The 72089-nt window shown below is 43.6% G+C and overlaps 1 protein-coding gene across 1 annotated transcript; it reads left to right on the top strand.

The window, feature by feature from the left end:
- The first annotated feature begins 31240 nt into the window (after positions 1-31240).
- Positions 31241-32885, top strand: LOC135098178 (zinc finger BED domain-containing protein 5-like). The gene is made up of 2 exons (XM_064000428.1): positions 31241-31593; positions 32017-32885. The coding sequence occupies exons 1-2, from the start codon at positions 31401-31403 to the stop codon at positions 32868-32870; spliced, it is 1047 nt and encodes a 348-aa protein (XP_063856498.1). The 5' UTR covers positions 31241-31400; the 3' UTR covers positions 32871-32885.
- Positions 32886-72089: the final 39204 nt, after the last annotated feature.

A 72089-nucleotide genomic window follows, 5' to 3' on the forward strand; every position in this document is an offset into this window, starting at 1 on the left:
AAAGTGAAAAAGAGCATTCAACAGTAGTATTGTATTACTGAGTTAGTAGATTCTCTTAACTGGTCTAAAGCCAACATCTTAGTGTGTGTGTGTGTGTGTGTGTGTGATTATAAACTGTTTGCCGTAAGGGATCCGGAAGCGTGCGGTCAGAATCTTGGCGGCCTAGGGGGCGACGAAGGCCTGGTCTCGGGTGACGGCGCCGCTCAGTAGGCTACCTGTGTCATTAGCTGGAATGGGAAGGAACCTTTAACCCGGAACACACCTGCTTGACTAATGAGGCGAAGTTAGTGCGCTGGTGGTAAGCTGGAAATAATAGGAAAAAGAAACTGCTGCCTCCCATGAAAAATAAGTCCCAAAAAAAACAAGACAAGCCAACAGTCATCCAGGCTTCATCAGCCAAGGGAAGCCAACATGCACCAGAGCCCTGATCAGCCGAAGAAAGCGAAAACAATGTCGACACCTTTATCCTCTCCCTCACGTGGAATCCCAGAGGTCGCTGAGAGGCAAATCAGTGCTTGTTCTGCCAACATTCGTCAGTCTCTCCCTTTCCTTGTCATCTTAAACCTCTCGGCGTGTCTCTCTCCTCCTCGCCCCTCCAGATGTACTTGAAACAGTCGGACGCCCTTCTCATCACCGCAACATTAGACGGTTCCTAGTCCCATTAACCTGCTGATGAGACTCTGCAGATCTCTACTTAGAACTTGTCGACTGAGGAGTTGCTCTTTGGTCTCCCCTTCGCCTGAATTAACCAGCCCTTGTCTCAGTTAAGTACCATTACTTCAGCGCCAAGCTCGATGCGTGATTCCGTTATTTTTCGTTCCTCAGGCACGACTTGCATGCGTGGCCAGCTCGGCAAGGTGATGCCACTCTCTGTGTCTTGCTGTATTGACCACTTTGGCTTCTGCAACAGCTTACTGCAATACTTCATGTGTCTCACTATCATTACTTCACCAGTACTTTCGATCACACACACACACACACACACACACACACACACACACACACACACACACACACACACACACACACACACACACACAGAGAGAGAGAGAGAGAGAGAGAGAGAGAGAGAGAGAGAGAGAGAGAGAGAGAGAGAGAGAATACAATTTTTCTCTGCCTGGATCGGAATCGTGATTGGTTGCCCCGTATCCTGGCCTCGGTGGTGTCAGTGGCTGTGCTTGGCAGGAAACCCTAACATTTACCCCGTGATGGCCTCCTATATGTAATGACGGCTTGGGAGGAAGTCGCTGAATTGGCTGTGTGGCGTGTGGTGTGGCGTGGCGTGGGAGGCGGGAGGTGGAGGAGCGCGACCTGACAGGATGTGGGCCGGTCGAGAGTTGGTCTTTGTTGATATTGTGTGAGTATCATATTCCCAGTGAACCATTGTGACGTGAGATTGGAATATGATAGTCTCAATGTGTCAAGAGGATCGTATTGATAAAAGAAAAACATTTATAGTAAGGATAATGGTGAAATGTATTGCTCCTTCCATGATGCACAAAGTGCTTGAGAGGAATGCTTGTACTCGTATTCTTCCTTTCATGAGTCATCAAGAGGAATGGCGCCCAGGCAGGATTGGAAGACGAGTGCAGCCATTGCGCCAATAGGACATGGCTGACAGGATGTGAGAGAACACAAATTCATACTAACGAATGAAAGGCTGTTCATGAGAGCCAAATGCTTCATCGTGCGCGCGCATGTTTGTACCAGCAGTTGCTCCTACTTGTGTCTGTCTATGAAAATCCATCCGTTGGAGCTGATGGCGCCCCGCAGAGCTCAATGTTTTATAGACACAAAAACACTGTGGCTGCACGCACGGTAGGCGCTGCTGAACACGAGACAGGAAGCCTCGTCCTGCCGTTGCCTGCGTGCGCTCGTCGGCCACACAATGTGCCTGGAAACGCGAGCAGAGCGTGGCCCTTGACCGGCAGCGGCTCGGCCTTTATATATGCCGTATGCATATTCCTCGGCCGCTCCCGTCATTAGTTCCCTCTTGTGCTCCGTCTCGTCTGAGCTTCGCTATTTTGGCTCCCTCCAGACAGTCGGTTCTTCCCTTCCCCGTCCTGCCTGATCGCCGCCGCGACTCGCGATGCCAGCGCCTGACTGACGGGAGAAATGCGCGTGAGTTATGCTGCAATTCAGGAGACTTGAAGGAGAGGAGCAGACTCGCAATAAAACTTACGAAAGATTGTCCCGGCCTCCCCAGCCTCGCAGACCAACAAGTGTCTGCCGCCGCCTTCTGATTTTCGCCCAATTGAAGCTTGAGACCGAGCAAGCGGCTCGTCAGGATCACGCCAATCCCTTGTCTCCAGGGACAGCAGGTCAGGGCCACGTCAGTCCCGCGTTCCCTGGGACAAGAGGTTAGTGCCACGCAGCCTGGCGTCCCCAGGGACAGGTGGTCAGGGCCACCGCTGGGACAGGGACAGGAAGTAAAGGCCAGGGCGTCTTCAGGGACAGGAGGCCGCCCACGCCGGGAAGCGCGGCTCTTTTTCTCACGCCAGCACGAGGAGGTCACTGTTGCATGGTGAACCAGTCAGGACAAGTTGTGTGCGGAGGGGAAGGCGCGACCCCTGTGTGTTTGTGTGTTTGTTTGGGGAACTTTGCATATTTATTAAGGGATCACCGGGGATGCTTTGCGGTGAATAGAGCACCACGACTCACTGCAGTCCTTCAGCAATTAGATGGATGTTCTGTGGCGCCGCTGCTGCCTTGAGAGGGAAAATGTTATTAGTAATGGCTGCTTAATGTGAACCATTAGATTTCTCTCTCTCTCTCTCTCTATTTTTCTCTCGTAACGTGAACACTCCTTGTGAACGGCTCCACAAAAGACGCTGATATTTGAAGGGAAGACTAGTCCTACAGCCCTGTATTGGAACTGAATTGCCTATAAAGGTGAGGGGAAGTGAATAGTGAAGTATGTGAATGCCGAACTTGCTGAATGATAGACTTTTTATAAGAGAAATTACATACACCTCTATATCACCCCCTCCTGGCCTGTGCAAGTAGAAACCACGCATGCGCAGATCGTTTACTAGCAGACGACACTACACTGCCCACAATCCCTGCTCTCTGGTTGTTGTCTCCCCCAGCACTTAAGCCCCAGCACCTAGGTCATAAAGTGCGTAACAAAGTGAACATGACAACCTATGAAGATCCAGCTACTGTTAGAGCGTTGGCTCCAACAGATATAAATAAAATGACAAACCCACAACTAAAGAGAGCGCTTGCAACTCTACTAACAGCTGATGCCTCTACACAACCATCTAATAATGATCTATTGGAGGAAATAAGAAGCTCAAAAGAGGAAGTGAAAGGCATGGCCAGCATTAAACAAGAAGTGGAGCAGTTGTCTGATAAGTTGGACCAAGCATTCCAGATTATTTCACAAAAACAGTTATTTTTAGAATCTTTGGACAACAAGGAGAGGAAGAGAAATTTAGTTATTACTGGGTTGACAGAAGAGAGCGATGTAACAGGGTGCAACGATGCTGAGAAAGTACGCAATGTGATAGCAGCGACTGGATATCAGCAAAACGTTGATCCTGCAGCGTGGGAAATCAAACGACTCGGAAAAGAGGACCAGCGTAGGAAACGACCGCTTCTTGTCGTGGTGGGAGACGGAAATCAACGTAATGAGATCGTGAGGATGGCAAAGAACTTGAAATCAGTTGAAGGACCTCTCTCTTCTGTGTATGTCAAGAAGGATGTACACCCGGCAGTGAGGAAGGAGATGGCGCGGTTGAGGCAACGTGAAAGAGAAGAAAAAGAAAAGCCAGGAAATGTGGGTGTGTCTATTAGTTATGATTGGAAAAGACGTGTGTTGTTAAGGGATGGCAATGTAATCGATAAGTTTTCACCATATTTTTTTCTGAATACAAAGAAAAATACCAGTGTGTTGAAATAATGTTCATGGAATGTATGTGGAGTAAGGGAAAAATTGAATGATCCGGAAATTCTTAAGTTCTTAATGTAATATGATCTGGTTTGGCTGTTAGAGGTTAAAAGTGCGTATGAAAAAAGCGTACCTGGTTTCTATATGTATAACAATAAGTCAAGAGTAGGCTGTAACAGAGGTGGTGTTATGTTGCTCATCAAATGTGCGTCGATGCAATATGTGACCAATGTAAACATGGAGGAAGATGACATGATATGGGTGAATTTATCGGTGTGTAAAGATGTGAAATTCGGTGGTGTTTATATACCTCCAGAAGACTCACTATATTGCGAAGCTTCACCGTTTCGAGCGTTAAGTGAGATGTGTTTGAACACTCGTGACGTAGTTGTTTTAGGTGATTTTAATGCACGAGTTGGATCACATGTGTTGTCGTGTGGTGATGGAAGTGTCTATAGATATGATGGTGTGAAGGATCCGGTAGTGAATAGTCACGGGCGTATGTTGCGTAACATGTGTAGAAGTAACAATATGGTTGTGATGAATCACCTGAACAGAAAAGGAACTACCTTAGGAGGTGACTTATCTTTTAGAAGAGGATCAAGATGGACATCGGAGATTGACTTGTGCGTGGTTACTTCCGATTGCGTAAGATTTGTCAGTTCGGTCGAGGTAAACAAGTCAGTTAAAGGTTCCGACCACGCCCCAATTTGCGTAGATCTCGCTACTAAAGAAATGACTCAAGTTTCCCCGACAGAGCTGTTAGAGCGAGCTAACGGTCTGGGTGAGTCATACCGAAGAATACGTGCAAACGAGTCGATGTGGAAAAGTAAACTTACATGATTTCAGTACCGAATTGCTAAGTCTCGATCCACCGAATCCGGACGCTGTTAGTATTGAAAATATTTCTGAAGCCTTCAGATCGAGCAGTGAAATTATTCATGAAGCTGCTCGTAGGAACAGATGTGAACGTCTCGACCAGCAGGAAGAAACGTGGGACAGAACGTTGCCGCGCTGGAGAAGGATATTAGAAACAAATGATGCTAAGTTCATATGGAAGGCCATTCATTAACTGGTCAGGGAATATTGATACGCACGAACACAGACAACCTGAAGACGATCAACTAAAGACCCATTTCGAGAGCTTGTTAAATAATGAGTGTCACACTAATAGTATTCGCACTGTATGTATAGATGACTCGACTCCAACGATACCCGTATTAGACGAACCTTTCACTGTACAAGAATTAGATAAAGTACTCAAGGATGTGAATGTTAGAAAAAGTTATGTTGGTATTTGTCCAGGAATTATGAGAGCTTTACCTGTTAACTGGATCATGTTCTTTTTACATATGTTCAACGTTGTTTTTCTTAATGTGTGTTATCCAGTTTCATGGGGTTGTAGCAAACTTTTTGTACTCTTCAAAGGAGGTAAAGACAGACTTGAATGTGGAAACTACAGAGGCATATCCATTATGAATACATTGGCAAAATTGTATGATTACTTAATTTTGAACAGATTAAAACTATGGACAAGTATTGATAAATGTCAAGCAGGTGCTCAAAGCGGTCGAGGATGTGTCGAACAAATAATGACGTTAAGATTATTATGTGACCTGGCTAATTATAAGAAAAAGAAGCTGTATATGTTATTCATAGATTACAGCAAAGCATATGATAGAGTGCCTCGAGGTAAATTGCTTGAATTGCTTAAATCACGTGGTTGTGGTAAGGTTATGTTGCGTGCTATACAAGCTATGTATTCCTGTACTCAAAGTGTGTTACGTTCTGCAACTATTGATGCCACTGTTGGAGTCCGCCAAGGATCTCCATCGAGTTGTCTCTTATTCACCATATACATGGATGAGGTGGTTAGGATGATAAACAGGTGTGTAGATACAGATGGAATCTTGGGGAAACTACATACGCTCCTTCTTATGGATGACATGGTAATACTAGCTACTTCTAAAGAAATGTGTGTGAGAAAGTTAACCGCAGTGTTGGATTATTGCCAAGAATATGGAATGGTACTTAATGAAAAGAAAACAAAACTTATGGTAGTGCGAGGTACAGATGAAGACAGATTGCCGTTAACTGTTCGTAACATCAAGATAGACTGTGTTCATAAGTATCTTTACCTTGGGGCATGGATTTGTGATGATGCAAAGATGAACACAGTATTGGACCTTCACGAAACCGTGAATGAGATGCAACTCAATAAATTTGCAATTTTTTGTGCAGCAAATAACATTATGCCATATACATACAAGCGCAAAGTATTTGATGCTGCTGTCACTTCTGCCCTTCTTTATAGCTCAGAAACATGGTTAACAAATAATCCTAGAAAGATAATTGTTCAATACAATAGAGCAGTAAAGAACTTGCTAGGGGTAAGGAAATTTACAAGCCCCGACATGTGTCTTATTGAATCAGGTATTCCACCTGTACTTGATGTCATAGCAAAAAGGAGAAGGAAATTTCTAGAATCAAAGTTAAGGGAACCGAACGTTGAAGAACCATTCTATGTTGCATTTGAGTTGTGCAGAGTAGCTAATACTCCAGGGTATCAATTTGTGATGAAGGCACTACAGTATAGAGATAACGTAAATCCACTGGATATAGTCAAAATAAAAATTAGAGAAAAACCCGAGACGGCATCTAAGTATGTGGCGTACAGATCAGTAATTAACCCTGAACTATCAGTACATCCAGTTTATGTCAGCAATGAGTTTGTCCCGGACTACAAAAGGCAGGCCCTTACGAGGCTTCGATTAATGTCACATGATTTAAAAATTGAGACAGGTAGAAGGAATGGAATACCAGCAGAGTTGCGACTGTGTATGTGTGATAGTAATGCAGTACAAGATGAGTCTCATGTTTTGTTAAATTGTTCTTTGTCAAGGGACTGTAGGGCTAGATATAATATGTTGGATTTTAGTAGTTTTACCAGTTTAATGAAGTATAAGGGTAAATTAGGTACTTTATGTGATTATGTTTGCGATGTGTTAAAGCTTTACGGCTAAAATGTTCTTGTTTTTTTAAAAGAAAGGGAGTTTGAATTTTTTATTAGGCACTTTATGTGATTATGTTTGCGATGTGTTAAAGCTTTACGGCTAAAATGTTCTTGTTTTTTAAAAGAAAGGGAGTTTGAATTTTTTTTAGGAGTTAAGTTTGGAGAAAGTTTGTTTTTTGCAATGTGAATTGGTTAATTTTATCTGGACAGGATTTTTATTTGTAGCTCTTTTTTATATGATATAATGATTTTAGTGAAATGATTTTTACTTTAAGCTCCTTGTAATCGCAAAATTCTGTCAATAAACTATAATAATAATAATCTCTCTCTCTCAGTCGCGAGGGACTACCGCCCGTCACCACTTTTGAACTTTAATACCTAAACTTTTTAATTCTGAGACGCTCCTCCGGCGGTGCGTCGTGACGAAAAGTTGCGAACATTATTTTTGCAGAGTTTAGCCGCCGCCTTTACATTTCGTTACGTCTTCCTCTCGGTCATTGAGTGGCATCCCTTTAGACACCTGTGGCGGAGATGACGCGGGCAACACGACATGGTTATAGAAGTTTTCCTTCACGCATTGCTTCCAACTCCCGAATTTAGTTATAGTGAGGCTGAGGTGGCGCTGGTAGCGGCTGAGTACTTGCCTTTCTAACCTAAGTGATACCAGAGTTCGTCCTCTTTAAGTTTGAAATAGTCAAACATATCAATATTTAATATCGAGTTTCTTACAAATATATACATTTTTCAAGGTTCGTCCATCTACATTCACTTGAGTATTACATGTATTTCAAAAAGACTTCCCTCAAATACGTATCTACTAAACTATTCAGGATGCAATGCGCGTAGTTTCACGGATTCTCTGACTTTAGAAAATATTTTACTGTGAATAAAAAATCTTGCTCACAGATATACCGTTGTCAGATTCGTTATGGTGTGCGGAGATGGCCGGATATGTGGTGGTGGAAAGGTGGACGAAAGGGAGACACCGTGGAAGACACGAAAGGAGAGTGGGTTGGACAGAAAGAGGGAGGGAGCGCTAGTTCTACATAAAAATACATAAAAAGACAATGATTTTTAAAGTGTACTGAGATCTATTATGATTAAAACCTTGAGTAATGTTATCAAAACCTTCTATACTTCATCACGAAGGCCACGAAAACTACACAAGGACGGACGCAGAGCCGAGAGGAGGGAGGGAGTGAGGGAGGGGCGGAGGGCGGTAGTATAGTTAAGATGGGGCGTTGGTGCTGTTGCTAAACTATACGTACATCCATTGTACTTTTAAAACCATAAATCATACTATTACAACACTAACTTTCATCACAAACCATCAAGACTTAAAAAAAATTACATACAAGGTTAAAATAATGCAGGAAATTAATGATGAGGTGGCACCTTCTCACCGTCAGGGAGGTGTATCACTCCGCCAGCAGCAAACTTGACGTAAGTAAGTAAGTAAGTAAGTAAGTAAGTAAAGGTTTATTGCCCATTTGCATAAATACATTTGAGAAAGACATGTTTACAAAAGAAGTAAGATGGCAGAGACTGTCAAGCCGAAGCTTCCCGACAGTCACATATATGTACATAATTATGAATATTGTTTACACCAACACCAATTGGCAATATTTTAGGTAAACTATCTAAAGAATTATTTGAGTAACTAGACTAGTAATAATAGCAATAATAATTACAAGATTAAAGCTAAGGAAATTACAATAAATATACTGCAAATGCAAATATTGATAATAATAATAATAATAATAATAATAATAATAATAATAATAATAATAATAATAATAATAATAATATAATAATAAAATAATAGTAATAATAGTAATAATAATAATAATAATAATAATAATAATAATAATAGTAATAATAATAATAATAATAATGATAATAATAATAATAATAATAATAATAGTAATAGTAATAATAATAATAACAATAACAATAACAATAATAATAATCATAATAATAATAATAATAATAATTATTATTATTATTATAATAATAATAATAATAATAATAATAATAATAATAATAATAATAATAGTAATAATAAAATTAAAAGGAAATTAGACGAAACATATCATGAAGGGAAATAAACACTACATATTGCAATACCACATTAGAAAATACATCTATAAAAATTTGCTATACATGGGACAGGCAAAGAATAAGGGAAATTTCATGGGCCAGGGCATGCAGCGGCGTGCAGTGCGTGGGTATGGTGACTGTGTGGCCTCTGATGTAGAGGTGTGTGAGCTGCTGGACGAGAGAAGAGCAAACTAAAAGTAAACATGGGATTGCTGCGGCGTTTTACGAAACCCGAATGATTCTCAATGACACAGCGAGTGAACGGATTAACCTTGCCGCGCATTTGATAGTACTTTAAGGGTGAGTTTCGAACGCGGTCGCTTTCTCGAATCCGCGCTTTTGATATACGCTCATATCAAAAGCGCGGATTCGAGAAAGCGACCGCGTTCGAAACTCACCCTTAAAGTACTATCAAATGCGCGGCAAGGTTAATCCGTTCACTCGCTGTGTCATTGAGAATCATTCGGTGTGTCATAATGCTTCACACTGTTCACCGAGACCACCGCGAGTGTCTGTCTCGATGGTTTCCTGTTCAGTCTGCTGCTGTTTCCTGACAGTCAATCCTGTGTTGTCATAACTTGCAGCTATGGAGTTTACGATTTCCCAAACAAACAAAGGCAAGAAGTGTTTGATGCACGATGGATATAAATACAGAGTGGACAGTACATTGGTGGACGGATGCATTTCTTGGAGATGTACCAACAAGAAATGTAAAGGTAGACTTAGAACAGACAACACAGTGACTGCCATTGTTCCAGTTGATTTGGAGCATAACCATGAAAAAGAAGAAAGAAAACTTGAAAGACAACAACTACGTGCACAGGTGAAACGGAAGGCGACTGACGACATGACGGCAAGGCCATCTAAGCTCATTAGAACGGAGTTGCATACATTTCCTGAAAATGAGCTAGAATCAGGTGATCTAAGATCTATAGCACAATCATTATACCGAGAAAGACGGAAAGCGTATCCTGTATTGCCTAAAACTCGTGAGGAAGTACATCGTGCTCTAAATTCTATGAATACAACTACGACGAAAGGTGAAGATTTCATCCTTGAAAATAATCCATATTCTGGTATGGTTATCATTTCATGTATTACTAATCTTGCATTTCTGGCGAACAATGCTGAAGAGATCTTCGTTGATGGGACCTTCAAGAGCTGTCCGAAGTTCTTCTACCAACTATACACCATACATGGATTGTGTAAAGGGCATTATATTCCATTAGTGTATGCCCTCTTGCCAGGTCAGTCTGAAGATATTTATAGAAAGCTGTGGAAATGTTTAAATGACATTTGCAACTCAAAGAATATGCAACTGGAACCCTCAGTGATACATGTTGATTTTGAATTTGCCATGCTCACTGTTCTGAGAGAGAGATTTCCAACCGCTGTGATCAAATGTTGTAGATTTCATTTAGGCCAGGCACGGTGGAGAAAAATTCAGAACCTGGGCCTAAGTAAGGATTACAAGGACACCAACAGTGATATAGGCCAGTGGCTGAAATTATCATTTGGTCTACATTTCATTGACCCAACAGATGTAGAAGATTGCTTTGTCGAGGAAGTAATGACAGAGGCACCTCAAGATGAAAGATGTATTCGCTTTGCAGACTATCTGGTTGATAATTATGTAACAGCAGAGTCAAGATATCCCCCAGTGCTGTGGGCTGAAATCCCCTCAAATACAAAGCGTACGAACAATGTTGCCGAATCTTTTCATGCTCATTTCAATGAGCAATTTTATGCATCCCACCCATCTATATTTGTATTCATGGATGTACTAGGAAAGCTCCAGACTGCTACTTATGTTAAGATCAAGAGTGTCGGTAAACCAGCAAGTATGCGGAAAGTTGATCGAGACAGGACAGAGTATGCCGTGACACAGTACAACAAATTTATCTCTGGGCAAATAAATCGACGCAATTATATGAAGGCCTTGGGAAACAGATTCACAGCAAGAACAAACGTGTAACTGAGTTTTTATGGAAGAGGAGAAGTGTTTTTATAAAGGATTGCAAGGTGTATGACGAATGTTTTATGACATAAACTGGTTTTATGGACACATATTTTTTATACAGTTTCTATAAAATTTTTTAAAGTTTTATAAAGGACTGCAAGGACAAGCCTGTACTAAGGTGCAAGAAGAATATACTTAAAAGGTCAATCCTATACTTAATTAACAAATATACAATTTTTCCTACAACAGGTGAACGATCGTTATTGAACGTATAAACAATCTGACTTAGAGGTGAGTGATAAAACGCGCTTTTGACTTGATATTCTAACGCGCTTTTGATAGCAATATATCAGCAACGTTTTCCGCGCTTTTGATATGCCAATCCGCGCTTTCGTAAAACGCCGATATATATATATATATATATATATATATATATATATATATATATATATATATATATATATATATATATATATATATATATATATACACACATTGTGATCAGCGATGCCCTCGTTTGATCGGTGTGACGGGAACACTCCAGGAAAAGGAAGGCGGTGCGGCGCGGCAAATGTTGGGGCAAGACTTACACGAGCGTCACGAGAGATTGAAGGAAAAATAGGAGGGAAAATGGAACGGCCTATGGAGTGTACAAACAAGTATGTATTAAGTTTTCACATTACCGCAGCGTAGCCACGTGGATTCGTCAGCAAGAATTCTTTGAAAAATATGAAGTTGAGTTGCTCACATTAACAGTTCTGGATCATTTTCTTCCATTACTATTAAGTAAACACCACAACACACTGCCACAGAGCCACGGACACATCACATGACCGTAACTCACTGAAACATGGCCACACAAAACACACAAGAATACATGCAAGCAATTCATGAATGTGCTGACATGCCCACACTAAGTCAAAACCATAAACTTTGTGTGGCCGCTGCAATTATAATTATAGATGAAAGACACGATGAGGGAATAGCGGGAGGCAGAGGTCGAAGTGCTAGAGAGGGACAGGGCGGGGCTGGAAGGAGCTAGGCGGGGAGTGACGAAGCGATACAGGTCAGGGCAGGAAAGGGCAGGCTGGGTGAAAGGAATAAAATCATGTTTCGATTACAGTTTTTTTCCGTCCTTATATTGTCCGTGTGAATTTGAGACGAAGTAATTATTTTACTTCCATCACGAGCTATGCGTCCTCATCACCCCAGGCTCGTCATTCACTACGCTGTACCCATAAAACATAACTCTACATTTTTTTATGTTGAAATACACACAAAAAAGTGTGTAAAATTTCACACACACACACACACACACACACACACACACACACACACACACACACACACACACACACACACACACACACACGAGCCACAAATGCAGGCCATCATGCCGCATGCAAGGATGTGATGCGCCAGACTCATGACCAACACAGGATCACCAGCAGCGCACTTGTGATCCTCGCCGCGCCCACCAGCGAGGCTCACACAAGGGTGAGGGCAGCGGCACACGCCTGTCACTCCATCTGACGTTGTTGTTACCCCCGCTGCTCGGGTTGGGGGGTTCGCAGCGTGGCGTGAGCTACATTACAGTAATCAGACCCATTTAATTCCCTGCAGTTGCACCTAAACACATTACGTGGTGGCTCGTGTTCTTGTCACTGCACTGTGAATAATGGTAATTACCCAGTCTGAGGTGTCAGGTGGGAAGCCTTATGGCTGCGTGCACTGCAGGGAGTTATGATTGACCTCCGACAGGACCATCCAGGTGACTCTCTCATACCAAGAAGAAACATCCAGCAGAGCAGGCGGTGTGGAGACGACGAGAAGCACTGCGAGGGAGAGGTGATGGTGTGGGCGGGTGTTGGCGGGGAAGCGGATATTTGGTGGCAGAGCGGGGGCGATACGAGGGCGACAGAAAATGCCACAAGTAAACATGTGTACTTTAACTACATATTCTTTCTTTTCTCTGATTTGATACAATCTGTGTTCTGGAGGCTGCAGTTGTGCTCCTGTCGTGTTGTGAGTTGTGGGATTCTGTTGAGCGAATGACCTGTGCTAAGCATGACAGTTCCTTTGACACAATATTATCACACTCTAGGTGGCTGGCCTTGATGCTGCAGTATTGGCTTGCTCTTCTGGCTTCCGTCCTCTTCTACCCTCTCCTATTTTTTTTTTTTTTCTTGAGCTTTCTAGTTACAGTATCTGATTTCCTGCCATGTCCTGCTCTGGATTATGAGGGAAGTATTGAGTATACACACACACACACACACACACACACACACACACACACACACACACACACACAGCTAATTCACAAAGTAAGCAACAATCTCGAGGAATGTTTCAACTATGGCACGGTCGAGGAACAATAAGCAAACTGATTACTGTTTTACACGGGCGAGAAGCTGTAAGATTTGCTAGTCACGCCAACTCGTGTGTGTGTGTGTGTGTGTGTGTGTGCCATCGCGAGTGACACGTGGTTTTCTCCGTACTCCTATCACCACCACCACAACACCCTTCCGTTGCCACCGCAGTCCACGTCTTCCTGAATCCATGACGGGGGTGGTGGTGGCAGTGCTTTCATCCAAGGCAGTCTATGGCAACACCCTGTCCTCACCAGCGTCTCGTTCAAACACCACTAGCAGTCTTCCCAACATGTGTCCGCGAGCTTAAGTTACTGAAGAAATAACTACTTCAGCTATCATTGAAAGTTTCCAGGCCCTCACATACCTCCCCTCCTCCCTCCATCCCCGGCGTGTCTCTCTGGCCGCAATACAGGAGGCGAGTTTAATAATAGTCCAGCTGCATTCTTTAGCCACAAAGGAGAAAAGTTGTTGAGCCTTACATATTTACATTACCATTTTATTACAGAAACACCTCGGCCATAAGGATAAATTTTGCTGTCAAGTTCCAAGATGAATATTGGATTTACTGCGAGAACTTTAGCAAGGAGATTAGGAAGGAGTGCGTCGGAGTGGAGGGAGTGGAGAGGTGTGGCAGGGAGAGGAGAAAGAAAACGTGGTGGTGGAGAAAAGATGAGGAAGGGAAGGAGGGAGGAATGCAGCGCCGTGAGAAGGCTGCAGATGTGAGGCGGTGAAGGGAAGGACTCCACCGGGGATGAACAAGTGGGCAGATATTATGACATGTTTCAGCGCCTCTTTTTCGACCGTGAATATACATACGAAAGACTGTGAATTACGTGACGCTGGTGAATCTCGAGACATTTACAAGCTTTACACACTACAGGGAGGGCGATATGTGTGTACAGGTGTGCTTCAGTGTGGCTGCGTGAGTCTCTTCCCTCACCAATGTGTTGCCTGCGTCGTGAATGTGAAAACAAGAGGCTCGATGGAGTTTGATGGGGAAAAAACACGGGATGAAACAGCAGCAGCACCACACACACACACACACATACACTCTCTCTCTCTCTCTCTCTCTCTCTCTCTCTCTCTCTCTCTCTCTCTCTCTCTCTCTCTCTCTCTCTCTCTCTCTCTCTCTCTCTCTCTCTCTCTCTCTTCGATATTTTGATTGTCGTTTCTTCAGAGAATGACAAGTAACAAAGGCGGTCGTCTAAATATAAGAGAAGAACTCTCCTGGTTCATCGAGTGTTTCCTCGCCACCAGAATCCACTCCCTTGTCTCTCTAACACAAAGGATTGAGTCTTGCTGGGGCTGCCGTCACTTACAATACACAAGATATGATGCAGTTGTTCGTTGTTCTCCTAACTTGTTATTACAGAAGCTTCCTCGCTCATTGCCACGAGGTTAGTGATACTCGACACAACGACAATGGCCTGTAGTCCTACACACATTCATATGGGTTGATTAACAAGTATAACAGTTAACTAGGCAGGCAGGGGGGAGGGGGGAGTCAGAGGAGCTAATGGTAGTGTGTGTGTGTGTGTGTGTTGCTTCCATCATGTGACGCCTTTGCTCAGCCTGCAGTATAAGCTCACTCAGTCTCAGCACAAGCGGTTTTCCTGCCAAGTCTTATACATCCTTTGGTGCGGCTTTCCCGTGCAGTGTTGTTTTAGTGTTAATATTAGTATCACTAACACTCACGCCGTAACATTCAATATATTAACACTGAACCAAAACAGCACAAGGCAGCAAGGCACACCGCATAACAAATCATCGTTTTACTTCGTGAAACCTTGTATACTAAAACAATTATGCAAAAGCAGAGCGTAAGCACCTTCACAACCTTTTGCCGCGCCGCTCCTCCTTAACGACGCTCGGCTGCCTGTGTTTTTCCTACTTGCCGCCTCTTCTTTCCCTTCTCACACGGGATTACCCTTCACACCAGCATCACTTCCTCTTCACACACACACAAAAAGGACAAATCCTTCCTCCTCCCCTCCTCACCGCATCCCTCCTTCCCTCCCTCCCCTCCTGCCTGCACGCCCCCCCCCCCCACCTCCTCCCTCCGGCAAGTGTCTCCCTGCGTGCAGTCCTCGCCGCGCCTTATTTCTGCCTTACCGCAAGACGTCTCCCTCAGCGGGACGGGGATCGCCGCCCCGAACAAACACCCACGCAGTTCTCATTACTGGCAAGGTGCGAGGGAGCTTTTTGTGGCGGCGCGCAAGACCCCGCTGGTGGGTCAGTCTGTGCCTCCCTGCTGCTGCTGCTGCTGCTGCTGACTGCAAGAGGGTGATAACTTAGCGTGACATGAGCGCACAGCCATTGGCGCGTGTCTAATGGCTGGAATGTATCACCGCCTCGATACCAGAGCGGCCTGACATGTAGCTCTCGCGGGGCACGCTGACCCCTGCATGAGCCAGGCCCCAGCGCTCTCTTTCTCTCTCTCTCTCTCTCTCTGACAGACACGAATTAATGAATATGCAATAATGTGTTTTTAATGGAGGTGCAGCAAGGGAGGGGCGGTGAGTGGCGCCATTACCCGATGTGAGGACGCGGCGGCAGCAACACACGCCGCGCCCCGAGACACAGCAAACTCAAGTCCCTCACTGCGCGTCCAGCTTCTGCTGCTCCTGCCACTAGCACTACCACCACCACCACTACCACTACCGCCGCCGCCGCCGCCACCTCCACTACCACCACCGCCGCTACCACCACCACCACCGCCATCATTACATCTTAAGGGGAGGGAGAGCGAGGGTGAAAGGAAGAGAGAGGGAGGGGAAATAATACGTTCTTGACGGGGAATTTATACTCGGTGCCGCGGTAACAAAGTCTTTGAGTTGGTTGGGCGGAGCGTGGTATGGAAGAGGAGGGAAGGAAAGGCAGCGTGTGGTGAAGCTCTGCGGGAGGATATTGCACATTTTCCCTCCAGTACTCATGAACAGAACACCGTATACTACTTTTATCGCTCCCTATATGCTGAAAAGATATCTTTTTAATATTTAAAAAAAATTCAAGTGAGGTTTTGCATCCCAATCTGTGTGACTAAATTAGTTTGTTAGGTTTACGTCAGGTAGTCCACGGCGGTCGTCTGTTGTGATAATAAGTAGTAAAGAGAAGAGGAAAAGAGGTGATGGCTTGGCACTAAGCCCCGGTGAGCAAAAAAAATGTTGGTCAAGCAGCAACACCTGGACGGCTGTGCAGGAAGCGATGTTCTTCCAAGGTGTTCGCAGCGAGGAGCAGACTGGACTGAGCAACGGTGCTTTGAGGCTTGAGTTTCAAAGACAAGTTTTCGTAAGATGACACTGGGTGAAACTGTGGACCAAAAAATCAAGTCGCCTCGTTTCAAGCGGCTGGGCGAGCTGGACGAGGCTTGCCGAGACCTTAGTGAGCGGGAACCACTCAGAGCGGGGCCTGCTGTCTGGGCTCCAGCGGTATCCCGGAAATGATCTGTAATTACAATGGAGGGCCATGCTTTTTCTTTCCTTTCTCTGTTTTAACCTGCACAGCGAGAGAAAGGGAAGGTGCTCCGCTTACGAGAGGAGAAAGCACGAGCTGCGTTGAGGCCCTGGATGTGGACGTGGACGCGGGTGTGGATGAATTGAATACTCTTGCAAATATAATGCTAACTTACGCTCAGAATACCATCTTTTATGTCAGGTCATTACACGGAAATAAGAGTGTTTACAACGGCGCAAAACGTTCGGTGCTCTGTATTGTCAAAATATTTGGAGAAAATATCCCATCTTTTATGTCAGGTCATTACACGGAAATAAGAGTGTTTACAACGGCGCAAAACGTTCGGTGCTCTGTATTGTCAAAATATTTGGAGAAAATACGCAATGGCCACAAATCTTCGCCCTGGGCACAAACATCGGTGCGTCAAGCTTCTCCAAACACAGTGAATCACGCGCAGGGTGACACTGGGCAATTCGTGCAGTGAAACAGATCTCACTCTCAAAAGCTTAAAAGGTCAATAAATAAATCAATAGATAAATATATGTAGCAAGGAAAAAAGAGAATAATAAATACCATTGCCTTGATAGTTTTTGGAAGCGTACCGCGACAAACTACATATGATGCAAACCACACCAAAGAGTTATACAAGATAAACAACGGAAGGGGAAAAGGTGCCGCAGGGAAAGAATCCACAGCAATCTTATCACGAAAATACCTCCTGTTTTGAGCAGTTTTCATGCAGGGACGTTTGCATCGTCATGTAAGATCGCATCATATAACACGACTTTTTTTTCGAGTTTTCTAAAGTTTCATTGCCGACAGAAACAAAAGCGCTCGTTACTTCGTTAGATATTTTCCTTTATAGCTCTGTTACCCTCCAGTATGGCCTGAAAGTTTGGCAGACGCTGTTTACTTTGATTCTGTCACGTCCATTGGTGCATTGTGTTAAAGACGGGGGCGGAAAGAGCGCATTGTTTAGTCTCACGCCTGATGTGGACCACTGTACCACGGGCCATGGACCACCTGTGGAGCTTGGGTCAAGGGTTGAGGCGCCTGAACTAGTAGGCGTAACGAACGACCTGTGAACAATACAATAAATTGGTTAAAGCAACGGGCATGCAGGACGCGAGGACAGTGGATGGCGAGGACAGTGTACAGAGAGGACACTGAACAGAACCATTCAAACTACCGTGAGAAAGCCTACAAAGACTCATCCATACCTCTATGTGTATTTGTTTTGGCATTTTTCCCCCGTTGCGAGTTTCAGTAGGCAAGACACACACCTGCACCAAGGACGAAACGCAAACAGCAGTCCTCCAGTGCGCTGTAATCCAGAGCCCCCAGAGACAGCAATTCGGCGGTCTGATGTGCAGTGCGACCGTCACGAAGAAGGAAGAAGGTTCCAGCCAGGCCAAAAATAACCCCATATCTATGACAAGTGTGGCCGTAGGAACGGGAGAAGCGCATGCTGGCTCTATCACGCACATGAATTCTCAACATAAAAAAAGGTTGAAAAAAAGCTAGTGCCTCGTGTTCTGTTCTCTAAAAACTCGTGTTTGGCTGAAAATAAGAGAAAGTGCTGGATATGTTTTTTTTTTTGGGGGGGGACTGGAAACGCGAGAAGGTGATGCAGCCACCACCACCACAACCACCACTACCACCACCACCACCACCTCAGCGTTGCGTGTACCATTGCATCAGTATACTGTCATTTTTACTTTTTCTTTTTCCTTTCTGTGTAAAGTTGAAGGGTACGTACAGATGGTACATTCTAATATATATATATATATATATATATATATATATATATATATATATATATATATATATATATATATATATATATATATATATATATATATATATATATATATATATATATATATATATATATATATATATATATATATATATATATATATATATATATATATATATATATATATATATAAATCGTATTTTTTTAAGCAGAGAAGTAATTTAGGAAGTGTTGCATATATATTGTGTTATTGTGTTGGTGGAATGGCAAATGAAAAAAGTAGAAGCTGTAGTGAATAGGTATAGAAGCAACTAAGTCCTCTCTCTCTCTCTCTCTCTCTCTCTCTCTCTCTCTCTCTCTCTCTCTCTCTCTCTCTCTCTCTCTCTCTCTCACCGCAGCTACACCTGAATAATTACACGTCACCTGGTCACTCCATCACAAACAAAGGCCGTGGCTTCAAAGCGGTCACGGTCAGCATCACTGGGCTCCTCGCCGCAGCTACACCTTGCAAACTTTGTCGCCGATGTTCCTTCATTATTGCAAACTGTTTTGTGATATTTCCTTGGAAACACTTTTCTACGTTTGCGTTTCTCGTGACATGACAAAAATTTCCTGCGGGAAACAAGTTTAGTGGTGTAGCAATACTAATGTTTTCACCGACACCATCACTCATCCAGCCAAAACTGGCACAGCAGACACTCCGTTATTTTGTAACAGACCACACCAATAACGGTGCAGATAAGGGCGTGACGCTTCAAATTAATACGTTAAAGAAAACTGAGAAGAAAAAAAATTGCAGGTTACAAAGTTAGTTCATTGCAGATTGTATAAGAAGGCAGCAATGTCCCTCAATGACTGAGAACCAAGCATGACATATCGAGGGTAACAAGATGGCGGGAAGACACGAAGAAAGCTTCACAACCAGTGTGGAGGATTAAAAGTAATAATTTTAGCACTATGATCATACTAGGTCCCAGACAGTGCTTGTGTCGGCTGCTGTATGCCGCTGTGCCGACAGATACTTATGGTAAGAGTTGCCAAACGCTAAAGTTAAGAGAAGTGGTGGTGGTGGTGGTGGTGGTGGTGGTGGTAGTGGTGGTAGTAGTGGTTGTAGTAGTGGTTGTGGTGGTGATTGAAACTGCAGCATTACTTCACAGTAAATCATATTGTCTGGCAAAATATAATTTTCGAGTGTTTTGTCGTTGTAAATTACGTAAATTGGAAAGGGAACAAGGCTATTAATTACTGTGGCCACAACGAGCCACTACTCCTAGCTTATATCAAATAAGTAATATTTTATGAAGTGAACTCTTTGCAGTGCTGCGAGAAAGGGCGGGAGAGTGCAGCAAAAAGAATGCTGCTGGTGGTGTTTGTGATCCTGCCAGAAAAGTTCCGGCACGAGGCACCATAAGGCCCTCGCTGGCACCGGAGCAATGTACCTGAATGCTGTCAGGCTGGCAACAAGTGGCTTGTCGGTGGAAGGCATGCTTTATTCTGATAACAAATCCAGCACAAAGGAACTACAGATATGATAATGTGTTTGTTTAAATCTGTCGTCCTTTTTAAAATGAGGGAAGTAAGTTTGGCAAATGACGGTTGCTTCATAAGCATTCTTTCGGTGTGAGCTGATATATATATCGTCTATCGACTGAGTATTGTTATTAATCTAAGACGAGGGTTATTAGATAGTGTGTGTGTGTGTGTGTGTGTGTGTGTGTGTGTGTGTGTGTGTGTGTGTGTGTGTGTGTGTGTGTGTGTGTCGGAAAGAGGGGCGGAAAGCAAAGCGGAAATCACGATGTCGCTGCAGATCATGGCAAAGTCTCACAAATTTTGAGCATTTTCATTCCCTGCCCTGAGAATAACTAACTACCTGACTCACCTGTGACAAGAGAATCGATCATGTAACTTAGAGTGATCATATACGTGATAATTTTTTAACGAACCCTTAGTCACCAAGATTACTTACTTTCTTGATCGTAATTAGGGAACGCAAACACTAATATCTGTTATTGTCAATTATTATCTCTATAAAAAAATATTTATGCTTTCATTCCAGCTGGACAGTGTGTGTGGGAGGCCGCCGCCAGCACCGCAGTGGCAAGGGATACCTCGCCTTAATGAACATTATTGCTGCAAATGAGACTGCACGCCACCGGGAAAACAACACAGGCCTTTTAGTTACCCTCACACGCGGCGCCGCCACGCGAGGGAAGTGTATGTGGTGTGTGTGTGTGTGTGTGTGTGTGTGTGTGTGTGTGTGTGTGTGTGTGTGTGTGTGTGTGTGTGTGTGTGTGTGTGTGTGTGTGTATACGGTGGTGAAGTGGGAAGGGAGGAAGGTATACCTGGAGTGAGTGTGGCTGGTGTGCAAAGAGACTGTTACTGCAAGCCCTGCACGTTACCTCAAACATAAATACCATGGCGCCTCTACTTAACAATTCGTACCGTAGCTTGCTGGTGTGTTGGGGGAGGAGGCGTTACGCGCGCCCCCACGCTCCAGATAACTCAAGGCATGTGTACATTTCTCGAGAAGCAGAAATAAAAAGGTGTGTAATGGAGTTCCTGCTGCGGCGCCGAGTCAAAAATACACACATTACCAGCACGTGGCAGCAGGCGGGGATGTGCAGGACGCAGCCGCCGCGGTGATTGACTTGTGCTGCTTGGTGTTCATTACAGGTCATGCTTTGTGTTCAGGGAAGCGAAGGTCACTGCCGCCCCAGGAAAACGACTGAACAAGACAACATATTTTTTCTGTCTTTTAATCAACTGAGAAAGCTTTTTTACCATGTTTAAAGCACTGTGACAGACGGAAAAGAGGCATAAAAAGACAAACAAAAACTGTGTATAAGCTTCGAGGAACATGGATTAAAAGTATTGTGATGAAATTCAATGTAGGTGTAATCTGGCAGGTGCGTTGTCTGTTTGCCGTGTACCTGTGTGCTGGACATTTACACGTCTGTCAGCCACGCCGCCAGACTCCTCAACGCACCCACCGACAATCACCACTACCCTTTTTCTTTTTGGAAAACACATACGCGTAGAGAATAACAATCCTATTTTCGAATGATTTGAGTGTGACAGGCGTGTCCACACTAGCAACCTGTTTTTGTTACTCATAATTTTAATGCACTGAATGATATGAAAGATTTACAGTGAAAATATTGCAGTAAAATAACTAGTCAGTGAGGAAATGTGGCAGCGTGAAATTCATCATTTGTCGTCTGCTGGTGAATAAAAGTCTCGCTCACATAAAACACCGGAAGACGTGATGAAGCAGAGGCTTGATGAGGAAGAAGACCCCAAGAACACAAAGAAAGGACAAGGAAAACTCAAAGCTAAAACAAAGAGAAAAGACCAACGAAAAAGGATGGAAAGAGAAAAAGGGCAGATGGCAAAGAAAGACACAATGAAAACTTCTGCTCTCATCTGGATATTTTTCACAAAAAGTTCGCCTTGTCTATACCTGTCCTCGGGGGCCTTCGTCAGTGTGTGTGTGTGTGTGTGTGTTCGCACATGCTTTACTAGAGGACACAAGAGGGGAGGAGTTTGGTGAGTGGAGGGGCGTGGCTGGATAGGATGTGGTGGGAGGGAGAGAAAAGGTGGAGTGAGACAGAGGGCTTGTTGGATGCTGAGAGAGAGAGAGAGAGAGAGAGAGAGAGAGAGAGAGAGAGAGAGAGAGAGAGAGAGAGAGAGAGAGAGAGAGAGAGAGAGAGAGAGAGAGAGAGAGAGAGAGAGAGAGAGAGTGTGTGTGTGTGTGTGTGTGTGTGTGTGTGTGTGTGTGTGTGTGTGTGTGTGTCTGATGGTAGCCTCGAAATGGAAGGAGAGTGGTGGGAAGGGGCCACCGGTGACATGATCAGGAGGGTGGTCACGGCGGTAGCAGGAAGGAAGGAACACAGTGAAGCAACACCACCGCGAGTTCCCTGGGAGAGTACAGGGCAACGCGAGGCGAGGCGAGGCGAGGCGAGTGAGGTAATGGGAGTAAATTTCATAGTGGAAATCACCTGAGCGGCTTCCAGGAATACTGAATGTGCGGGCGTCTCCTGCCAGCCGTGAAAATATGCTGCGTGTGCATGGTTGAGAGTATTAAAATATGCTTAAGCTTGCGCGCACACACACGCACACACACACACACACGTGAAGGATAACAGTTTATGTACATCATTTTTATATTCTTCGTTTTATCCTCTCTATAAAAACTTTCTTATTATTCTTATTAATACTATTATCAATGTTGTTGTTGTTATTATTATTATTATTATTATTATTATTATTATTATTATTATTATTATTATTATTACTATTATTATTATTGATATAGACTCCAGCAGTGTCCTCGATAAGGAAACATGGATATGGAAAATCAACAAAAGTATAAAAATAGAATAAGATAAGGAAACACAAAGAAAATAAATAAGACAGGTAATAAAAAGAGGATAAACTTTGCCTTAAATTTATCGATGGAAACTTCAGAAAAAAGACTCATCAGGAAGTTCCTCGCACGCTTTACTTGCATTGGAGATAAGCACAGGAAATAATTGTCTAATTGAAGAATAAAAGCGTCTAATTCATAAATCATAACGTGTTCGGCGAAGCAAGTCGAGGTGAACCGGTAATGCGCTGTGATGAGGGTGTTCGTTATTATTGGCAACCTTGTCAGTGAACCCACCATTAGCCGCTGATGAACATGAAAATTAAGCTTATGCAGTAAAACTTCAAAAGAACGTCTATGAGTTTTAGACGAGATGGAGCAGCCGCCATTCAAACAGAAGTACATTGTTCAAGAAGTGCACAGTGAAAGAAAAAAAAAGTAGATCTCCATTTCAAGCCTTGTGAAGAATTGAAGCAGCAATTCTAATACGCCTACGATCTCCTTAAATCTACAAGGAGCTTACAGTTTCCCCAAACAAACAAATTACGAGTTAAATGTTGTTTTTTTTTACTGTTAATTATCATATCAGGATGAGAGGAGAACTGGGAGTCTGTCTGCTTATGTCAGTCACGTAGGAGTTTAATACAAAATAAAACACTACTCTTAACTTTATAGGAAAAAAAGATGTTCACGTTTTTTCTCTCCCTGTTCCTCCTCTCTCCCTTTCTCCCTCACTCACTGTCGTAACATGGGGTCTCCCGTGGCCATCCTCCCTACTACTTACTCCCTTGAGCTTCCTGGCCTATTAAGCTTGCCTTACATTACCCTCACCAGTCCATTTCTCCCCCAATCCCATTGCCATCAAGAACATCCCCCTCCTTTTACCTTTAACTTTTTTCACCCCTCTCATCTACTCGCTACCCTCCCTCCTGGGCCACCCTTTTATTCAGCTCTCATATTCACGTGGCAACCCACCACCATCAGGAGAAGCATCCACAAAACGGCCACATACCAACCCACTAACCCAGTACCGCGCCTCACCGCCGCTCCCCGCCCCATAGCAGCCCCGCAGCACGCGCCGTTAAGGGAGAGAGCACAGTGCGATGCGACGAAGCTCAGGTGCGTCACAATTAATGCTGGCACCGTTTGTGGAGGGAGTTACCTGTATGTAAGGATGAAGACCGGTGTAAAACGTAATGTCCTGCGGCTTTGTGCTCTGTAATTACTCCCAATCACAAAGAGCGGTTTTATATGCATTTTTTTTTTTCTTATTTTACTAACATGGGCGTCTTTGTTTCTTCCCTCCCTTATTATCAACTCCGTCCTCCAGGTCCTTTCCATTCCAGCTCCCTTCCGGCTCCGTTCCCTTCCTCTCAGCCTCCTACGCCTCCTCTTCCACCCCATCCTGTGCCTTGAATAATAATTTGTTCATTAATGCCTCAGTTTGTATAGTTTCATTTTTTTTTTTTTTCTATTCATAGTGACGTTCGCTTCTGGGGTTTTCAAAATATCCTGGGGATTAAATGACCAGACTCGTGCTTTTCTCTTTTGCTTCTTTTTTTTTCCTCTCTCTCTCTCCCTCTCTCTCTCTCTCTCTCTCTCTCTCTCTCTCTCTCTCTCTCTCTCTCTCTCTCTCTCTTTTTTTCAGCATGAGAATTGGTGCGAGCAGCAGTAACATAAACACTAACTTCAAGTGTTTGTGTTTCTCGCTGCAAAGGAAAAGTGCGGGGAATTGTGTCGATTATATTCCTTTATTTTCTTTCCTGGGCTCCTAAAAGTGCGAAGGGGGAGCTTGATTACTGGTATTTTTTTTTTTCCTATTCGGTACTTTCCGGGCAATAAGATGAACACACACAGACACAGACACACACAGACACACACACACACACACACACACACACACACACACACACACACACACACACACACACGCACACACAACGTACTATAGAAATTTAAATACACCCTAAAACTGTAACCACACGGAATAAGAGGAGGAGGAGGAGGAGGGAGGAGGAGGAGAGAAATCCACTCCACGAGGTCCATCTGGAGTGTCTGGAGTGTGCATTCCGAGGTGTACTGATACTGAGCGAGCTGGTGGAGGCCGATAACAAACACCGCAGCAGCACGTCACCAGAGGAAGGCGTCCACACGTGTGCTCTTCTGAGTCTGTCAGGAAAGTTGCGCTCACTTGTGCTTACCAATGTCTTATTCACGGTAAGGTTTTGAATCCGTCAGCAAGGAAGGAATGCGCTCTTATCGTCAAATGCAAGTCGTCTTTATTCTTATTACAAAACAGGAAAAAGTCTATTTTATCCAGATGTCTCGCAGGACTTCAATATGTGCTGCAGACGAACCTTTGCTCCAGTAATTCCTATGACTGTTAGCGCGGAGGAAATTAGTTTAAAGTTCATCCTGCGTCGAGATGAACAAATTGGCAGCACTAGGACGCGCGAGACAACGGGAAAGAGAAGCATAGCGGGGAACGACGACTTAGTGCATAACAAGCAATTTTCCTTCATCAAGACTCGCCGTGTGCTGAGTCACGCAAGCTGCTGTTCATGTTCTGCTGAGGCGTGTGTTCAATGTGTTCAGTGTGCTCAGCGTGGAGTGGCTGCCTGTCCCTGTCTGCCACGTCTTGCAGCACACACTCGTCCCTTTCCTCCTCCAGGCTGCCTCGCTCGTTCAGGATGGGCCGGGGCGCCAAGGTGACCTAACCCTCACCCGGCCCGTTACGTTTCCATGGCAGTTACAGGCGGGTGGCTGAGCGCCGAGACGAGTGTGTATGTACGGCTCCTGGACACGGGAGAAGTAACAGGACCCTCGAGAGCAATCCTGACATACTCGTGTTGCGGCTAGACATACTTGACGCCCCGATGGCAATGGTGGATACTGAACTGACTGATAAACAAAGTAACACTCAAGAATGGACACAAATAATAGGAGGTTGAGGAACTAGGCAGTATATGGTTGGGTTGTGTGGCAGGAACCTAACAGACCCTCGGGAGCTCAAGTTGCACAAAAGTTCCTCGCGTTTCCCTTGGCTTATTAGAATATCAGAGTTGGTCAGTGCGATGCCTCGTTTCATTAACCTTAATTTCGTCTTTGATCTCTTGAAATCTTCCACCTACGCATCTTGTTAACGAAGGAAGAGCCTTCATTCAGATTTGCTCAGACTCCTCACGTGTTTTATTCATATTTTTTTTTTACTCTGCTGTTCCATGACCTTTACTATCTGTACAGGTTTGGGTTATGTCGAATTATCCCTCAAACTCTCCAAACTTGACTTTCCTTCTTTACAATAACCAAACCTCAAGAAAAGAAAATCAGTGAGCCAACTTCACCGTTCCTGCCTGGCTCCCTCCCTCCCGCCCTCCCATCCTTCCTCCGTCCCTCTGTAACTTGGGACACAAATAAACTACGAAGAAGTTTAGGATTGTGAGCGAGACTTCGACAAGGAGGCAGGGAGGGAGGAAGGGAGGCAAGAGGCTCAGGGGTCGTCCTTAAGAGTGACACAATTCTAATTTCGGTGAGCTGACATGGCACGCTCCCTGTTTGACATGAAAAAAAAAAAAAAAAGAAGAGGAAAAGGAGGAGGGGAAGGGGGAGGGAGAGGAGGAGCAGGATGACAGGCGAAAGAAGTCCACGATTAGCGAGAAAGTGACAGATAACGCACGCCGTAACCCTGACATCTAGTCTTGCTCACTCTGACTTCCGTATCATTACTCGGCACACGCTGTCATTATCCACTTTCTCCAATGCAGAGAGAGAGAGAGAGAGAGAGAGAGAGAGAGAGAGAGAGAGAGAGAGAGAGAGAGAGAGAGAGAGAGAGGCGGCGTGTGGGCGGCAGAAGCCTCGTCGTTCAGAGTTCGCTTCCAAACTATCTGTAATGCTTTTTTCAAAACTTTACGGCGCGGCTTCGGCGTTCTAAACTCTCCCTAAGTTGTCGAAACACGCTGCTGTAAATTGTGGAGGCCTTGAAGAGTTATGCCGCCGCGGCCTCGCGTCCCAATAAAGAGACAAGAAATACTCCATGACCACTGACTGTTTTCAGCCTCTCTCTCACCGCCGCAATATTGCATATCTAGCTGTCTTCTACCGCTATTTTCATGCTAACTGCTCTTCTGATCTTGCTAATTGCATGCCTCCCCTCCTTCCGCGGCCTCGCTGTACAAGACTTTCTTCTTTCTCTCACCCCTATTCTGTCCACCTCTCTAACGCAAGAGGTAACCAGTATTCTCAATCATTCATCCTTTTCTCTGGTAAACTCTGGAACTCCCTGCCTGCTTCTGTATTTCCACCTTCCTACGACTTGAATTCCTTCAAGAGGGAGGTTTCAAGACACTTATTCATCAATTTTTTACCACTGCTTTGACCCCTTTATGGGACTGGCATTTCAGTAGGCATTTTTTTATTGGATTTTTGTTGCCCTTGGCCAGTGTCCTTCCTACATGAAAAAAAAAAAAAAACTTGTCACTCTCTTGGCGGCGAGGGCGTGCGCGTGGCAAAGCGCGTCCTCGCCTCGCCTCGCCTCGCACCGTTCACACTTGTCGCAAAAGTGGACACTGATTGCAATCTTACCTTGACCCACATTTCGTTACGTTTAGTGATATGTTACGCTCCTTTGGCGCGAGCAATATGATACGCCCCGACACCAGGAACACATTAATTACTGAAACAGATACGTTGTTTGATACACTAAAGAGAAAATTACGAGGGTTGACTTCCCTTTTATACCACCACTTGGATAGTTTATTTGTTAACACACGTTCGTGATTATTTTTTCCCTTTTTCCGTATAATATTTTGTTGTCCATGATCAATCTCGCTTACCTATAAGAATAATTACGCATATACCAACATTCATTCTGTTGACATTCTCTAGCACACGTTCTTGAGTCCTATACAAACAGAGCACGTTTCTTCCTGACACTGGAGGTAGCAAACAATACTGCTGGTGGGTTTGTGTTGCTCACAGATGGCACCACCTGAGTGTCTTGTTCCACCTCCCTGCCGCCTTCTGTGCCATTATACACACCACAGCTCATTACTTTACTTTCTCCCCGTCCCGCCGGCATGCTCCTCCAGCACCTCAGATGTCTGCTTTTATATTTACCAACCTGGGGGAGAGTCACCGAATAAGGAGCAGGATAATCTCACAGTGTGCTGCTACGCGAAGAAACAGACATATGAATGGAATTAGAAGGAAGGAATTAGACATGAGCGATTCAACATTTTTCGCGGGGTTCGTGGTGACTAGAAAAACAGCAGCAGCAGCAGCAGACGGTGACTCTCTTCTACAGCCTGCCGGTGAAGGCGCAAGACAGGTCTGGGTAACGCTTTCTCTATAAACGTACGAGATGTTTTTCCTGTCGTGCTATCTTAGTTCCCTTGACGAACGAGTTTGTACAGACTTCTTCACCCACGATCCTGAGGCGTGGGGTCCTGCATCTACTGGTCAACACTACTGAAAGTTACCCGTGTGGCATTGCATAATAATTAGCTTGCATGAAGAGTAGAATCAAGGAGACTGGAATCATATTTAGGTCACCAACTGTACCACGGATGATGTAACCTTGTAATATTTTCAATAGTAAGTTACTGAATTTTTTATTTTTTTTACTTTTTATTTATTTATTTATTTTATTTATTTATTTTTTTATTTATTTACTTTTATTTATTAATTTTTTTAAGAAATGGTAGACATCCGCTATATGGTGGTCCTCTTTCATGCCGTGATGGACCCCTTCAGTGGTGAGGTCCTACCGGTGAAAGATAATCGCATCGACCAACAGTATGAGCCATCCATTTCAAACCGAATAAATTCCACTGATATATATTTTACAGCCAGCCGGCTCTAAGGGAGGGCGGCGTGGGAGCAAAAGAATGATACAAACCAGAGCAGGTGTTTTGGTCGTGATATCTACAAAGATGTGGGTCGCAAATCTGGAAGATGAGTCGGTACAGTTATACAATATGCATGATTGTATTTGTAGCTGATCAATAACGTGTACTCTATTGTTTTACATGAGCAAGACACAAGAGCTGGAGCGATGGTGTGTAGAGCCACCTGTGTACGGGTGTTGTAACTCTTGTGTCCAGTAGTGGAGGTCCGCGATCAGTGGAGGACATAAGGAGGAAGAGGCTGTAAGGAATAAAAGAAATGGTTCGTGGATGACCCTATCCATTCCTGCAGCGGTGGAATCCTTACAGCTGGGGGACGTACTGAGCAAAAGGAGTGGGTGGGTCCATTATACTTGGTCAGTTAGAGGCAGCCATGATTTTGCCTGAAAAGTGAAGGCAGTGGGGGGACGAGGGAAGGTTGCCTGCGTCATCGTGGCAAGGACTGGCAATGACACTGCTCTGAACTAAGCCAAGGCAGAGAAAGATGTTAAGAAGCCAGTTCTCAGCGTGCCCGCTATCGATGTCACCTGGTATAGCTCTGTGTGCCAAGTCTGTGTCTGGGTCGTGGGGCTGGACAGTTTTACTTGATTACTGGTTAACGTTGTAGCCATTTTCAGCCTCTATTGCGACCGCCTCATTGACGGGGAAAGCCATCGCTGACTGGTGGCTTTAAAGGCTCCGTCAGAGGCTTGGGAATGGTACGGATGTCTGTACTTTCCCGAGTTTCTCTGTGCTGGGAACGAGGGGCGGAGAAGGATACAAAGCGACTGGACAAAGTGGTCACAGATTACTGCACGATATATAAGAGAGAGTAAACGACGAAAAATTACACAAAACCAGAGAAATCTTTCATATAAGAAACGAAGTCATTTATTTAAGTTTTAAATGCAACAATTCACACAAAACACTGCGTATGTATTCTTAGAATCAGTGCCGCCAATCAGCCGTGAGATCTATGAGGCTATCAATGGAAAGCAATGCACTTTGCAAGCTGAAAAGAACAGTAACCATGGAAGAAACGTTACACCATGAAAAGAGATGCAGCACTGAGGCAGCTTGAACAATAACTCAAGACGCGGCTTTACAATGCAACACACTACAAAAAATAGAACACATGCTTGTTAACCACACCTCTCTCTCTCTCTCTCTCTCTCTCTCTCTCTCTCTCTCTCTCTCTCTCTCTCTCTCTCTCCCATAGCGTTGGGGGTACAGTTAAAAGCAAAGACGGCAAGCGGCGCATCCCTCTTCATCTCCCTCACTTGATTAATGCTAATTGGACCTTAAACACGCGGCCAGGTGTACTCTGACCAAGAGATAAGCCCACTACTCCAAAAAATCCTCCCCACTCATTACCATCCTTCAGCCGCCTCGAATGCGCGCACATAGATCAGTGTGGGTGGACGTCGGTGGGCAGCGGGAAAGCTCCTAGAGGCTTGCTGCAGGAGGGCGGAAAGGAAGAGGGGAGCGGGGTGGTGGTGAGAAAGGAGTGCAGGCATGGTGAGTTTGGTTGGAAAATTGTGAAAAGAAAGAAAGGAATAAGGACAATTAAATTAAATATTAGTTAAGCACGAAAAAAAAAAATAAATAAATAAATAAGTACAAAGATGAAAAATAACGAAATCTGAAAAAAAAGAGCAAATATGGAAAAATGGAACAGCACTGCGGGTGAAGCTTGACAGTGATTCCACGCGTGATAATTCGCATTAATGGAAGGTGTTACACAATTCTGGTTAACACACGTCTGCTTGGAAAAAAAATACATATTCTCTCTCTCTCTCTCTCTCTCTCTCTCTCTCTCTCTCTCTCTCTCTCTCTCTCTCTCTCTCTCTCTCTCTCTCCTGCGTGGCCAGATAAGCTGTAGCCAGTATCACTTTACTAAGACACTTGTTACGCAGCCTGGAATGTTCAGGAGCTCATCACGAGGCAACACAACTAGCGAGGCAAGGAGAGAAGCAAGGACGGAGGGAGGGAGGGAAGGAGGGAGGGAGGGAGTTTGGTGTGTAGTACGTAGGCTGATGTACTATTCATGGCTAGACGCTCGGGGATTGTTCCTGCTGTTGTCGTGAAATTCTCCGCCACACCGCCAGCATGTTAGCTTCTGCCGCGACTCTCAGCTGTAGGAATCCCGCCTCACGTCGCGTCCAGGTATTCACCAGTGTAGTATTTTCGTTCTCTCCTTAGACCAGTGTTTCTCAACCTGTGCGCCGCGGCGCACTTGTGCGCCGCGGGGATCACATAGGTGCGCCGCGAGTACTCGGACACGTCCTGTACCCGTCCATCAGAGCTGCAGTCAGCTGGCATTCCTGAGTTGCCATATCACTTGTCTTATTTTACTTATTTACACGTTCATGTGAAAAATTTTAGATGTGTACAAACTGAGCATATGCATACCAGTTGGTTGTATACAAGATGGAATATATGATGTGATTTGCGTGAACCTTTAGTAACAATTAATATGGCAACATATAACGAGAACATTGGGTAGGCAGCTCCAGGGCCAGGACCAAGGGGTCTCAGTGCTACAGTTGACTCCCCGTAACGCGTAGTGCCGTACTGCATTCGTTGCTCAACGAGGCTTAAAAATGGAGAAATACCTCATAAAAAAGCGTAAATGTGCTGAAGAAAAAGAAGAAGAAGTTGCAGAGGACATTATTAAGTCAAAGCGTACATGTGTCGAAGGCACTGATGGTGACGTAACAGTAAAACCTGGTGAAAGTGAGACGTCTCGTCCAGGCCATATCGTGGAAAGTGAAGAAAATGAAGTGAGAGTTGAAAGTGAGTACAGCTGTGCGGGTCCGAGCAGAAAAAGTGATATGACGGGCTTGAGATCAGTTAAAACAATGACAGGTACCAGCAAAAGTAGCCGCAGCAAGTCATTTCGCATGTATAACGAGAGTTACCTTGGACTTGGATTCACTTGCTGTGATAGGGAAAATGGCCCTAAACCAAAATGTGTTGTTTGTGGCTTGGAGTTATCAAATGAATCTATGACTCCACAGAAAATGAAGAGACATTTATCAACTAAGCATCGTCACCTGACACAGAAACCTATAGATTACTTTAAGAGACTCTTGAAAGAAAACAAACAACAAAGTCTTGGGTTTGAGAAAAAAGTGAAGGTAGCAGAAAAGGCACAGAAAGCAAGCTATTTAGTAGCAGAACAAACAGTAAAACAAATGAAACCCCATTCAATTGCAGAATCCTATTTTCTTCCAGCTTGCTGTTCTGTAGTAAAAACTTTGTTTGGGGATGAGGCTGAAAAAGAAGTGAAAAAAATTCCTCTCTCAAACGATACGATTGGCAGACGAATCAAGGATATGTCATCTGACATTGAGAAAAGTGTGTGTGAACTGGTGAAAGATAAAATGTTTGCCTTACAAGCGGACGAATCAACAGATATTGGAGGGAAACCTCAGTTACTTGTGTTCATCCGTTTCATTGATGATAAGAAAATAACCGAGCAATTCTTGTGCTGCAAAGAACTAAGTCAAACAACAGGACAGGAAATATTTTCTACAGTGACAGAATATTTGGTAGAAATGGACTTAACATGGAAATTATGTGTAGGAATTTGCACAGATGGTTGTCCATCAATGGTGGGGTCAGTAAAGGGTTTTGTGTCTTTAGTGAAGAAGGAAAATCCATTTCTGATTACCACACATTGTTTCTTGCACCGTGAAGCTCTTGTTGCTAAAACACTTGGACAAGATTTAAAATTTGTTCTTGATAATGTCGTGAAAATGGTGAACTTTATTAAAAGTAGACCAAAGCAGTCAAGATTATTTTCCAGTCTTTGTGAAGAAATGGGATCTGCCCACGAAGGTCTTCTCCTCCACACGGAAGTTCGGTGGTTGTCAAGAGGCAGAGTGTTATCCCGTGTGCATGAACTAAGAGAGGAAATTCTTCTTTTCTTTGCTCTTGAAGAGAAAACAGAATTCTGCGAATTACTGGCTGACGAAATTTGGAATGCAAAATTATGTTATTTGGCAGATATATTTGAGCATTTGAACAAGGTGAATGTAAGTATGCAAGGGAGAAATGAAAATATGTGAACATGCACTGATAAAATGCAGTCAATGAAAGAAAAAATCAAGATTTGGAAAGACAGGTCAAGTGAAGGTAATATTGACATGTTTCAAAAGACTGCTGCAGCAAACAACACAGACATTGTTCCACTCATTACAGACCACCTTACAAGCCTAGAAAGGAGCATTGAAAAATACTTCCCAAATATATCTACTGAAAGTTATGATTGGCTGAGAAATCCATTCGTGCTCGATCCCTTACACAGGCCTCAACTTAGCACTCATGAAGAAGAGGAACTAATTGATATCCGAAATGACCGCACATTAAGACTGCAATATATGGAAATGTCATTAGAAAGCTTTTGGATTGAAATGGAAAAACAATACCCACATATTTCAAAAAAGGCCCAGAAAATACTCTTGCAGTTTTCGACCTCATATTTGTGTTAACTGGGATTTTCAGCACTAACAAATATAAAAACTAAGAAAAGATGTAACTTGCTCTCTGTTGAAGAGGAAATGAGAGTGTGTCTGTCAGCTGTCCCTCCCAACATAGAGAGGATATGTAAATCCAGGCAGGCACAGGTGTCTCATTGATAAGGTATGTATTTTTTTTAGTAATAGTTTATTTACAGTACACACTGTTTCCTGCTGTTTATTTGCACCTATTATTTCATCAATAATATTGTGTAACTGAGATATTATGGTTAACACACCGTCCGTGAAAGAGTAAAAGGTTAATTAATTATGAAATTAAAGAGATGGTGCGTCGCCAAATTAACAACATGTCTTTAGTGCGCCGCCAACCAACAAAGGTTGAGAAACACTGCCTTAGACCCACACACACACACACACACACACACACACACACATACATACATACATACATACACATGCAAAGAAAAAATAATGTCTCACTTATTTGATTCATGCGCTGATAATTCTAAATGTTTACCTCATTCCTAAGCAAATAGGAAACAGCGAGTACCATAATTAACGTAATTGGCTCCAAAATTCGTACCTATATTTGTATCGTGAGTATTATAACACCAATATGACCTCTTCAATTTTGTTGTTGTTGCTACTGTTGTTGCTGTTGTTTCTGTTCTGTGTGTGTGTGTGTGTGTGTGTGTGTGTGTGTGTGTGTGTGTGTGTGTGTGTGTGTGTGTGTGTGTGTGTGTGTGTGTGTTTCATAACAACAATTTGACATGCCAGGATGCAAAACGTTTCTCAATAATGAGCGTGTTCACATCCTTCTTCCCGCCACGGAAAAATAGAACAGCTAAGACGCCACGCAATGAGAGAGAGAGAGAGAGAGAGAGAGAGAGAGAGAGAGAGAGAGAGAGAGAGAGAGAGAGAGAGAGAGAGCACTTCTACGTTCTCATGTCGTCATGTTGCACAAGTTATTCAAGAGTGGCAGTCACTAATTCACCAGCACGACCTGTCAGTACACCGAGCACACGCTTCCTGGAAAATGATGCAAATCCTTCCCATGATACTACGTGTTTATGAAAAGCAATGCTTCTCATCAGCAGCAGCCCTGTGATTTCAGATTCATGGGGTGAGTTTGCATTAACTGCTTCTCCCGAGCGGACGTGTTTCCATTGCTTCATATCTAATTCAAGCAGTCTCCACCAATATGTTAACACTTTGCCTAATTTGTGGTTCATTACTTACATCGACCAACTGTCGCCACACAATGAAATGTTCCCGTCGTCAAATGCAAGGTTTGCATTACATTTCACATTATTCTAACCTTTAACAGAGGGAGAGAGAGAGAGAGAGAGAGAGAATGATGAAGTGAACAGCCTTGCCTTGGGCCTGTTCAACACTGGCTCGTGGCTGGCTGGCTGTGTTGTGTGATCCGTGTATGTGTAAGCGGGTCTGGCGCGATACGTTTCGCTTATGAACTGGTTTATAGACGTGCCTGTGCCTGCAGGAGGTCCACGCCACACGCCGTGTTCGTTTGTATATGAAACTGCAATGGTTTAGTTTTTACGAGTACATCAAAGAGCCGCGCGTCTCATTAAGTGTTTTTACAGCGGACCGCTTGCGAGGGAGGATTGCTTGTTTACAGCAAGTAATTTAATTAAAGATTCATGTTATACCTTCACTGTTTTAATTAAATCATGGTCATAAGAGTTGAGGGTAATGAGCAGCATGCACGTGGCTCTTTGTGTGACGCTCGGTGAGACATGCAACACTGTCTGTCTGTCGGTCTGTCTGTCTGTCGATAGTGGGAGTTAACACGATACTTGGGAACACTGCGCCGCTACTCAAGCAGTCAAAGCCAAAGTGAAACACGGGATTCATTGTCCGAAGCACCAACGACACGAGATGGCAACCCAAACGCACCCAAACACACACACACACACACACACACATGTGGTAATAATGGCTCTCCCGCCCGCCACATCCCAGGAAAAGTTTGTTAGCAGTTAATAGGCAGCAATTTTCCTTATGTAAAGTCGTCTTGGTCTCGTTCGGAGCAAATCACCATCATCGCAGTAGTTTGTAGTTTATTTTTTCATCCAACACTCTCTGACTTCCCCACACGTCATATTGGTAATTCTCTCCTTCCCCACCATTCTCTCTCTCTCTCTCTCTCTCTCTGCCGGCAACCACAACGTGCACACCTTCCCTCTTCACTTCACCTCAGACTCTGTTGACTCTGATACCTAGCGTGCTTATTTTCCCATTGGTTTGTACCGGAACTCCGCCAGTCTCTACACACCACAGATGACAACTCTGCTAACGCCTATCAGCCTCCAGTGATCCCTCGTTACAAACTTTTCTGGACCCTGACCGGAGGAGGCAATGACTGCTGCGGCCTGACTTAAAGAAGTGTTCTGTCTGCCTGCCTGGTCGTGAATAGGCTACTGAGCTGCCCACAAGGTATCCTTACAGACCTCAGATCTTGCCGTATTGCTCGAACTTAAACCAAGTACTGCTAGTTAATTCAGACGGGTCGCAATTACTATGGACTCGTGGAAGACCAAAGCTCTTCCGCTCGAATCAAAGTCTTAACGAAGACGATGAAACACCTCCACCGAACCCAAGTGAAGGCGAGCAGGCGGAGTGGCGGGCAGGAGTGGTGAATCAGTGGCTTCTTACCTTGACCTCCGTGAACACAGGTGACGGCACACTTACCTGCAAAGAAAACGGATTATCAGCATGGTTGTTATATTCTACCTGAGTACAGCCTTAATGTATATATGTATTTTTTTTTATGTGTGCGTATTTATTGCATTGAGTGTCGAGCTGATGTTAAGGCAGCTTTGACCTAAATAAAGCGTAGAAATTGCACTGAAAGGAATATGAAAAGTACAAAGTTAAACTACGCAAGGTATCAAATAAAAATCAAGGAACGTCTGTCCGCCATCTTCCTTTCCAACATCACATCCACCGTATCAAGAAATAGCATTATAAAAGCCATACTATAACTTTTTTCCTCCTGTCAAATAAAGTCGCTATTTTCTATTTCAGTGGAGAGCCTGTGAGTTGCAAACACCACAACTTCACGGCGCCCTTTTTCCCCTCGCCTGGCTGGTTGCCTTGCATCTCTCCGACACTCCAGTTCGTGACTCAGCCACCATAAGATGGAGAGAATTAATTACAGTTGTCAGCTAAAGCAAATGGTACGCTCACACACTCACCCATTCGCGCACCACAGCCACCAATCCACACTCACACTAAAGCAACCGATGCCACGCAGGGCACAGGGTATCAGGAAAAGCCCTCCCTGTTGCACTGCCGGACTTCACCGTTGGTGGCAGCGTCATCCCCCTATTCTCTCAGTACAGTTACCTCGGAGCTCCAGTCAAGATCTCAGCAGTCCTCCCTGCCCGGCGTCAGCCCCATCCCATCATTAGTGACCTATTGGATCGTCTCCAGCGACGACTTCATCCTCTTCAGTGGCTCACCAACAACTCCTCCGGCATCTGCATTTTTGTGACCAGTACTATCTATGTCACTTTCATTCGCTCTGTTGTTGATTATCTCTCCCCTGCCTTGATTCAACTTCCTCGGGCTGCTTTAGAGCCTCTGCAAATTTTTCAGAATAGAGCGATGAGAATCATTGTTGGATGCCCCGTGACCACCAGGATTGTAAACATGCAGCGTGAATTGAGGCTCCCGCCCTTAGTTGATAGAATATATTCAAATGTTACTTGCCTCACAGTCAAGTGTCTTCACTTTCCACTTCTCTCGCCACACTACACGCAGCTGATCAGGACCTCTCTTGGCCCCACTCCACCAGTCCCTCCTATTCTGCCCACTGGTCGCCGACTTATTGTGTCTGTTTCCTCTCTGCTCGGGAGCCTTAATTTGCAAGTTTCTGCCGCTGCCGTGTCCCCAGGCCCACCCCCGTGGATGCTACCAGCGCCTGAGGTGAGCTTTACCCCTACAACCAAGTCAGATCCGCCTCCTCTCCAGCTGCAGCTGGCCTTGGAACACGTGGCGACAGTGACGTCCTCCATCACAGCTCATCGCCTCTACACTGACGGGTCTCTCCAGTCGGATGGAGCGGCTGGTGGTGCGGTTTTCTCACCTGACTTGGAACCACCTCCAGGTGGCTGGGTCGGCCGTCGGCTCGGAAACCACTCCAGCTCAACGTTGTGTGAGCTCTATGCTATCCTGAATGCTGTTAGCCTCGTGTGTCAGAGGGGAGTGAATGCAGTTGTTATTTGTGACTCAAAGGCCCTTCAGTCCCTTTCTGCTACCCGTCCCACCCACCTAATAGTAGTTCAACAGATTCTTTCCTTTTTAGCATTAATGACTGCTCGCAATGTGTGTGTCAAGTTTATATTGGTAATATATCATGTTGGTTTACGTCACAATGCTACAGCTGACCGCCTAGCGAAGGATGCCTGCCGCCTACCTCCGCATGGTGATGGTCGTCCTCTCTCCCTGCCATGTCACCTCTCCAACGCTCCCCGCCGCTCTCCTACCTATGCGGCGTCGCAAGGATACTGACAGGCCCCACAGTATCACCATCAACATGGTCATGGTCAACATGATCACCATCATATCATGGTCTGCCGCCACAAGTACACGTACCGTTGCCGGGGTCTTACGGTTCGGTGGCACAACATTGTCTCGGCGCGTCTGCGGTTGGGCTACCGCCCGCCGTGGCAGATTGCCGGGGTACAGGGCGAGCCTCCCTTCACAGAGTGTCGCTTGTGCCGCACACCGCTTGCCAACACCATCGAGCACTACTGCCTGGTGTGCCCCACTGTTCGGCACCTCCTAACCCAAGGTTTGCCGCTGGATGCTGTCTGTCGTCATATTCTGGTGCCCGATTATCTCGATGAGATTCTCGTGCGTTACCCTCGATTTAGTGGCTTTTCCTGATGCCCTGTGCCCTGCGTGGCATCGGTTGCTTTTGTGTGAGTGTGGATTGGTGGGTGGGGTGCACGAATGGTGAGTGTGTGAGCGTACCATTTGCTTTAGCTTGCAACAGTAATTAAGTTTCTCTATCTTATGATGTCTGACGTTATTTGCGAAATAAATTAATCAAATCAAATCACCTCTCTCTCTCTCTCTCTCTCTCTCTCTCTCTCTCTCTGACGACAGTGTGTGTGTGTGTGTGTGTGTGTGTGTGTGTGTGTTGTGTGTGTGTGTGTGTGTGTGTGTGTGTGTGTGACATTCACTGTGGCAGAGGGAGTGCTAGAAACCGGAAGGTGAAATTTACGCCTTTGTTTTCTGGCGATGATTCGAGGAAGAAGATTGAATAAATTAGTAAAGGCTCATTGAATCAATAGGCGGCACGTGTACATAAAGACGCACTTAATCTGCATACATAGGTACATTCAATACAGTCTAGATTTATATAATTATGTATTATGACAAAGACCACGGCGGCGTTGACTAGGAAGTGCTCCATCACCACGGCCAGGAGCAGCACGCCGCCCCTTGTCCGTAATTCTCCAGTCTGGCAAAACATTGCCAAAACTTTCCCTCTTTCCAGCCCAAGCTTAGACGGGTTCAGTGTGTGTGTGTGTGTGTGTGTGGATAGCTATGATTTTTGTCCCTTACGTAGTTTTCATCCTCCATTTGTCTTTCATGAACGCAACATTCTAGTCATTTGTTAATAAGAACATCTTGCTTCTTCATATTTATTACGTTGCCTTAGGGGGAAAAAAACGCTATCAGACTCACTTCTGATTCCTTCCCCGCTACAATTTCTCCATTGTCCATAATTCTTTTCAGTGCACACACACACACACACACACACACACACACACACACACACACACACACACACACACACACACACACACTGGCGGCAATAATAAATCTCACAAAGGATCTCGCAGCTTCTCCGCCAATGGGGCCAAGGAGCACCAGCTTTCCTCTCCAATAGCCATGCCACCTCCTCCTCCTCCTCCTCCTCGTTCATTAATCACTCCCCTTTTCTTCTCGATTTCATTCTCAATCACCCCATCGCACCAATGTCTCGCCTCATCCTCTCTCTCTTACTTTCATTTCAATCCCGTTTTTCCCTCTCCCCCGCCATCTCTCCTTTTCTCAGCACAACTCTTGTCCTTCATGAAGTGTTTCGAGAGGCCAAACAAAAGCTGAAGCTCTGGATTTTCTCTCGAAGCAAAGAATTAATGTCCAACTAAATCACTGCCTCAGACGAGACGAATGAAGGGCTGACTTTTTTTTTTTTTTCCAAGGAAGCGAGTGAAATGAACAGCCTCGTCCTTATCGCTTAACATCGGAAGGAAAAAATAACGTAAATAAAACGAAAAAAATAAAAAAATAAATAAATAAAAAAATGAGGAAAAGAATATTGCCAAACTTGGTAGCAAACAAAAATGTTAAACAGAGAATATAATTTCTTTTCCCTTTAGAATTAATTTCCCTTCTATATGCAAGTCACCATCTCCTTCGCCGAGTTGTATTTACCCTCTTTGTGGTGTAATCTTTCAGGAAATTGTAAGTCTCGTGAAGAGTAACTGGATGTGAAATTGTTCAGCAGACGACTTGTGAAAGAGAGGAGCGGGAGGGAAAGTGCACAGCCTTCAGGAAGATGAAGATGTGAAGTGAGATGATGAGGACAGGAAGGCGCAGGTCTGGCCGAGGAGGAATGAGGGAAAACAATAATAAGTGTAAGCTAAGACAACAACAACAACAACAACAACAACAATAATAATGATAATAATAATAATAATAATAATAATAATAATAATAATAATAATAATAGAAATGGGAGTAATTACGAAAACCAGTCAAAATCACATTAACGCTACAAAACAAAAAGAAAAAAAAAAGGATCACCTGAAGATCCGCCACCCCACAGGGATCACCTGAAGATCCGCCACCCCAGATTGTCTCACCTGAAGATCCGCCACCCCAGACTCTCTCACTTGCTTAGGTTAGGTTAGGTTAGGTTAGGTTAGGTTAGCCTAACCTAACCTAACCTAACAACATGAACGCATTAAAAAACCGAGTGGATATAAAAAAATGCAGAAAAAAGTTTACTTCATTAAAAGTATGGGATCACCTGAAGATCCGCCACCCCAGATTGTCTCACCTGATCTGCCACCCCGAGTGCGGCTGGGGTGGCGGATCTTCAGGTGATCCGAAAAAAAATTACTTCATTTTGCCTTCAGTATCCCATTTCGCTCTGTATGACAAAAACAAGGAGGAAGAAAAAAAAAAAGACGCAGAAGAGAAGAAAAAAGAAACCTGATCGTTTTAACTTTGAAGACAACAAAAACCTGTTCAGTAAAAAGTAGCAAGTTTCCGATCAAGCTTCACTAGGATCAGAAACTTTCTGAAAAGAACAGACGAGCAATTTGGTTCACGAAAAGGGAGAGATTTACGCCGTTATTTGGCTCTTAAGGATCACAGCTGTGTGTGTGTGTGTGTGTGTGTGTGTGTGTGTGTGAGAGAGAGAGAGAGAGAGAGAGAGAGAGAGAGAGAGAGAGAGAGAGAGCATTACTGTCTGTTTTCTCATCCTCATTCTTTCTTTTATCCTGTTCTCTCCTCTTCTCCCCAGCCACTCTCTCTCTCTCTCTCTCTCTCTCTCTCTCTCTCTCTCTCTCTCTCTCTCTCTCTCTCTCCCAATGATGACATAACGTCGTCTCCCCTACTCCACCGGACGAGGCGGGCGCCTCATGGCAACCCAACGGCAAGACAGGCGAGGCCACACAGCTACGAGCACACATCCATCTCTTGGCGTAATGGCGGCCACTCATCTGAGGCACTGTACCTTTGTCTCTTCCGCGAAGCAAGATGGCCGGCGTGTGACCCCGGATGGCGAAGATAAGCCGCGACCACTTCCGTTCATCACGACGTCGACAACACACACACACACACACGAACCACACAACACTCGACTGCTGCTGCTCCTTCCCCGGTGATACCGACTTGTGATTGGTTCCCGTGCCGTCCAGCCTCTCTCTCTCTTAGTGTTCCACAGCTCCGTCATCTTCCTGTCACCATTACGTGCTGATAACTACGCAATATATATTTTTCTAGCAAGAACTGAACGTGTTATATAAGCGTGAACACTTTTTACAATGCCAAGCCTCACAGCGGCAGAGTCTGGCATTAAGGGCTCGCTGGTGTGCGAGACTTCACGAGGCTCCGAACCAGTCGCCTCGAGCAATGAGCAACAGGCAGTGTTGTAATGCCATCTGGCGGCGTGCGGTGTCTTCCTGATCCAGACTGTGTGTGTGGGGACAAGGACTGCACGAGAAGAGGCGCTCACGGGCTGGAAAATAACCCAGTGTGCTCCTCATTAAATAATACTGTGACCAGCAACCATGACTGTACTGCGCGCAAGAGAGAGGGAGTGGGAGGGATGAAGCAGGGAGAGGGAACAGTGGAGAAGGGAGAGGGAGAGGGAGGAGTGGAAGGAGAGGGAGAGGAAGGGGTGGAGGGAGAGGGAGAGGGAGACAGTAACGGAAGGAGTGGGAGAGGTCCTATTTTTCCGTGGTGAGAGGATAAGACGTGAGTGGAGGAGGGCGCTACTGAGGAGCTGGGAGGAAGAGGAAGGGAAGGGGAGCCATAACACCTTAATGGTTTAGGAAGGGACGACCTGAAATATGTATAAGAAGATCCAAGTGATGAAAGAGAAGCCAATATAATGAGTAGTTGAGAGGAAGGTTACCACGTAGATTATTCAGGAAAGAGTGTTAAGAGGAACAAGAGTGCAGGTGAAGAAGATCAGGGCAAGAGTTTTTATTAGGATTAAAGGAGACTAACAGGGAGGTGAAAGTGACACACTGAGAAAAAAATTGACTACAGAAGTGATTATCAATGCAAGGAGAGCAAAGTGCGGTATGATGTAGTCACTGGTTGAAAGGGAATAGGAGCGAGTTAAAAGGGACAACAATTACAAAGTGGTGAGCGGAACAGGAATTAGAAGGAAGAGAGACGGAGAAAACCCAGAAGAGGATAAAACAAAAGAGAGAGAGAGAAAAAAAAAAAAACAGGGAGACAGAGAGGAAATGTAAACCTGCAGAGGAGTGACGAGGCGCTGAGGTGAAGGTCCCCGAACAGAGGCCAAGGCGGTAGTAAAAAATGACAGCATAAGTGTCTTGAAGCAGTTCAAGTCATAACAAGTGGAAATACAGAAGCAGGCAGGGAGTTCCAGAGTTTACCAGACAAAGGGATGAATGACTGAGAATACTGGTTAACTCTTGCATTAGAAAGGTGGACAGAATAGGGGTGAGAGAAAGAAGAAAGTCTTGTGCAGCGAGGCCGCGGGAGGAGGGGAGGCATGTAGTTAGCAAGATCAGAAGAGAAGGAGTTGATAAGACGAAAAGCTTTTAATTCCATCCTGTCTTAAGAGCGGTTACTGAGGGTTACTGAAAAGATGAGGGAAGAGGATGGGGAGTGAATGGGAGCCTGCAGAGGAGTGTCGAGGGTTACTGGGAGGTTAAGGGAAGAAAAGGATGGGGAGTGAATGGGAGCCTGCAGAGGAGTGACGAGGGTTACTAGGAGGTTAAGAGAAGAGGATGGGGAGTGAATGGGAGCCTGCAAAAGAGTGACGAGGGTTACTGGGAGGTTAAGGGAAGAGGATGGGGAGTGATCGCCCTCCAAGGAAACTTGTCTTCCCTTCATCCTCACGAGCCGCCATTCAGCAGTGTGTCACCCATCACAGGTAGAGAGAGAGAGAGAGAGAGAGAGAGAGAGAGAGAGAGAGAGAGAGAGAGAGAGAGAGAGAGAACCAAAGGGAGGTTCCCGAACTGTAAACGCGATATAAAAAAAGCTAATTCGATGTAGTGGAGGATGGGGAGGACTGGGAGGGAAGGATGAGGTGGTGGTGGTGGTAGTGGTGGTGGTGGCGGTGGTGGTGATATGCCTGCTTTATAGTGTCGGGCTGTTCATACATAACACTTCATGCAATAATGCTTTCTACTGAAAAGTATAAGAGCCAAGACCGCAGTGCTCTTCAAACACATTCCATTTCATTATTTTGTTACTTGAGACAGACCAAATGCTGCACATTATGGAATTACTGACAACACTATCGATGCCAAATACCTGACAAAAGAAATGCCAGGCGAGCAAGGCGCACGGCGGCACACAGGGCCTGGCCTCGCGTGCCGCTCACACTGCTGCCCACGAGGCGCTTGATGAAATTCCCGCGACCACTGGGCGAGGCGCGCAAAGTGGCCCACGAATTGAATGTCCAAGCAGCGCCAGCTTGCTGTGTGTGTGTGTGTGTGTGTGTGTGTGTGTGTGTGTGTGGTTAAATAATAATGTTTTGGCGCGCCTCCACACGGAGTTCTCGGATCGTGAGAGAAAGGCGTGCATCATTTATGTCTCAACAATGAAGTACTGTTTGTTTGTTTGTGAGCCGCTTCCCTTGGAAACTCTCCTACTGACCATAGGCTTATTTTCACCTCTGACACATCTAGCTTTTCCAAAATATACCTGTAATTCAACGCCATTCACTGTCTCTACAGCACTTAAACATGTTCTCCTCCACCACAAGAATCAGCTTTTAGCAACCCATCATAAAAGAAAGGAAAGTTAAGTATTCCATCTCACACTCAGCGGCTTTCCGTCTTCACAACAAAACACAAGGCAGGGCCAGGCGTCCCCCGCCGCCCTGCCAGCCTGCGCCTGTAGGTGCGCCTCCTCCGCCCTTACTTCATGAATGCTTCGCTACTCCAGTGCATTGTTATCATCACCACACCACCATACCACACCACCACACCACACAATCACTTGCGCCCCCTTCATTCCTCCTTCCTTTTTTCTCATCCTCTCATATTCGTCATTTTCTTCTTTTCGTCCTCCTCCTCCTCCTCCTCATCCTCCTCTACACACTACTACTACTACTACTACTACTACTACTACTACTACCACCATCACTTCACCGTTACTTCCCTTCATTCCTTCTTCCTTCTTCCTCCTCCCCCTCTATTCCTCCTTTTTTCCTCTTCCCACTGCAACAATCTATGCATTTCACACTTGGAAATACATTGAAATGGCCGGAAAACCCTGGAAAATGAGGGAAATGTTGACAAAGAGAGACAGACTGGTAGGAGGGAAGGTCTCGGTCTGGGTCCTGATTGTGTTGGTGGTAGTGGGAGACGCTCTGAACGGGACTGCACCTATATTTATGTAACATAATTCATTTTGAAAATCGTGAGAAGAAAGAAGACGCCCAGACTGGAATCCACTACAAATTCTGACTCGTCGTTTACTTTAACTAATACCCAAAATATAAAAAGATTACCGAACTCAGTAATAATAACGAAATATCCAAAAAACAATCTGTATTTTTTTACGAACGGTGCTACAAAAACATTATAATATCTAGAAACAAAACGCAGCCAGACTAGATCCTATTATATATTCTGAATCCCCCCAAAAATGTCCTTTTTAGACAAATAAAGAAAACACGAATTGCTCGTCGTATAAAGAAAATAATTTTTAATTTTTAGCAACGGATGTATGTTAAATTTGAAAATACGCATCGCTACACTAGATTTTATTGAATATTATTACTTGGTACATGTTTCTTATATTTGTTAAGTCTTAAATCCAATACCAATACAATCCTAGGCGTGCTAATTAAGAAAAAAAAATATAAAAATATATAAAATGACGAACCGGTTTATTTTCGACAAACAAAAACATATCTAGACTGGATTTTATTATGTGTCATTCCTTGTTATAGTTTCCTAATAATAAATCAAATATCAAAACCATGCTAACTCCATCAGTAGAAAGGAAAGAATAATGATACCGCGCCGATTTTTTTTTCTTTTTTTTTTCCTCCTTTCCTCAGTACCTCTTCCCTTTTCTAACCCGCATACTCTTCCTCTACCCTTCACCTTTCTTCCCTTTCCTAGTACTATATACCCCAAGTTTAAAAAACACCTGGAAACTCCTGCAAATCCTGAAATTTACGCTAAATATTGACGGGGAGAGAGTGTTACCATAGCAGAGACGGGACTGGGCTGAGCTCGGCGGGGCTTGGCAGGGCTGGGCGCCTAGGATACTGTGGTGTGTGTGTGTGTGTGTGTGTGTGTAAATATCTAACTTCCCTGCGTGTGTGTGTGTGAGGCAAAAAAACGGAACTATTGGTTGGATGGTTCATTACTCTTAGGTCATAGTTAACGTTACATCGACGTCACGAAAGAACGCTGACACTGGACGGCGATTATCCACTCAGAGATACAGCAAAGGGAAACGTTTTCTTCACTTTTCTTCACTGGAGACGACACCTGCATCTTTCCTTCCTCGTAAACACTTGATGATGCTGAGTGTTGGAGAGTATGAGGTCAGGTACCTTAATTAGTGGAATCTGTCTGCGTATCAGCTTCACGTGAGGGATTGGAAGGTTTTTTATTCGCTGTTTGTCTCAATGTTTAACTCTGCGTCTTGTTACCTGACTGACACTTTTAGGATTTGACATTTTTAGTTTTTTTTTTTTTTTCATCAGTCTCCGTTGTCCTTGGCCAGAGCAGCAATTACATGAAAAAAAAAATAAAATAAGAGTAAAAGGAAATCTTGAGAACGTGGATGATATTAAGCTTTAGCGAACACGAAATCACATCTCACACAACAAAATACAAATTTGGAGCTAAAGGTTCATTATTGGCTAAGCACCTCACTCTGTAGCTGCGCGTGTCCGTCCCGGCAAGCACGTGGGCGATATTGAACGTTACAAAGCATGAAATCAAAGGCTCTTAATTGCTGAGTTCCATCTAGGTATTCATTTCACGTCACGGACTCAAGGGTCATGGCTCCAGATCTCTTACGTTGTAACTGCACGGTTCCTTTCATGTAATGTAGAGTATGAATTCAGATAATCTCTGTTGAAATGCATCTGTGTATTTATTCCACGTTAGGGACTATAAAATTAACTATGAAATGTCAAACGAGATCCATTTAGTTGATATTTAGTTAATAAACACCCCGTCTACGTATTAATCAGAAGAAAACTGTGCTAAACAAGCATATCACTAGTGGCGATGCTAGCGCTATTGATGGTGGTAGTGGTGGTGGTGGTGGTGGTGGTGACGGTGATGGATCCATGTTATCTCGTGAACTAACCAGTGAAGTCATACAGCGGTGGTGGTGGTGGTGGTGGGGGTGACGGATCCATGTTATCTCGTGAACCAACCAGTAAAGTCATACAGCGGTGGTGGTGGTGGTGATGGCGGTGACGGATACATGTTATCTCGTGAACCAACCAGTGAAGTCATACAGCGGCCCAGTTAGCGGGCAATAATGCTATTACTCACCCAACCAATTACGACTAAGGCTGGGACAAAGTTGAAGCCGTTCCCTCTACCCCGCGTTCCCAGCACAGGCGCCGCTACCTGCTGACGGAGATTCCTGTGTGGGGCGCAAATACTTGACAGCTTTTGTGCATTTCATTTGATTCATTTAGTGGAGAGAGAGAGAGAGAGAGAGTTAAGATTAAAACAAAAGAAAGAGCACAAGAAAATAAGGGGAAGCTGCAAGAAGCCATCAGGCCTACACGTGGCGGTCCCTATATGAAACAAACCTACCTATTTATACCTATCCAAGGTACTCAAGATTCAAGGATAGAAAGCACTTAGACTAACACTGACACACAGCACCTTTGATACTGCAGGTATTAGCCAGGTTACATAACATCACAATAGATAACTAAAGACTCTGAGTTGATAATTACGAAGTCTAACAATAATGCACCGCGGCTTTAATAGTGGAGTTACTAGTTACTATGTTAGGTTAGATCAAGTCAAGACAACCGAAGACTGAGGGTTAAGAAGTGGTAAGCCTAATTCTGATAGTTCCGCAGCTCTAACCTTGAGCGAGACAGGCTTGGTGAAGCATTAAGCGGCGCAGCGAGCGATGATCTCCTTTACGAGGGAATAAAACCATCAGGCGGGACGTTTAGTGAAAACCTTCATTCCGTAAACAGTAACTCGGCGGCTGGCTGTCGGATCAAGGCGGAGGAGTCAACCTCTCGCTGTGACTGTTGTGTTCAGGCTTCACAGGGATGTGTTAAGATGTAATGGATATATTTAACGTATCTCTGTAATGAATATGTTTAGAGCATCCCTGTAGTAGTAGTAGTAGTAGTAGTAGTAGTAGTAGTTAATAGTAGTAGTAGAAAAAAAAAAAAAGGAGGAGGAGGAGCAAGACTCATTGTCTGATAGAGGCTTCAACAAACAGGAGCCAAGACCAGGAGTGATACCGCCCTTTGAGTGTGGCGGCAAACCAGTGCGTGTTTCCCAATAATAACTACCAGACAGGAAATATTCTTTAATATACTGAGTCCATATTTTACTTTCCTTGCTAATATAATGTGCAGGAGGGGTATTAATTTCAACATTTCGAAATTTGCGTTCCTGTTTCGGATTCAAAACTTATCATTAATTAGCCACTGTAAGAAATGTTTATGCCAGTTACGTATTAATGTTTCAGTACACGTCATGCTATTATCAATATAAAGACATGCGTTAGCAATACTAATTCAAACTCTAAGTTAACACACTGCAACGCTTCACTCTCTTACCACGAGTATTTTCAAAGCACACAGAGATGACTACCATGTTCCCAAGAGTGTTTCTCGTGTCAGTAATGTATCTCGTTAATCTGTCACTAGTACTATATAAAACACTCTTAAAAACCAATGTAACTTCACGACGAGTATTTTCAAAGACCACAGAGATGAGTACCATGTTCCCAAGAGTTTATCGTGTCAGTAATACAGAAATTTGTTAATCTGTCACTCATACCATAAAACACTCTTAAAAACCCACCTAACTTCATCACTACTATTTTCAAAGGCTATAAAGATGATTAGCTGTATTATGAAGCGTTTCTCCTGCTAATAGTGTGGAAATTGTGTTAATATGTTACTTTAAATATAAAAACAGCGTAAAAAAGCTGGTATAAATTCGTCTCTGTAGAGTCCTTTGAAAGTAGTGGAGTTGTGGCGTAGAAGAGTTTGGAAATATAGTCCTTAGAGGGAACATCACTGCCATTTAACAATACTCGGCTTATTAACAGTAAATAATGATATCTGTCACTGCGCCTGCCACTGACATCTTCACTTCATTTTCAGACTCATGAATGATTGCAAACAATGAATAAAGAATAAAGTCAAGTGAAGTTTCGATCTCCACAATAATTACTACATTAAGAACATAAGAACATAAGAAATAGGAGAAGCTGCAAGAAGCGACCAGGCTTACACGTGGCAGTCCCTGTATGAAATATACCTACCTATTTCCATCTATCATCCCCATCCATAAACCCGTCTAATCTTCTCTTTAAGCTCCCTAATGTCTTAGCACTAACAACATGATTACTGAGTCCGTTCCACTCATCTACCACTCTATTTGAGAACCAATTTCTTCCTATCTCTTTCTTAAACCGAAATTTTTTTTCAAATTTGAACCCGTTATTTCTTTTTCTACCCTGGTTGCTGATCCTAAGAATTTTGCTGACGTCCCCCTTGTTATAACCCTTATACCACTTAAAGACTTCTATCAGGTCCCTTCTTAACCTACGTCTCTCTAAAGAGTGTAGATTTAACAGCTTCAATCTCGCCTCGTAAGGAATACTCCTCATCCCCTGTATCCTTTTAGTCATTCTCCTGTGCACTGATTCTAATAGACCTATGTCTTTCCTGTAATGTGGGGACCAGAACTGCACAGCGTAGTCTAGATGAGGTCTGACCAGCGCCAAGTATAACTTTAATATTACTTCCGGCCTTCTACTTTTAACACTCCTAAAAATTAATCCAAGTACCCTTTTTGCCTTGTTTCTGGCTTCTATGCATTGTTTCCCTAGACGGAGTTCAGAGCTAACTATAACTCCTAAATCTTTCTCGTACCCTGTACCTACCAGAGTTTGGTTGTTTAATGTGTACCTATTGTGTGGGTTTCCTCTGCCTACGCTAAGCACTTTGCATTTATTGATATTAAGCTGCATTTGCCATTTGTCCGTCCGTTCATTCATCCTTCCTAAATCTGCCTGCAAGGCGATGGCATCCGATTCTGACATAATTAATCTACCTATCTTTGTGTCATCCGCAAATTTACTAACATCACTACTAATTCCACTATCCAAGTCATTGATACATATTTTTGTTAGTATAATTTGTTGGTGTATTTATTATATTTCGTATGATAACGTTGGTATTTACAAATTAAGAAAAAACGTATTTAACTCAAACATTAGAGCAAAGGGAATCATACTCAGAATATGACTGTCACTGGAAGACTTTCTTGCAATAAACAGCAACATAATATCATCAGTACATTTATCACGTTAATCGAGAATAATGCTGGCGAGTGATGAGCCTGTAGCAGTGCTATCAATCCTGGCTTCAACAGTCGTCCTCGGAAGAGCAACAAAAATAATAAATAAATAAATAAATAAATAAATAAATAAATAAAATAAAATAAAATAAAAGTTTCCCGACCCTCCCGGAAGTGAAAAGGTAACAGGAAAAGATTTTAACATTTCCAGTGAACGCACTAATGAATCCCAGCGACTTGCATAACAGATTCGGTGCGATGGGTGGCGGAGGCAGCGAGAACAGGCAACAAGATCCCTTCCTTGAGTCGCCTCTTTCACTGTGACACCACCATTGTGACAGAGCAGAGTTACACTCAGACTTCCCAGCTTTAAGGTGAGATAAAGAGCGTGGCAATCAATGTACGCCCTCCTGCTGGAGACACACGGCTCTGTGATGTGCCTGGCGAAGATGATACTTGTTGGCAAAGTAATACTAGTTAATTCTAGGTAATTATGAGCTTGTCTTTGTGTTGTCGCCTTTACGGTCTGGCATCTTGCTTTTTTTTCTAACAGTTTTTTGCCCTTGACCAGAGACATTCTTACATTAAAAAAATGGAAAATCAAAGTAAAGCCTTGGACGGTAAGAAGATTGTCACAAATACTTCCTCTGTAGTGGATCGAAAGACAGCACAGGCATGATAGGACAAAAAAATAAAAATAAATAAAAAATAAATAAATAAACGGACGGGAAAAAAAGGAAAGTTTACATGAACCCAAAAGAAATAAGCTGAACCGAATGAACTCACCAGCCAAGTAAACGTGAAGACAAACATAGTAATGAATACACCCAAGACGGTCCAGGGTACGAGCAAAGCGCCTTTCCTGGTGTTCAAGGTCAGAGAGGACAGCGAGGCCTAAGACTTGTCACCAGCTCAGGAAACACGACGCCTGGAGCGGCTGGTGAAGATGAAAATTTGGAGATTGAAATTCATGCATACAGAGAATGTGTGTCGTGAGGATTTCCCCTCCTCGCAAGATTCATGTGGTCGATGGAATTAGGTGAGATATGACTGCCTGAATGTGACCAGGTCGCACTCCTGATGCGGGAATACGGTGAACATGCTTGATATATTTACACTTCAACCTTCCCTCTGGTCTCCTCGATAATTCTCCTATTTGTGTCCCTCGATGCAATGCTTATCACCAATAAACACCAAAATGACGCGGGTTATTTTACGTTGGATAGCAAAACGTGGCCATAATGCTACAATACGGTGCATATTCTTGGTACATTCAACCTTCCCTCTCGTCTTCTCTATAATTCTTCTACAGTAACACTTCAGTGTCATAATTATCACCTATAAACGCCAAACCGATGCGGGTTACTTTACGATAAAAAGCAAAACGCTGGTATGATACTGGAACACTGTGAAAATTCTTCAATCTTCATTCTCTCTTTCTCGATAAAACTCTCGCCCTTCGCTGCCACAACTGTTACCTGTAAACAACGAGCGGGTTACTTTACGCTGGGAAGTAAAATAAGTGACCATCGTGAGCATTATGACAAACACTCATCTTCGTTCCTGGAGAAGGTAAGATAAGAGAGCGAGTGAGGAGTTAATTCATAGAAAGAGTGAGACAAAAATGACATACATTGAACTGCCATAAAGAAAGAAAGTAAATAGTGAATGTTGTCTTTACCTGTGCATAGATAAGGTAAGAAAATAAAGAGAAAGGGCTGCATTCACCTGTGCACAGAGAAACTAAGAAGCAAAGAGTGGCAGCTCAGTTCATCTGCGCCCTGAGTAAGTATGAGAAGTAATGAGAAATACATTCACCTCTGTAAATAGAAACAAAATAATGACGTTAATAGAGAAAGCAAGAAAAAAGACTAGCCCTGCATTTATTTGCCTCTTTGTAGAGAAAATTACAGAGGAAAAAAATTACAGCCATAAGGAAACCACGAAGAAAAATAGAGGAAAATGAATGATAACCTAATCAACAAACACATCGGCAAAATGAGACGAAAAGCACTTCAAAGGAGCATTTAGAAACCATTATTTTGATTAGGTGGAAGAAGAAGAGACTTGAAAGGTAACAAATGTCGAGTCACAGGGTGCAAACTCCATCAAATTTCCTTCTTGCCGCCTAAACCATCACAGGGGAAGTGGGAGAAAGTACCATCGCCTCTGAGTGTTGGAGTGAGGCAACCTTCAGGCCAAAGACACTTCCGCCATTTTCCACGTGAGATTTCCTGACGTGTTTTTAAGTCGATCTCTGTGATATTTGTAGTGTGTGTGTGTGTGTGTGTGTGTGTGGTAGAGAGAGAGAGAGAGAGAGAGAGAGAGAGAGAGAGAGAGAGAGAGAGAGAGAGAGAGAGAGAGAGAGAGAGAGAGAGAGAGAGAGAGAGAGAAATAACCATATAGGGACGGTAAAATAAACAGACATCCAGACATAAAGACAGATATACATAGATACATACATACATACCTATACATACAAACAAACAGACAGACAGACAGACAGAAAGGAAGAAAGAAAAAAAAAGAAAGACGAACAAGAAGACAGCCACGAGCAGCCTGTAAGGAGCAGGTCTGGGCAGCTTTCCAGCATCACTAAGAAAAAGGAGGGAAGCTTTAACAATAAGAGGATAAACACGTCCGTCGCCTTTCACCAGAACATTAAGTACCAGCCGTGCTCCTCCTCGCCGCGTAGTTCCCGCCACCACATTCTCTGCGCGACAACAAAACCGTGGAAGCTGCACTGACAAGGCTGACAATGATCCCAATTTTGTCTCTGGGAATAATTTGTGTTGTGTTGTGCCGTGTGTATTTTTGCCTGTTGTATAGATTTGCATGTGCTGTATATTGTTGCTACTTTTACGCATCTCAGTGCTTCGTGGGCCATCCTGCATGAACGGTTTCCTGTGTCTACCATAAATATACTTACAAAGTATGCAAGTTCTTCCAGCTGTCCGAGAACATCAAGTGGTGCCCAGTATAGTGTAAGTCTCTCCCAGCTCAGCCATCTTAACCAGGTCCATTCTCAAACGATTCAGCCTTCACTAGTTTTAATCTCTATCATGAAAATTACCGGGCGGTTTCGATGTTATTTTCATTATTTTTGTGATAGTGTAACAAGAACTCTTCGTCATCATTTGGAAAACACTCGTGAGAAAGACTTTATTTTTCTCTCCCTTTGACGCTTCGAAAGTTTATGAGATTCCACAGCTTTTGAAAACACGAGCCTTGGTTTTCCCCACACGACCGACCCACGAAACACTTTTGCGACGCCAAACTTCAGTCATTCCTGCAAACTGTTGTTGACGCACAAACCAAGAAACAAAGACAGATATGTTGAGAAAACACACACACACACACACACACACACACACACACACACACACACACACACACACACACAAGAGACAAGACACAAGCAAGAAAAAAAAAACATGGACGAAGGAGATAGAAACAAGAGACACAGGAGAAGGAAAGAATGTACGAATGATAAAAAAAAAAGAGACAAAGGAGATAAACAATAGAAACACGACACATGAGAAAAAGAAAAAAGACAAGAAAAAAAGGAACAAGGGAGAGGAAAGGAAGAAGCAACGGAAGTGAAAAATAGGAACACAAGACAAAAGTGAAGGAAAAGACGAGGAAAGAAGAAATGAGGAAATAAACAGGAAAATGTCAATACAATGTGATGATAATTTTCCACGTACAAGAAAGTATCAGTGGTTGTTGTTGTTTATCGTGAGACAAAGACAAAGGTGCGAAATGTTGTCAGCGTTAATTAATTACTATGAGGAATGAAAGGGATTGTGTGACTTGCTTTTATGTTCACTCCATTATAGACGACCCTTTGTGTCCCTTCCTTCTGAGTCCCGCCACAAGACACACTCAGCTGGTAATAATGAGACGACAACGTGTGTGTGTGTGTGTGTGTGTGTGTGAGTGATACTGGTTCGTATTCTGAAACACTTCCTTCTCTCACGCAGAATATTTTCAGAGGGCACAGAGATAAACAGTCGTGTTCTAACTGGTGGCTTCTTCAGTGAATGGCCAGAATTCTTGTTAAATTATCACTGCAATCATAGAAACATCCTTGATAACAACCTTGCCTGTCAGTACAGCTTGATACAGCTTGATAAAAAAAAAAAAAAAGTCGAGAAGAAACGAGGTCCATTACCGTACCACGAATCAGGCACTGTTAGGTATACTACTACTACTACTGCTACTACTACTACTACTACTACTACTACTACTACTACTACAGTTATCATTATTAGAGACAAGTGTCATGAAGCAAGCTTTTTTAATTATTTTCGTTCTTGGTTTCTTTAGGGGAACAATAAATGTAACTCGCCTCAAAAGACACACACACACACACACACACACACACACACACACACACTCTCTCTCTCTCTCTCTCTCTCTCTCTCTCTCTCTCTCTCTCTCTCTCTCTCTCTCTCTCTCTCTCTCTCCATCCCCAACCTGTCTGAATGTCTGATCACAATGATTCCTGTGACTACTATCACGCTCCACGGCGGGGATGAGATGTGGCAATCACGATCATGCGAGAAACGCGAGGCCCACCTTGGCCAGACATGAGTGTTCGGTTGTGTCATCCAAACACTCAGGTAGACCGATTCCTTAGAGGTGACCAGACGCCGCGGGGTCATCTGTCATCTACATAAAAAATCCATTGTCTGCAAACTCTCTATAGGTACTGATTAGGAAGAAGAAACCAACAAGAATTTAACTATTCCTTACCAGCGTCATCCTTCTTCTTACGCCACATTAAATACAAATATTAAGTTCTCTTTGTTTAATTTTAATGCTGCTTGCTAAGAATATTAAACTTTTAAAATATAAACAGATTTTCTTAAAGCATCTACCCACACGCATATCCTGAGCACAGAACACGGAATGCTCCTCAGACGTTGTTAACCTCAATGCAGCTTGATTGAGACTGCTACTTATAAGATATCAATAGATCTTCTCAATGCATCTGTCCCCACGCCAGTCCTGGGAGCTGACAACGGAATACTCCTCAGACTGGAACACGTCCTTGGTGGTGAATGCTGACGGCGACCCTTGAGCCAGATGATCAAGGCTTTTGCTACGAGAGCTTAACATGCCCTTCCTTTGAACCATCTGACCGAGTCAGCGGCGTAACGCCGTCTGTTTTCACAGTGTATATAATACGTAACAACAGCGGAGCTCGAAATAGAAGGGTGGGCTAAAGCAAAAAAATTGGTGGTGACCTAAAATTAGCCCTGTATTCTGATCCCGAAAATAGCAGCTTAGGGTTTTCCCGCAATTCTAATTCCTCTAATCTACTAAAATGTACAAAAAAAAATAAAAAAAAAATAATTAATAAATAAATAAATAAATAATTAAAAAAAAAAAATCAATTCTCAAGTTTTGCAAGGAGGTTGTAAGAACACCAGGGGACTTTGGCCTCAAGGAAAATGAAACTCACAAAAAGGGAGTGCGACATGCCGGCTTCTGAACACTATACCACTGCAAATCTCTGCACTCCTTTCCGACAGGCAACTTGATCTAGACAGCTACAGACCAGACGGCAACCCTCAGAAAACACTCCAACACCAAATGCGGCTTGTCACCACCACACACTTCCGCTGTCTCACAAAATCATCTCCCTCAGCAACTTAATTGATGCGGCTCGTCCACACATGTCTGGGACACGCCCCACCCAGCTCGTGTGAAATGACTAAAGAGTAATAGTTGGGAATGAACGGCAGCACCCACTCACTTCCTGCACACTATTTCACAAGCGCGATAAGACTGACCTCTGATTCCTCACCACCAGATGTTTGAGACGCAGTCATGCATTCCTGATTTTTTTTTTTCTCTCTCTCTCTTTTAAGGATTATTTTCAGAGGCTACTGAGAATATTAGCTTTTTTTTCTGTTCTGTTGATGGTGTACAGCTCTTGTTCACCAATGACAATGATCTGGAAGACATCTCTTGTAACTCTATCGGTTTCCACTAAAGTCAATTAAAAGCAGGTGAAACAAGACGCCGAGACGAGGGCGCGACCACACAAAACCCGCCAAGGAAGACGCGGCGGCATTCCAGCTTTTTCTTGGCCCATTCCACCAAGGCAGTAATTACAAACATTAACTGAACCCACCAAACTCATGAACATTTATCATTTGGGTGAAGGAAATTACAGAGACCCCACGGAAGAAGAAGGCAGGTTTTCATTCCCGCGGCTGCGTCCCTCACGCCAGCGAAGCATCACGATTACTGCACATGCTCAAATAAATAAATAAATAAATAAATAAATAAAAGATAGCTGCACATTGTATCTTGGGTAATTCCTGCGCTTTCCTTCCTTGGCTTCTGAGCAAGTTGCCTAGATAAGTCATTAATATTTTTGTTTGGAATAATTTCGCTGCCTTCTGGCGTTCATTTACCAAAACCTTTAATTGTGGGTGCGCAATAAAGGCTTCCTTCACATATTGCTCACTTCACGCTTACGTTGCAGCTCAAGTAATCTCGTTTCGGTAATACGCGTCAAGAGGGGAGCATAACGCTGGTATATTGTATTTCATTAGTAGCTTAATAGCGGGACTCAAAACCATCTTGCACTCCACTCGTATTGAGGTCAAGCAGCGTACTTACATCAGTATCATCATCATCAGTAGTAGTAGTAGTAGTAATAACAGTAGTAGTAGTAGTAGTAGTAGTAGTAGTAGTAGTAGTAGTAATAGTAGTAGTGAGTTTTTGCATGTAATATTTAGTAGTTTAAAACTAATATAATAGACCATTGATGAAAGGATATTTGTTTCTATTAAGTTAAATTCTCAGCATGTAATATTAAATAATTTATAAAATTAAGATTTAGCAGTGAGTTAAAGCCTAATTAATATTGTGGCAGCAGTTGCGGTTATACTCTAAGGTTGAATGACAATATATTGGTTTATTGTTAAATGAACATATAATTTTTAGGATAACCTGAAAAATAAAAAAGTGCGCAAAGGTTGTTTCTTGCCTCTTTATCAAAACAGTCTAGTTCACGATATTTAAAGTCTAGCCTACTCGCTGACAAAAATGTTAAATAGCTGCGGTATCTTGACCGTGCAAAGGAATAGTAGTAGTAGTAGTAGTAGTAGTAGTAGTAGTAGTAGTAGTAGTAGTAGCAGTAGTAGTAGTAGTAGTACTAGTAGTAGTAGTAGTAGTAGTAGTAGTAGTAGTAGTAGTAGTAGTAGACAATAGAAGGAAGAAAACTTTCGAGAATTTTCTCTCTCTCTCTCTCTCTCTCTCTCTCTCTCTCTCTCTCTCTCTCTCTCTCTCTCGTCGTGTATAGATTTTTGCTGTTCTTATTCTTTAGTATCTTCTATTCATGGTAACCCTTTTACTTCCAGCACGTGGTAACGCTCAGCACAAAAGCATCATTCATCCATTCCCTCTCCATTCCCACTCACTCACTTCAATCAAACAACAACCAGCAAAAGTCACGGACATGCTGAGCTTCGACTAATTATTCCGACCTCTCGCTTCCTAGAAAGTAAATCTACAGTGTGAATTTTCTGGTAACAAGCTTTTCTCTTTGCTCTTAATTCTCAATGAGTGTTTTGCTCCTCGCCTGCCCATGACCTTGTAATGAATGCAGGTGAGGCAGGTATGTTTACCGCTAATTGATATCTCCGTGCAAATGAAATCCACCTGAGAATCGGGTGACTTCAAATTTCAGAGCCATTAATCAAGATAGGATAAGAAATAGCGGGTTAAAGCTTCATAGAGAGAGAGAGAGAGAGAGAGAGAGAGAGAGAGAGAGAGAGAGAGAGAGAGAGAAATTTAAATCATCCTTTTATGAAACGAAAGAGACACAAACCTTTTTTTTCTTACTGATATAGAAATAACATTCCTGAGAGAGAGAGAGAGAGAGAGAGAGAGAGAGAGAGAGAGAGAGAGAGAGAGAGAGAGAGAGAGAGAGAGAGAGAGAGAGAGAGAGAGAGAGTCTGATAAGTTCCTGGGAAGTTGAATATTATTGTTACTCTTATTAGTATCATAATAATTATTGAAATGACAAATACAAGAATAATAATCATCATCATAACGTGCATCATTCTTTTTCATGCCTGCAATTCATGAGGCACACACACACACACACACACACACACACACACACACACACACACACACACACACACACACACACACACACCCTCCCCTGGACCCCCACCCTCTCCCCTTCCATTCCTCCACCCGCCGTTCCTCCTCCTGGTCGGAAGCTTTCTTCCTGCTAAGTAAATTCCCTATAAAGGACAAATATTAGCTTGAGAAGTCTTTGCTTATAATTGGTATCGTCAAGCATCATGATAATGAAAACAAATAATTTGGTTCAACACATCGGCAGTTCAATGACCGATATGGTTCTTGCATTAGCTAAAAAAAAGAAAAAAATAATACCCGTAAATCTTTTGTGCCCCTTTACAATAAACTGATCTCTTGCAGCATAACAGGATACAGGACAACACAACGCTGCACAACACAAACAAACATAACACACTTCCTCCACATATCACAATACATGCACCTTACAACACAACACAAAACAACATACTGCCTTCTTACGACACAATACAACACTGTACAGTACACTTCCCTCACACAACACAACTCAACACAACACACTGCCCAAACACAACACAACGACACAAAACAACACACGCCCTCTGACTACACACCACAACTCAACACACGCCCCCTTATAACACATGTCCATTACAACACAACACACTGCCCTACATAACAGCACACACACACACACACACACACACACACACACACACACACACACACACACACACACACACACACACACACAGAAATGATACATGATAATGAACACACAGGGCAAGTCAGCATACAAGCAACAAATGAACAGCACGTCACGGGATTAAGAGCAACACGTGAGGAAGGATTTGAGCAGAATAGAAAAACTGTTGCAATAAGTGATGAACGCGCAGTGAAGAGAAAAACAAATATTGCAGGGATTAACTTGGTACTTTGTCCTCGCCATTGCTGTCAACAACACGAGCAGTAACAGCAGCGACACGTGGCATTAAATAACAACTATAACAAATGAATGATAGATCAAAGTACCGCATTCACTTGCTAAACAGATATGTACAGTGCATGACCGTGAATAAGTTTGAGTAATTGATTAATATGATTGGCTGAGTGGGTGAGACCAGTGACTGATTAAGAAAGAAAATGTAGCAGCCGACGTGAATGAATGAATGAATGAATAGCTGAATGAATAAATGAATAAGAAAAAGAATAAAATAAATAAATAAGACAATTAAGGACTAACTTAATAGAATTTATGATGGCATCGTTACTTATAAAACAAACAAACAAACAAACAAACAACAACGCAATATTCTAGAAACATGAAAAAAAAAAAAACTGACCGAGAGACAGACACGCAGGCAGGCAGTCAGACAAAGTGGCAAGCAGACACACACACACACACACACACACACACACACACACACACACACACACACACCCAGTGACAAAAATAGACACAGAAAAACACATAGAGAGATACAGAGACTACCTTAACTATATAAACACACACACACACACACACACACACACACACACACACACACACACACACACACACACACACACACACACACACACACACACACACACACACACACACACACACATGATAAAGGAGGCTAACAGGACACTCAGTAATAAAGAAGAATACTCCAAATTGCAATGTAAGTTTGGGGCAAAATTGGTCAGCTTTAGGCAGCAAGACTTGTGGTGGTGTGATAAAAAATGGACTTTCATAGCCTCTCTCTCTCTCTCTCTCTCTCTCTCTCTCTCTCTCTCTCTCTCTCTCTCTCTCTCTCTCTGGTTATGTTTGTTAGTACTGGGAAAGTGATAGTGTCTCTCTCTCTCTCTCTCTCTCTCTCTCTCTCTCTCTCTCTCTCTCTCTCTCTCTCTCTCTCTCTCTCTCTCTCTCTCTCTCTCTCTCTCTCTCTCTCTCTCTCTCTCTCTCTCTCTCTCTCTCTCTCTCTCTCTATCTATCTATCTATCTATCTATCTATCTATCTATCTATCTTTTTATCTATCTCTATTTCTGCCTATCTCTATCTATCTACCTATCTATCTACCTATCTATCAATCTATCTAAAAATTAACCTCACACAAGTGCATTATTATTACCTTTCCAGCTCGCCAGCACAGTACGTGTCTGTACATTCCCAGCATGTTGTGAAAGGCCACTAAAGGGGAAGGGGCGAGGTGGTAGCAACGCCTTTTCTCTGTGCTTATTCCCGTAGTGAGGAAAGTAGAGACAGACGAGGGGTGATTTTACAGAGTCCTCGCTGAACACTGATGGATGAGCCTGGTCTTGTCAATACCTACTTTCTTTGATAGGAATGACTGGGTTAGGTTAGATTAGTGTTGTTGTTGTTGTTGTTGTTGTTGTTGTTGTTGTTGTTAATGGTGGGTTGTGGTGGTTTTAGTGAGCTGGTTGTTGCAGTTGTGGTGGTGGTAATGGTGGTGAGTAGTAGTAGTAGTAGTAGTAGTAGTAGTAGTAGTAGTAGTAGTAGTAGTAGTAGTAGTAATAGTAGTAGTAGCAGTAGTAGTAGTAATAGTAGTAGCAGTAGTAGTAGTAGTAGCAGTAGTAGTAGTAGTAGTAGTAATAGTAGTAGTAGTAGTAGTAGTAGTAGTAGTAGTAGTAGTAGTAGTCGCACCACCATCACCACCACCACCACCAGCACCGCCACCACCAGTAACAGCAGAATTAGCAGTAAAAGTCAGATCATATCATGTTAACTTTATACCAATATCAAGTTGAGTCCCACGAGACCAGGATAGGAGAACAATATATGGTAAAGCGCAGTAAAAGAAAGACAATATTGTAAGGCACAGAACAGGGAGGGCAGTGTACCGTGAGGCGCATTACTAAGGCCAGTATATTGTGAGGCACATTACTAAGAGGAGCTGTGTATTATAAGGCACAGTACAAGAAAGGCAGTATATTGTAAGGCACAGTACAGGGAGGGCAGTGAGAGGCGAGGCGTAGTACTCACTGACGAGCGGTGTCTTCTCAGTGGGCGGCAGGGACTCTGATGGTCATGAGGAAGACAGTCATGGAGAGCAGCGCCGAGATGCCCTGAGTCACCTTCTCCCCGGATTCGCTCGGCACGTGGAACACCAAAAGGGCTGCAGAGAACAGAGGGAAGGTACATGTAGGTCAACAGTGAAGTTGATGGAGATGTTTAAGTGGCATAAGGGAGATGGCAACCAGAGGAAAGGTGTACATAGGTTAAAAGTGGTGATGATGGAGGTATTCAAGTGCCATAAGGGATATAACAAGGTGACAAACAAAATATTCAGGGTTAGTAATCAGGAGAGGTAGGTTTTCTACAGGGACTGCCACTTGTAGGCCTCATCACTTCATGCACCAACCCATATTTTGTCGTGTTATGTTCCTGTGGTTCTGATGGAGGTGTGCAAGTGGCATAAGGGAGACAACACGGTGATGTAGACAAGATTCTATATGGTCAATAATCAGGATGGGGCTAGAAGATGCTATAATTTTCTCAAGGAGTGACGAGGCTGGACCAAATCTTGAAGGAATACATCAGCAGGAGACATTTCCTCGTCTGTTTGAGAACTATTCCTAACTACCTAACTAAGAAATCAACAAATTCTAACAATCTAATTGAGAAATGAACTAACTCTAACAAGCTAAGAAATCAATTAATTCCAACGAGGTAACTAAGAAATAAACAAATTCTAACAAGCTGACTAACAAATCAATGAATTCCAACAAGATAAACTAATTCTAACAAGCTAATTAAGAACTCCAGCTTATCCTAACAAACTACCTAAGAAATAAAATAATTCTAAAAAAAAAACTAACCTAGAAAATTAATCTGTTTCCACGCCAGACAAGTTCCTCCCCCGCTGTTAGAGGAAGGGGAGGTGGTAAGCCATCCACCACGCCCCTCTGGGTCAGGGCGTCTCGGCAATACTGGCGGGGTGCAAGGTCACAACTCCTTGGCTTACGTCCAAATTGTCTTCACCAAGCCGGAGATTCGAACCCCGGACCCTAGTATTGTGTGTCGGGCGCGCTAACCACTGCACCACCAATCCTCTTAGGCCTCTAAATCTTTGACTGCTAATAACAAAGTAACGTTGGTGGGCAATTCTACTAAGCGAAAATTAAACCGAGTACAGTATAATGTTTTACTATTTGTGTTGCAGATAACGAGTGTCACAAACATACTGCTCCGGCTAAGTAATCAGAACAGGGCGAGAAATAATGGATTTAAGCTTGATAAAGTTTGGTTTTTGAAAAAGATACGCAGAAATTCATTTTCAAGGACAGTAATCAGTAACGGATGAATGGAATATAACAAGAGTGACAAACAAAATCCTTAGGGTTAATAATAAGGACAAGAAAAGAAATAGTGGGTTCAAGCTTCATGCAGGTACATTTGAAAGAGATAAGAAGGCACTGGATCTCAACAACAATGGTGGATGACTGTAATGGACTCAGTAATCAGGTTGTTAAGGTTGAAAGAAAACCACACAAATTTATGGATAAGGGTGACAGGTGGATGCAGGTAAGAATGTTTTATACAGAGACTGCCACATATAAAACTGGTGACCTCTTGCAGCTTCTCTTATTTCCTTATGTTGGTAAGTGGTCTTTCCTTGAGTGTTGGCTTTGCACGTTATACACAGGCACGCTTAAGTAAACACTAAAACTCCATCGCCTCTGTTGAATCTTTTTTTTTTTTTTAAGTTAATGCAAAGTTGTACACGAGTATTTTACTGAACTTTAAAGAAACCACAGCAATCCTACTTCATGAACATAATAACATAGGGATTAATAATAAAAACAGGTAGACAAAAAAAATAAAGAAATGAAAGAAACGTAAAATAAGACAAAAATAAATACAAGAAAACAATCAGTAATACAAAAGAATAACAAAAAATCAACACAATAAAAGGAAAATAGAACACAGAAGACAATTAAGAAAAAAAATTTGCACAAACTACAAACAAATATATAAACCACACGGAAAAAAAAAAAGCAATACAAGGGGATACGCAAGGAACGCAGAGGAAGAGTACAAGGGAAAGACAGCCAGCGAGGAACACTTTGTCCTTAAAGAGGCAATTTGTGGACACCGCAGGAACCACACGATCTCATCTACACGTCATGGAAGCCAGGCAGCAGGAGGAGGAGGAGGAGGAGGAGGAGGAGGAGGAGGGTTGCGTAGGATGATGGGAAACCCCAGAGGTGAATGAGAAAGAGGAGGGGGAGAAGGAGGAGGAGGAGAAGGAGGAGGAGGAGGAGGAGGAGGAGAAAGAGGAGAACACAACAAGTAAAAAACAGAAGGACTAAAAAGTTAACACTTCTAAAATCTCTCTCTCTCTCTCTCTCTCTCTCTCTCTCTCTCTCTCTCTCTCTCTCTCTCTCTCTCTCTGGAAATAAGCCAGAGCATGAAGTGTGTGTGTGTGTGTGTGTGTGTGTGTGTGTGTGTGTGTGTGTGTGTGTGTGTGCGCGTGTGGTGAGAGAAGCTGTTTACATGTGTCAACTTTATGATTATGCATTATAGTTCTCTCTCTCTCTCTCTCTCTCTCTCTCTCTCTCTCTCTCTCTCTCTCTCTCTCTCTCTCTCTCTCTCTCTCTCTCTCTCACCAGTCTCCTTCTCTTCCCTTCCATCTCTCCCCTCCTCCTTCCTTCCTTCCTTCCTTCCTTTCTTCCTTCCTTCCTTCTTTCCCTATTTGTCTCATTCCTTTCCTTCATCCCATTCCTTGCTTCCCCTTTTCTTCCCTCCTCCAACTTCTCTCCCTTCCTTCCTTCCTCCTTCCCTCCTCCCCCACACCACTTCCCTTATTCCTTCCTACCTTCCTTCACTCCATTCCTCTCTCTTTTTCTTTCTTTCCTTATTGAATTATGTAGATGAAGGAGGGAGTAAGAGAGGGAGAGAGGGAGGAAAGGAGGGAGAAAAGAAGGGATAAACATATGGTTAGGGCAAAGAAAAGACGGAGGAAAAGAGAGAAAGAAACACAAACAGAAAGGAACAAAGAGAAAGAAAAGTTGGAAAGAAAGAGACAGAAAGAAAAGAAAAGAATGGTATGGAAGAGAGAGAGAGAGAGAGAGAGAGAGAGAGAGAGAGAGAGAGAGAGAGAGAGAGAGAGAGAGAGAGAGAGATACCAAACCCTTACACCCACCCAGCCACCCATCCACACACACACACACACACACACACACACACACCAAGATATATAAACAGAAGAAGCTATACAATGAATCAAGTAATAAAACAGGTAAGGGAGGCGCACCTGAGTTTGGCTGGAGTAATTAATTAGGCCGCAGGTAAAAATGAAGAAGCGAGCAATAGGAAGAGACAAATAAGTAATACATAGAGTCTACCTGTGGAAGTTAATACAAAGAGATAGTGATGAGAGTGTGGAGGAGATGAAAATGATAAGCATGCAGTTAAAAATTAGAGGTTATATTGTGCATGGGAAATATATTAGCAAGTAAACAGAAAGTAAGTTATAGGTAGAAGATTTGTAATGCAGAGAGAGAGAGAGAGAGAGAGAGAGAGAGAGAGAGAGAGAGAGAGAGAGAGAGAGAGAGAGAGAGAGAGAGAGAGAGAGAGGTAGTACTGAATGGAGAATTGATAGACTGGTAGTAGTAATGACTGTTCTTTTCCTACTTTCTTCTTTCTCTTCTTAATTTCTCTTTCCGTGACTTTTTTCTATCTCTCCTCTTCTTTCTCTCTCTTTCCCTCTATATCCTCTTCTTTTTCTTTTTCTGTGACCTATTTTTTTTTTGTATTTTTCCTCTTTTTTCCCTCTCTTCTGTTCCTATTCCGTGACTTTTTTCAGCCTCTCCTCTTCTTTCCCTCTCTTTTTCTCTCTTTCCTCACTTTTTTCTGTAAGTCTCCTCTTCTTTCCTTTTCTTTTTCGGTGACGTATTTTTTTGTATTTTTCCTCTTTTTTCCCTCTCTTCTATTCCTATTCCGTGACTTTTTTCCAGCCTCTCCTCTTCTTTCCCTCTCTTTTTTCTCTCTTTCCTCATTTTTTTTCTGTAGCTCTCCTCTTCTTTCCGTCATTCTCTCGGCTTCTTATTCCATGATACTGGACTTTTCTCTCCCTCTTTTCAATGTCTAACTTCACTTTCCTCATTATCGTATTTTTCTGGAGTAGTATCTTGCGCGCCTCCTTCTGCTCCTTAGCCTCAGAATAAGTAAAGTTCTGACGAAGTACCACCTGCTGCCGTCAAAAAAAGTATTTCTGTTGTCTAAACTTTTCCTGGTTTCATTTTCTCTCCCCCTGAGCTACTAACCCACTGAATGGCTCCAATTTGACCTCTTGACTGTTGATGACACACGTTTCACTTCACTTGGGTTACCTTAGATAAATAACACACAGAGCCGAAATAGAACAGCAGGCCCCGGGAGGTTCCAAGCACCTCATTGTTTACGTCTTTTGAAATTATTCTGTCAGATTGCTACACATTTCCATTCGTTCGTGGCGGTGACAAGTAGATCAAAGGGTCTAGTGTAAGCGCAGTGTGTGATTTCAAAGCGCGAAGTGACATCAACAGGAGTGATCGAGTCTCACATGTTTTAGTGGCCCAGTCAGAATCGTAAAGGGCAGTGTGTGTTTCTGAACATGTGGTGCCGAGATCAATTTTAGGGGGTACTGAAAAATGCTGCGTATATTGTAAGGCGGTACAATGTAAACGCTCCTTGCAAGGCACACCAAACTATCGGGAGTGTACTTTCATATTTGATGAAGTTAGCCTCATTTTCAACTGTTAATACAACTGTAGTTAATACAACCAGATATTAGAATTAACGGGCGCGGGAGTGTCCAGACTAGACGCAAGGGGTGCTGAGGTCGCAAAAAAAGGTTAAAAAATGTTAGTCTATGGAGAGATGAAGTAGTAAGTGTCACATTGTCATTGGCAGTAAAGTGTTAACAAAGCTACAAGAAAAGAAAATCTGAACTTCGTTACAGTACAAATGAGGATAAAGAATACTTGTAGCCATCCTGTCCTCGCCTGATGTATGACACAAGCACAGGGAACGAGGGACAGAAACGCCTAAACAGAGAAGAGCAATAAAAATGTTAAAAAAAGAGGAAAGAAAAAAAAAAAAAAAAGGAAAAAATGAGGATAAAAGAAGGGAAAAAAACAGTTGTTGGTACATAGACAACAAAAGAAAGCTTATACAAAGGAGTATTATTAATTATTTTACTGGAAAAAGAAAAAGAAAGGAAAAAGAAGCTTAAAAAGGAAAAAAAACAAAGTAGATGCATAAATAAAGAAAGGAAGTTATTACACAAAAGGGAATTACAAATTATGTTATTAGACAAGGAGAAAATAAACAAAAATAAATAAAAATGTAGAAAAATGAGTTAGCATGAGAGAGAGAGAGAGAGAGAAAAAAAAAAAAAGGTTGATGCATATACATAAGAAAGGAAAATTATTACATAAAGGAGGATGATTGACTTTTGTTCCTGTCTACACTACAGAGTCAGGAATGATTGTTTTGTCCCCACCGAGAAGTTAATGTACACAGGAAGGACTGGTAAATATTAAAGGCAAACAGATAAACATGATGACTAGATAATAATGATGCAAAACAAAGAGATTACTTTTCAACAACAATCTGAGGAATTAATGTCCACAGGCAGAGCAGGTAAATGTCAAACGTAAACAGATAAACACCAAAACAAAATAATAACACAAAAATAAGATGATTACTATTTCAGCAAAATTACAAAATGAGAACAATTTATGAGCACTTTCTTGTCTAAACAATTAGTACACACAGGTACGGCAGGATACATCAAAGGTAAATATTTACACACAACAACTAATTAATAATAATAATGGTAATAATAATAATAATAATAATAATAATAATAATAATAATAATAATAATAATAATAATAATAATAATAATATTAACAATAATAATAATGATAATAATAATAATAACAACTACAACAACAAAAACAACAACAACAACAACAACAACAAGGTGATTTCTTTCCTAGCAACACTACCAAGAGCAAGAGAGACAAGAAGAATCAGTCTCACCTGTGCAATTAACATGCAAAGGTAAATAAGAGATAAACACTACGGGTAGATACAACACCTGAACTAAATAATATTACAAGAACAAGGTAATTAATATTTTCCATCGCCACAAAAGGAGAACCGAGACTAATAACTTTCTCACCTAAGGAGTGAACACACACAGGTAAGGCAGGTGAGATGAAAGGTAAATACACAAATAACTTAGTAACAATCACACAGAAGGAACATTACTTACTGAAATACAAAACTGAGACAGTAAAGAGTAATTTCCTTGTTCTCACCTGTGCTATCAATAAACACAGGTAGAAGAGAAGAGGACAGGTTCAATGAAAGGTAAATACATAAAGAAAAGAAAAAATGTTATAGGAAAGAGGATTATTGTCTTTTGGAAATGCACAACAAGGAGAGCAAGGAATAATAATCACTTTCTCACCTCAACTGTTAGTAGCCACAGGTAAGACAGATGGAATTAAAGGTAATTATATAAACAGAAAAGCAGGAAATATTACAAGAATAGAGGATCATTATTTCCTAACAATTCAATAAAAAGTAATGGATAATAACTCTCCTCTCACCTTAGCTATTAATAAACACAGATGAAGGACAACATGACAGGTGGAACTAAAGCTAGAGTTACCTAAAAAAAAAAAAAAAAAAAAGAGGACAAAAATGTTACGCGAAAGAAGATTGCTGTCTTTTTAATCTACATGGAAAAAGAGAACAAGGAATAATCACCTTGTCACTTGAAATATTAATAGCCACAGGTAAGACAGGCAGGATTAAAGGTAAATACAAAAAAAAAAAAAAAATACCAAAAATATTATACGAAAAGAGTATTATTATTTTAACTACTCATAAAAAATAAGGAAAAAATAACTTTCTTCTCACTAACAACACTCACAGGTAGGACAGGTAAAGTAACTCCCAAAACAATCTTTAAAAAAATAAAAGGTTTACATTCTGACACAATGGACGATACTATTTGGCACGTTTGGTGATTACGGTGACAACAGTTATTGTTATCATCAATATCATTACTGGTGAAAGCTTTGCATGACAGCGAGGGATGGTCCTGCTTGTCTCCGAAGCTTCCGACGAGAGAGCAGACAAAGCCATTTAGATATTACCATTACGTAATGAAGGTGAGGCCTATGAATAATTATGGAGATATCTTATTAAGTAAAGTGGACAGAAATAAAGGCTGATGCTATGACTCCTTTTATTTATTTATTTATTTTTTTTATTTTCGCGGGAATGGAAAAAAATAAAATAAAAAAAGTTGCTTCATTTATTGTATTGCCGCACTCCTACGTGAGTTGATTGAATTAATATTGCTTTTGAAAAATAATAAGTAATCATAATAGAATACTGTGAGACCCTCGGATATACGACAGGAAAACAATGAGGGACAAGATTACTGCCATTCATCTCCTTCTCTTGTGCGTATCGTTCCTTCTGCACTCAGGTAAATACTCTCTCTCTCTCTCTCTCTCTCTCTCTCTCTCTCTCTCTCTCTCTCTCTCTCTCTCTCTCTCTCTCTCTTACACAATCCCTGTGGCCACGTCCGTAATCACACCTTCCCTTTCGTGCAAAATACTTCCCCCGCCTCGCCAGGCTTGAATGAAGGCGCGCACACACACACACACACACACACACACACACACACACACACACACACACACACACACACACACACACACACACACACACACACACATTTAATACACTGCAGCCTATCACGTCACTGCTTCTCCCTTATTTCCCTCCCTACCTCGACTGTCCCATCCACATCCTTATCATCGTCTATCACTGCTACTACTACGACTACCTCTACTACTACTACTACTACTACTACTACTACTACTACTACTAAAAGTGCTGCTGCTACTACTACTACTATTACTGCTTTACCTATATAGAAGGTATGTTTGCAGAAAAAATAGATGAGAAATAGCACAGAGTAAAAATTGCATGCTGTTGCCTTGACACTAGCGAGCCTTCCCTCTCCCCTCTCCTCAGGGACACACACACACACACACACACACACACACACACACACACACACACACACCACCCTTCCACCATGCTCATCGCTACACCCTCAGCACCTCAGCCGTCACACCTACACGTTCATCCTATTACTACTACTACTACTACTACTACTACTACTACTACTACTACTACTAGCACTACTACTGCACACTTTCCTCAGACCTCAGCCAGCCCTTCCCCTCTGTGAGCCAGACACAAGTGGTGCAGTGTGCGTGATGGGGCCTCGCAACTTTACAACAATTCCTCTCGTGGTGACCTTGAGCGAGAAGGGTTTCGAGGGTGTAGGTAATGATGAGAGAGAGAGAGAGAGAGAGAGAGAGAGAGAGAGAGAGAGAGAGAGAGAGAGAGAGAGAGAGAGAGAGAGAGAGAGAGAGAGAATAAACAAAACAGACAAGGAAGATTTAACAGGATTACAGCCAGTGACCGGGATACACACGCATCATCAGAACAAGAAGGTGTTGCTCTAATAAGGCGATTATTTCCTGTGGGTTGTTATGCAGAATTATCATCAGTGCAGGAAGGGTTCTAGGAAAGTCTGAGGGGAAGGGAGAAAGAAAGGTTACATTATCACGAAGAAAAAAGATGTTTCTCTTATTTTGTTGTGGTTCCAGGAGGGGGTGAGAACAAAGAAAGACACAAAGTCTGAGAAAACTACGCCTGATGAGAGAGTAAGGCGCCGTGAAGGTCGGAGACGCCAAATAATCGCAACGGAAGGCAAGGCTGCCACAAACACGTCAGTGACACGTCAGCCTGTCGTCCACCACGCCCTCACTGAGGCTAACGAGCCACTCAGGAGCTGCTGCAGGAGACGGACAGGCACCGGTGTGTTATATACCTGGGATTGGGGCGACTGTAATGACGTGAGGCGAGGCGAGAACAGGGCGCTAATACCCGTCTTCCCGCCCGCCTCCCTTCCTTCCTGTGTGCATGACTGACTGACTCACTGAGCGCAAGGGCATGCCAACACTTGCACGGCTACACGAACCAAGTCACTAAGTCAGGAGGTCACCAACTTGATAATGAGTCACGGTGGTGAAGGGGAAGCACCCCCGCCTCTTCCGTCCCCCCTCCTCCCTGCCCCCTTATCCCTGCCCCCTCCTTCCTCCTGGACACAGTGACTCACACATAACACACGGCCAGAGTTGTGAGGTATGATTCAAAGCCTTGCCATGCCGCTGTGCTGTTAGAGTTAGGCTGAGTTATGGTGGCACAGCCGGCGCGCCATGCTGGAAAAAAATATGACCCGAGGGCGACCAGAGGTGGAAAAACGTGGGAGAGAGGGAGGGAGGGAGGAATGAAAGGACGCACATTCATAATGGTGTCTTTTTTCAGACCCTCAACTCGATCTTACTCGTTCTTGCATTGCGCCTGACCAAGGTTCTATTTAAAATCTGTGGTCCGTAGAATCACCTACATGTGTGCCTGTGTGTGTGTGTGTGTGTGTGTGTGTGTGTGTGTGTGTGTGTGTGTGTGTGTGTGTGTGTGTGTGTGTGTTGTATTTAGAGACGATGCCTTCCCTTCCCTTCCTTCTCTATAGAGGATGCAAGACTGTACCTGTGTTTGTGTTCGCGAAGTTCACGTATGTGAACATATATGTGGCACAGTATAGCATACTATACACTCCATCACTCATTATTGTGTCATGTGCTGCAAACAACAAAACAAGTAGTCTATTATTACCTCTATCATGTGCAAAATGGCGGCTCAAATAGGAACAAGTCAGGGTGTAAACATTTGCGCTACTTGTGTCATTCTTTATTCAGGTCTGTATAAAAGCTTCGGCTTGATGGACCTGGCCTTACGTATTGAACTGTGTATGAAATGCAGAAATGCATTAATGTTACAAAAGGCAAACAAAATATATCAATCAATCAATATCAATCAACCTCTCTCTCTCTCTCTCTCTCTCTCTCTCTCTCTCTCTCTCTCTCTCAGGCGGTCTGTTCACCACCATCCTACTTTTCGCCAATCAGCCAAAACTGAACCAAGGTACATTTTTAATTTCATGAGAACTAGGATGGGAGCAAAAAGCAGTCGATTGTCAGTGGAGGCACGGCTGAGCCTCCTGGGCGAGTGTGGCGTGGACGCCGTGAGGCTGTCCCGCCCCCGCTCAGGGGGCTGCTGTGGGAGGGGGAGGCGCTCTCTGGCCTCCTTTACCTTCCGGCAAGGGGCCGAGGGGGGGGCGAAGCCCCTCGTGTCGGATCAGGCGGCCAGCCTGAATATGGACAAGCTGGCCGCCTTGGACCAGGAGACACCCATCAGGGTGCACTGCCTGGCAGGAGGCGCAACAGTCTTCTGTCAGGACCTGCCCCTGAGGGACCTCCTGGCCGGACTGAAGTACACTACGGCGGGGCGTCACGCCGTTTTGTACTTCAGCCTGGCCGGAGGTCTGGGTGTCCACGGGGGGCAGGGGCAGGGCTGCCCCGTGCTCTTTTGCAACAGCAAGAGAGTGGGCAGCCGCCCCAAGCCCCCCCAGGAGGACCAGGCTGTCCGCGTCCCAGAGGCGGGGCAGGAGGCCGGCCCCGCCCCAGAGGCTGGCCAGGTGGTGGTGGCCAGCCCGGGGCACGAGGCCGGCCACGCCCCTGAGGCTGGCCAGGTGGTGGCGGCCAGCCCAGGGCACGAAGCCTGCCCCGCCCCAGAGGCTGGCCAGGTGGTGGCGGCCAGCCTGGGACACGAGGTCGGCCCCTCCCCTGAGGCTGGCCAGGTGGTGGCGGCCAGCCCAGGGAAGGAGGCCGGACCCGCCCCTGAGGCTGGCCAGGTGGTGGCGGCCAGCCCGGGGAAGGATGGCCTGGGCCTGTGGGTCTCGGCCCCCAGCCCGGAGGAGGGGCAAAAGGAGGCCAGGAGCGCCACGACCCCCGCGGAGGACGAGGGAGCGGGGCTCGTCCTCCGAGGAGTGGGGAAGGGAGTGGTGGCCCCTTCCCCCCCACCACAGCGCCAACTCCCCCAGCCAGGGAAGGCTCGCCAGGGGAGGGGCAGGGCTGGAAGCAGGTTGTCCTACGGCCTGTGGGACAACCTGCTCGCCATTGCACAGACCCTGTCCCTCACCCTGGTGGTGTACTCCGCCCTGCTGGACTACTTCCCTGACTGAGGGGGGCAGCCGGCCCCACAGGGCAGTCGGCTGCCCGGGGAGGGGGGAGGGGGGAGGGGGGAGGGGATAGGTTAGGTGGGAGGGGGGAGGGGGGAGGGGGGAGGGGATAGGTTAGGTGGGAGGGGGGAGGGGGGAGGGAAGACAGCCTGGAGGGGGGAGGGAGTGCTGTCTTGGGAGGGGGGAGGGGGGAAAGGGGTAGGTTAGGATAGGTTAGGTTAGGTTAGGCTAGG

Source organism: Scylla paramamosain, unplaced genomic scaffold (genome assembly GCF_035594125.1).
Source record: "Scylla paramamosain isolate STU-SP2022 unplaced genomic scaffold, ASM3559412v1 Contig49, whole genome shotgun sequence".
Classification (NCBI taxonomy): Eukaryota; Metazoa; Arthropoda; class Malacostraca; order Decapoda; family Portunidae; genus Scylla; species Scylla paramamosain.

What these genes read in the sequence shown, in the direction of transcription:
- LOC135098178 (XM_064000428.1), top strand. Translation starts at nt 31,401, where the DNA reads ATGGAGAAATACCTCATAAAAAAGCGTAAATGTGCTGAAGAAAAAGAA. An exon ending in AAATGAAGTGAGAGTTGAAA is followed by an intron (nt 31,594 to 32,016) that starts GTGAGTACAGCT and finishes ATTCAATTGCAG; the next exon opens with AATCCTATTTTCTTCCAGCT.